At 38.2% G+C, this 69,738-nt stretch overlaps 3 protein-coding genes and 1 pseudogene across 4 annotated transcripts; 1 reads left to right on the plus strand and 3 right to left on the minus strand.

Moving 5' to 3' along the window:
- Window positions 1-737: 737 nt before the first annotated feature.
- LOC121774555 lies at window positions 738-2,208 on the minus strand. The gene is made up of 3 exons (XM_042171405.1): window positions 2,195-2,208; window positions 1,471-1,765; window positions 738-1,088 (listed from the first exon to the last, which is right to left on the minus strand). Exons 1-3 carry the CDS (start codon window positions 2,206-2,208, stop codon window positions 738-740), a joined length of 660 nt encoding a protein of 219 aa, XP_042027339.1.
- A 3,255-nt stretch (window positions 2,209-5,463) lies between these two features.
- Window positions 5,464-7,330, plus strand: LOC121773778. 2 transcript variants are annotated; one of them, XM_042170697.1, is made up of 4 exons: window positions 5,464-5,762; window positions 5,829-6,183; window positions 6,787-6,912; window positions 6,997-7,330. In XM_042170697.1, the coding sequence occupies exons 1-4, from the start codon at window positions 5,616-5,618 to the stop codon at window positions 7,134-7,136; spliced, it is 768 nt and encodes a 255-aa protein (XP_042026631.1). In that variant the 5' UTR covers window positions 5,464-5,615; the 3' UTR covers window positions 7,137-7,330. The 2 variants fall into 2 exon arrangements, with proteins under 2 accessions (XP_042026631.1, XP_042026632.1); XM_042170698.1 differs by lacking the exon at window positions 6,787-6,912.
- A 19,732-nt stretch (window positions 7,331-27,062) lies between these two features.
- Window positions 27,063-29,529, minus strand: LOC121775319 (annotated as a pseudogene).
- A 32,694-nt stretch (window positions 29,530-62,223) lies between these two features.
- On the minus strand, window positions 62,224-63,280 carry LOC121773737 (lectin CPL-like). The gene has a single exon (XM_042170652.1). The coding sequence runs from the start codon at window positions 63,247-63,249 to the stop codon at window positions 62,440-62,442; it is 810 nt and encodes a 269-aa protein (XP_042026586.1). The 5' UTR covers window positions 63,250-63,280; the 3' UTR covers window positions 62,224-62,439.
- Window positions 63,281-69,738: the final 6,458 nt, after the last annotated feature.

The following is a 69,738-nucleotide window of genomic DNA, read 5'->3' on the forward strand; positions in this document are numbered from 1 at the left end:
AGAGCACTGGGATGCAGCATTAAGAATCGTCCGATACTTAAAGGGGACGACAGATCATGGACTTCTGTTTGAAAAACACGGGAACTTGGAGATACATGGGTTTACTGATGCGGATTGGGCAGGAAATCCGAATGATAGGAAGTCAACCGCAGGATACTTCACCTTTATTGGAGGTAATCTTGTGACATGGAGAAGTAAGAAACAGAAGGTGGTAGCACTCTCTAGCGCGGAGGCAGAGTTTCGCGGAATCAAAAGTGGATTGAGCGAACTACTATGGCTAAGGAGGATTATGAAAGAATTGGGCCTAGACTCATCGAAGACCTGCAAATTGTTTTGCGATAACAAGGCAGCCATCAGCATTTCTGAGAACCCGGTTCAGCATGATCGAACCAAACATGTTGAAGTTGACAGACACTTCATAAAGGAGAACATTGAAGCAAAGATAGTGGAGATGCCATTTGTCAAGTCCGAAGATCAGTTGGCGGACATCCTTACAAAGGCAGTGAACTCGAAACTATTTCGGGAAGTATTGTGCAAGTTGAGCATCGGTAACCCCGTCGCTTAACTTGATGGGGAGTGTTGGAGAAGATTGCACCGAATCAGGGAAAAGATATACGAGAATCAATCTTTACCAAGTGTAGGAGATTTGGAATCAATGTAATTATGTTAATTAGGTTTACCATATAGATGAGTCCTTAGCCCTATATATTGACGCTATGTGTATAATGTAAATTCATTCAGAAATAATATATCGATTCTACCGATACTTTAACAAACACAAAACAGACATAGATCAGCAGCCCCGCCGGCACAAACGTCACGAGCGGCACCACAGCGGCGTAGGCGTGTCTGCCGCCGCATCCGAGCACCCCGAGCTTGATCTGCACGACGTTGACCAGCGTCAGCATCAAGAAGACCGATCCGGTGACCGACCCGGCCGCGGACACGACGTACCCGACCCGGAGTGCGGGCTTGTTGACCCGGGCGAGATAGAAGTCCCAGAAATGGCGATGCTCACCGTTGTGGCGGTGGGCCCCGGGTCGACGAGGCTGTTTGACATGTGCATATCTATACGAAGATCCCGGTATCTTTATTAATTAGTTCATTAGCGATTTGTCATATCTTTTCCATATATATATGGATATTGTTATTCATTTTTGATCAATCAAGAAATATCAATTATTCTTTTATTTTGATATTCTTTTATTTTATTTTATTTTCACGAAGATTCTCATATCTTTATTAATTAGTTAATTAGCGATTTATCACCTCTTTTCCATGTATATTTAAGATATTTTCTTGTTCGTATCCACTATTATAAATAGTGGATATTGTTACTCATTTTGATCAATTTCAATTCCATATTGTTTTGGAGCTGATCCCACGGAAAGCCCGTGACGTCAACCTTTATCCTTCCGTCGTCGACCGCTCGTCGTCGCCGGAATCTTGTTAATGGAGTGCACCCTTAACACTGTTGCTCGGGTCGGTCGGGTTCCAGGCCAGCCCGATGAAGACGGCGAGGGTGAAGAGGGAGTTGACGTTCACGATGCCGTCGAGGGCCGAGATGTGGATGCTGGTGGCCGACTTTTTGCCGTCGGAGATTGGGATTTTGGGTGTGTGTTTTTTTACTGTGTGTGGTGTCACTGTGTGAGTTTTTGTGGCGGAGATGGGGTGGGTTTTGGGGGTTAAGAAAAGGTAAAGATGAGTGATGGGTTGGATATTGCTTTTTTTGGTTTTCCGACAATGAGATGCGGGATGGTGGGGCCTACAGTGTGGGGAAAGGGAAATGGACTGAGTGGTATTTAAGTGGGCTTTGGGCTTTGGGCTTCTTCATTCAAATTTGTTAGCCCATACCATTGGTTTTATTTTGGATGAGAAGTTGGAAATGTTATTGATTAAAAATCCAATTGAATTAAATATAATAGGCGATGGTATGGTATGTGATTCGTCCATTCTAAATCAAATGGTTACGGGGTTGATTATTATCTTTGTGTATGAAGCAATTTAAAATTTTTGGACCAATTGTCCACTCTATAAGGTGCCTACAAATTAACATATAGAATAGTTACTGGATCCGTCGATTGATATTCTTGTTCTAACAACAAAAAATATTAAAAATGCAATTGAAGTTTATAATACGTTTCTTTTTGTGTAATTAGTTGGAGTTTGAGTTATCATACTTATAGAGTATTACGTGAACACCGACATGCACATAAAATTAAAGAGGGGCTTGGACCGGGTTTTCAATATTATGTGTGAGTTAATATGATCATAAGACTTCTACATATGAAAACAGAATTCATCATGTACTTGAGCACGAGAAAGAATAAAGAGAAAACGGCCACAGAAGCAAAAGGGCAATTGATTCTTGCGTAGCTTGTTAGTAGTATTTAATTTTGGATATTAGGAAATCTAACAGAGTAGCTTGTTATCTATTTTTGGATATTAGGAAATTTAATAGGGTAATTTTGTTAGTAGTATTTAATTTTGGATATTAGGAAATCTAACAGAGTAGCTTGTTATCTATTTTTTGATATTGGGAAATTTAATAGGGTAATTTGCCTGTAAATTCCTAAACTTGCATCAAATTATGGTTTTACATAACATATAAATTATCAAACTATTGATTTATTTTGATTTTCCAGTTAAGCTTTAGATTCGTTTTGATTTTGCCACCTATTTTGACAATACATTATTCGATGAATTACTTATATAAAACTATCGGACATCAATCGAAACGAAATCACATTTTAAGAAGGGAAACATCATCATATGATGCTAAATTAAATAATTCTATTAGTTGAATTGTGGTTTATATAAAGTCAAATTAGGGCCAAAATCTTTATTGGTCGCAAAATCAGAACAATTTAATAGTTTACAGGATAGATTTTTAAAATGGTATGCAAAATCATTCTCCGTCAAAAGTTTCTGAATTTACATGCAAATATCCCAAACTAATAATGTATGTTTACATAATTTGATACTACGTCTTGTGACGTTCATGACAAACCATAGACCTCTACAAGCACAATGAACTAAGTCCAATTTTTATTTGAAATCAAGTTAAATCTATAAAGTCCACTTATGATAAGATTTAAGGTAAATTCTACAACGGAAACCTCAATGATAATTTGGGTGTAAAAATTGCAATTTGAAATGAAGCAATTATCAATCAATATTATTAATCATAATGCTAACTCATGTATCATATCTAACCCCTCTCACCAACAAATAAAGTAAAAGGAGGGTCTATGCTAGTAAAAATAATGAAGCTAGTTAATGGCATGATTTTTCATTATGTGATTCAAATTAGGGACTTAGTTTTGAAGCTAGTTAATGGCATGATTTTTCATTATGTGATTCAAATTAGGGACTTAGTTTTGATACCTAATAGAACATTGCAACCCATTTCTCCAAAATAAAAATTGTGTTATAATTCACCTAACTAAATGTAATTATTGGAGCCGAAATTGAAGGAGGTGATATTTGATCATGTTCTCCCAATTCGAGATAACGATGGTTTAATATATGCTATGTTGTAGTCCAATGATTGTGAATAACTTTTTTTTTAATTATGGTTCACAAGAAAATGTTACATTAAGACATATTAATTGTTGTTAGCGTTAACAGTATTTGCAGTGCGGTAGTTTTTGTTGACGATGAATGTCAGATAATGAATGCAAGCGAACTCTAGCTTTTCGATAAGTAATGGACTCATAAATCTTACATTTATGTCCTTGAAAATATTAACCTTAATTTGCAATTAATCTAGAAAAAATCATATACATTTTTCTGATGTTATCATAATCAATAATCAATAGATATAATTACCCTAAACTCAATTTTATGTGAAAAAGGATCTATTATTACTCCATTGTCAGCACAAAAGCTATGACCGTCTCTTCAATCTTAAAAAATGGAAAGAACAGATAAAAACGACACTGTTTTAGTTTTTATAATCTTAATTTGTAAAATTTAGTTATGTGTCTAATTAATATTTACAATAAGCTTTATTTTCTTTCAATCTTTATTTCTATTGATTCAGCCCTCTCCCCATAATCAATTTTACATTTAATTGGTCATTTACTAGGAAAATACAAATCCACGTAAAGAAGAGATATTAAAAATTAAAATAACGTAACAAAAGGGGGGCTATACTTCTATGAATTACTTACATCATAATATTTCATGAATTAATCTATAACTAATACGCAAACGATAAATATATTTGTGAAAATAAATACAGCACAAAGAAGTCCGAGAATCGTCCCTAGCGTGCCACGTGGAGTAGCTAGCCGGACAAATGTCTTGAAGCCAATACTGACACCCACTGTTTAGTTGCATGCCCCTAGAAACACTAAAGTCAATGGAATATTATTGGATTCGTGTGTAGCTACAAATCTTAATACACCTACATATACTTTTCCTTTTCGTTTCTATCATAAGAGTATCTGTAACGCAAGGGGCCGGACCGCCCGTCCCGAGCGTTGCACGGAGGAGAGTCACGGCACAGGCCCGTCCCGAGGCCGCGTTCCCGGCCTGGAACGGCATTGCACGGTAACGGGTCGCAACTGTACAGTCCCGGCCCAGCATTACACGCTCCTCGGGCCTGGCCGCAACCAATTTTTTTTTTTAAAATTTGAAAATTTTTCTATAAATACTACTCCATTTTCATACACATTCAACTTCATATTCAACTTCAAATCTCTTCCTAGAACAACACACTCGCCTCCAAGCCGATCTAATCGAAGAAATTTGGACTCGCACCAATGTTTTCCAGAATTGACGTTATATTTTTATGTATTTTATTTTCAGTTTTAAAATATATATGTTGTAATTTTGCAGTATTCGATGAAATTAAATTTTCCGTTTTATAAATTTCCAGCGTTTTTTATTTTACGAGTTAAATAGGTTGGAGTTGTGAATAGTGTCATTTATTAGTTGCGGCCCGGGCCGCAACCTGCAGGGTTACAGCAGTTGGAGCCTGGGCCGTAACTGTAGAGGAATGATGACGTGGAGGGGACTTGCGACCGGAAATGGGGATGGGGTTAATGATGCCATAATCATATTTTATTTCATTGAAAAATATTCTCTCACATAATAATATATAAATAAAGTTGTATATATTTTCTATTTTCAATTAACATATAAAATAGTACTAATATTTTCTAAATTTCCTTATCATTATTATTCAAGTGTAACCTCTACTTCCCCTGTTTCATAATAATGGAGACATTTTTTTTTACACAGATATTAAGAAAATTGTGTTATTTGAATTAAATAAAGTGGAAAATGAAAAAAGATGAATCCATGAACCCCGCTCCTGTTCCTAATTTGATCATGCTCCTATTCCTAATTTGATTTAGTGATTGATATACCCACCAAATCCAAATTACACTTTTGATTTTTGAAATTTGTCTCAAATGCGACTGGAAACCTTAATAAAAGCAATATCCCCTCTTTTCTTTTCAAACATTCCTCTCCCACTCCACTTTTCTCTCTCCTCTGCCCCCTTTTCACTCACTCTGCCACGGCCACCATTATATCTCCCTTTCTCTCTCAGCAACCGCTCACACATCTCCCAATTCCCAAATACCTCTCTCTCTCTCTCTCTCATGAAAATGGCTGATGATGATGGTGTGGAAGGAGCAGGTTACTGGCTTCCCTCTGAGTTTCTCACAGACGACGATTTCGTTACCAACAAAGAGAATTCCGACTCCAAACGCTTCCCCACTGACTTCCCCTGCAATTTTCAAATTCAGGTACTTGCCTTTTTCTTCTTCATTTAATTTTTCTAATTTCTAATCTCTGTTATTTTTACCCTTCAGTCAAACAACGGCAGCCAATACGACGCCGTTGGAGATCTCGCTCTCGCCGCCGCTGAAGTCGCGAAGCAGAAGCTGAACCCCTCCCCGCCGCCGGAAGTCTGCCGGAATACATCGATTGCCAAAACGGGGAGCCTTTTTCCTCCCCAATTTGAAAACATTGGCCCAATGGCAGGGCGAGGAGGAGGAGGAATGGGGCATGACACGTGGGCCCCAAATCGGGGAAGGGTGGCTCATGGAGGCGGCGCTGCCGCTGCGGCTAAAAAGGCGTGCGCTGGAACAGGAGTGTTTTTGCCTCGCCGGTACGACACCACCGCTGTCAACTCTCATTCGGCTGCAGCCCCTCGCCGGAGTCTAGGTTTTTCCCCCCATTTCAATTTTCCCTCCATTTTTTTGTTCTTTACTGCTTTAGTTTTCAATTTTCATTATTTATGTGGTATTTATCGAATTATTATAAAATACTTAAATATCTAGAATTGGTATGACTTGTGGACCCATGTTTTGCTTGAAAAAAAAACCCAATTTCAATTGCCCATATTATGGAGTAGTAAAAATTCAGTGATAAGTGATTTGGATATATTGTGCAAATTTAGTTACACTGGTGCATATAGCAAATGACTATTGTAATTTGTAAAGATATTTTTTTCTGTGGTTAACTAATTTATCATGTAACAATGAATCTGAACCAATAATATTTTACCTTATGATGATGCACAAGTTTTGCTTCACTTAGTGCTCTGGTTAAATGTAATTGCACTCGATGCGTTTGCGTTTAGGAAAGTCAATGTAGCCCGATAGAAAATTTATTAAATTCTAGCCTAATTATTCCCACCCAATTTGCCTCTAATCTGAGTAGAGTTGATCTGAAATGGATGGGCTCTACGTCGGTGGAGACTTGATTTAAAATTGCTAAGTGAAATGTAATTTTATTTTGTTTTCTATGTTGCCACTGTGTGTTCAGCTTATCCCTTTCAAGGTAGAGAAGCCGCTCAAATTCACACCAAGCCTTTACTGTCTCATTTCGTCGAAAACGAAACCCAGCCTCTGCCTCCGCCCAAGATCAGCCGAGGCTTTGCCTCGGATCATTGTATGTTTGGATGCTTTAAACAATTCCCAAAATTCCTTTTAAACTTATTGTTAACATTTGAAAGATTAATTGGTATATTTGCAGATTCTGCAGTGGCTCGAAGGCGTGACTTGGTGGTGCTGCTACTTCAGCAACGCAGCCAGAGGTTACAATCTCCGGTGGCGGAAGGGTCAAGGATTATTGGCTGCGACCGTGGGCGCCTACCGGTGGAGTGGACTTACTGATGGATGTTACTAGTTTTTGTTTTTGTAACAAGTACCATGTGATGATCAAGTGTGTGTAAGTAAGGTAATAAGCAGATTATAAAAATGTAGGGAAGATTTGAATTGGAGTAGAAATGTCAAATGGGAGGTCAGAGGTTTGGTTGGTGTGGTTGGTTTTTCTAAGACAGTTTAACATTTTTTTGTGGACAAGGCCATTTGTTTGTTTGATAGTAATAACTTTTTTGAATGCAAATTTGATGATATTGCCAATGAATAATGACATAAATTCACGTTAATGTGATGCCTGGACAACCAAACGATGCCACTTTGAGTTTAAGAAATTGAAAATTATAGCACAAATTTGATCGAATGGAAAAATCTAGAATTTTTTAAATTTCATGATTTGTCATTCAATTTTTAAAGGACGAGAGAAATCATAATTCGATTAAATTTAATGATTTTATAGACAATTAATCCATTTTCAAATTCTTGTGCATATGATTTAACAAAATGATGATTTAAGAAAATGATGTTCAGGTATGTGGCTGACTAGTTTTTAGTCAAATTGATTATGTACATTCAGAATTAAAATATGTATATAGCAAAGATGAGCTACGTTAAATACTAGTATCTCCTTCCACCAAAATTAGACCGATTAGAAATATGGAAATACACATAATTTTATAATATGAATCTTATAATCCACAAACACTATTTTCACCATATATCTCATTCTCTGTTATTTTATCAATTGTGCATTAAAACCCGTGCTACTTATCTATTTTCAGTGAACGGAGGTAGTATTATTCTTCACTTATCTAATACTTTCTCCGTCCTAACTAAGTTGAGTAAAAACTTGAGTACGAAGATTTTTTAGAAATTGTGTTGAAAAGTAGTTGGAGATATTAATAAAGTAGGAAAGATAAATACAAAGTAAAGTATATGATGAAATAAAGTAAGAGTAATTGAATGTTTTATGTTTTTTTATCAAAAAAGAAAATGACTCAACTTAATTAAGATATCCTAATATTGAATACGTCTCAACATAGTTGGGATGGATGGAGTACTACATCCATCAAATAGAATTTTTTGGAACAACAATAATTTTGATATATAATTAATAAAGTAAGAGAGATAAAAAAAATGAGTAAAGCAAGAGAGAAATAGAATTGTAGCATATTGTAAGGTAAGCATTCTTAAATAAAAAACTTAAAAATTTTCAAATTTATTGTAATGTCCGTTTTTTTTAATTAAAGGGTGTTTGCTTTTTGTGAATATCTTGTTTAAGATATGGTGTGGTATGTTTTATTTGTTTTACATTATTTATGGGTGTGAATTTTTTTAGTTTATGGTTTGTAAAAAGCAAATTAATATCCTAATTAATAAATTAAATATCTCTCTCTCTCTCTCTCCCTCTCTCTCTCGGTTCTCTCCCTCACCCCACGATCTTCTCAACCCTCCCCCACTCCCACAAAACCGATATCTTTCCCTTCTCAATCACAATCAATCATCGGTTCTCTCTTCTCCCTCACAATCTCAACACCGGTAAGCTTCCTCCCTTCTCCCTCTCGGTTTTTACCTTCTTCCATTCACTCCCTCTCATCATCTTCTTGGATTCCTCAAGGTGATACCCTCCTTCGTCGTGAATCGGAGTCGTAAGAGGAAGTAAAGCTTTTACACTACGTTGAACTATCCGGGAAAGGTAATACAAGGCCTCAACTCTCGTTTAATTCGAAAAACATGCATGTAGGACGTTTTGGGAAGGTTTAGATGCTGAATAGGTTTTGTGATTATGTGTTGTTGTCGAGCATGTTTTGTTAGTAACTGACAGTGGGTTCCGACCCCGTTTTGACTGAGCAAACGATCTCCTTTTGGTACGAAATTTTAACCGTATAAACTTGGATGTGTCTTCGGTGTGGTGTGTAAATTTCAGCTTCTTTGGATGTCGTATGATTTTACTATGATTTTTGCAAGTAAACTGCGCAGTTCTGCGTGTGGTGTGTTCTAGGTGATGTTTTCATGTGCAATGGTTGGGTTTCTGAGTGTTGTGCTTTTGTGATGTATGTGGGTGTGTTTGGCCAAGAGATGGCTCGGAGGAATCAGTGTTTGGTTCGAGAGTTTTCGTGTGTGTTGGCCGAGAGTTGTTGGGTTCAGCCTAGGGCAGATTTGTGGAGAGTCTGGAAGGGATGATCCCAGGTGTTTGGGTGTGTTTTGGGATGTAGAATGCGTGGTGTGTTTGTCGTATAGGGTTTGAGAATCGGGGGTCAGAGGAAAAGGGGTGTAAACTAGGTGCCGAGCAGACGGCCGAGGTGGTCGGCCGAGGTGCCGAGCATGCGGCCGAGATGGTCGGCCGAGGTGCCGAGCAGGCGGCCGAGACGGTCGGTCGAGGTGCCGAGCCGGACGGCCGAGATGGTCGGCCGAGGTGCCGAACAGGCGGCCGAGACGGTCGGCCGAGGTGCCGAGCCGGACGGCCGAGATGGTCGGCCGAGGTGCCGAGCTGTGCCGAGACAGGTGCCGAGCTGTGCCGAGACATGTGCCGAGCTGTGCCGAGACAAGTGCCGAGCTGTGCCGAGACAGGTGCCGAGCTGTGCCGAGACAGGTGCCGAGCTGTGCCGAGACAGGCGGCCGAGGTGCCGAGCCAGGCGGCCGAGACGGTCGGCCGAGGTGCCGAGCCAGGCGGCCGAGACGGTCGGCCGAGGTGCCGAGCCAGGCGGCCGAGACGGTCGGCCGAGGTGCCGAGCCAGGCGGCCGAGACACCGAGCCAGGCCGAGACGCCGATCCTTTTTCCGAGCTTTTTCCGAACCTTTTCCGAGCCAAGTGAGCCGTTGCACAGTAAGGGTATGCCAGGAGTTTGAGTGTTGTGTGTGTGTCGTGTGCGCGTTTTGAGTACGTCGTATGCGTGTCGGGTGCGTGCGGGGTGTGTTTTCGGGCGTGTCTTTGTGTGTTTGGCTTATGAGATGTTGTTAAGTGTGTGTTCGTGTAACGTGCTAGATGTTGAAGTCGTCCACGTAGGAATCATGCATTGTCGTTTAAACATCGTCTACCCTGACTCTAATCATGATTTATTTATCTTTCAAAAGGGTGATCTTTTTCGAGGAAAGTGTGGTTGAAGGGAACTGTTTTAAAAGCTAAGCAATCGAGGTGGGCTTTTCTACCCTACTTTTATGTGGGTTATCTTTAAATACGGACTTTGTTCCGGAAATGTTTATGGAGGTGAACTGTTTGTCTTGCCAATTGTTTTGTTTTGAAACCTATCTGAAGTGGTTTACCACATATGTTTAATCGAATTCGGGTCTGTTGGGCTGCGAACCCTCAGGCTAGTGTACACGAGACCGGGAGCCATCTGAGAGCAAGTTGGCCGGTCTAGTTGACCTGGGGTGTGGCCACGCCCCTTGTCATGGTTGGATCAGATAGTGTATGATAGTGGGAATAAGGGTGGCAATATCTGAAAATGACTGCGCAGTCGAATTTATGAAATATATTTTGTGTACTTGGGTTACTTTCTTACACTTAAAACCCCAAGGTTACACTGATGTGGCATGACAAACTATGATTTTGGCGTGTGTCCACTGAGTGCAATAAGTACTCAGCCCTGCATGTTGTTTTCTTAATGTGCAGGTTGAGCGGCGATGGGGATGACGGATGTTGAGCAGTGAAAGCCAAATGAGTGTTTTTACTTGGTCTTTTGGATGGTGTCGTGTCGTCATACCCGGCATCATCTGTCTTTTGGTCTTTTCCGCTGCTTTGTAATCCGATACATTGTTTTTATTTAACTCTGTTTACATTAACTTTAGAAATGTCTTCTTAGTACAATGTTTGAAGTGAACTTCTTTTTAATAAATGCTTTTGGGTCAAATATTCCTGTTCTCCCCTTTCTTCCCCGCTTCTTTATTCCTCCCCTAGTCACGGTCCACCGTACTTCCTATCCTTAGGAAATGCGGGCGTGACAGAGTGGTATCAGAGCCTAGGTTTTCTCTTTCTGCTCTGGACCCAAAAAAAAAAAAAATTCTTTTTCTGACTGGAGTAAGTTTTCAAAAGTGTCATTGGCTCAACATCCGACTCATCGCACTCAACCTGAAATGAGGTAATGAAAATTTCGAAATTTTGGAAAGTATATGGAAGTGGAGGAAATTGTGATTTTGGTGTTGAAAATGATTTTTATGTAAAGTTTAAGTAAATGTTGAGACATGTGGAAGGGTACAACGTGATGTGGAAAAGTTGGAAATTATTTGAGTTATGAACTGTTATGGTGTTATGAACTGTTGATGTATGATGAACTTATATGAAAGCATGTGGCTGATGTGTGATGATATGATGACGTGAATGTTGATGTGAGCTTTTATGTGAGTATGTGTTGGCCTTTTGAATGTTTGAACTTAGACGTGATAGAATTTCACTAGTGCTTCTTGGACCTATGGTAGATAAGAGCTTTTGGCCTTTGAACACCAGCGGGTTTGGGTTAGAACAGCGATACGTGCATACACTCTCTCTCTCTCTCTTCTTCGGTTATGTACTCTGTTTTTTATACGCGAGGCGGTTGTTTCTGTTTTTCTATAGATGGCGCGTATGTTCCGAACCCCGCGACGGAGTGATCGCGATAGACTTAGGGCACAGAGGGTGCTCAGGGATTATAGAGTGTACCGGAAGAAGGATCACGTACCGTTGATCGAGTTCGTGGCACACTTCGACACCCTCTGGAGGGCAGCTCAGGAGTTCGGAGTGACAGAGCATGACGGCATTGAGAAGCTAATAGATTTGCTTCCCGATAGCTGGAAGGAGTGGGCCGAAAGAACGGCGAGGAGGTACACGTGGCATGAGCCCGCTACCGACGACATGGTGGGTGACATGGCTGGCTTTCGGAAAGCCGTGTATTGTGCACTGGTGGACTCTCGAGAGGAGCAGCCCCCACAGGAGGTGGAAGAGAGGGTCGTGTATCAGGACAAGTATGTGAGCATGTACGAGGGTGAACAAGGGTATGAAGATGTTTATGAGGAGGCTCTGCCAGGGAACTCCGAGGAGGACGACGACGAAGACCCGGAGGAAGGGCCTATGGATGAGGATGATAGAGTCGTAGTCTAGAATTAGAATAGTTCGTTGTCTTTTCAGTTTTTGCTTTCAGTACGATCTACTCTTGGGAACAATGTTGGCCTTCTTTCTTTTAATGAGAATTTGGATTTTGATATATATATCCTATGTGTTGCATCTTATACTACATGAAGATTTTATAAGAAAATTTTGAGAAAGTGGTAATTTTGGATGAGAATTGTAGTAACACTTTTTGGATATTGAATCAGAATGCCGCCAAGACGTGCACGCCAACCACGACAAGGACCCAACGTGGAGGCACCACCTCCACCACCACCGCCACCACCACCTCCACCCCCGCCTCAACAAGAAAGATTCATAGTTACGTTCTCAAGGCAGAATCCCCCAAAATTTGACGGACAAGGAGACCCATCCAAAGCGGAAGAGTGGATACGCGGCCTCGAGCGTATCTTCAGGGCCATGGAGTGCACAGATAGGGAGCGCATTGCTGGTGCTACCTTTCAACTGTCAGGTGCTGCCGATTACTGGTGGGAGACTCGGCAAAGAACTATGAATCCTGCCCGCCTGGAGGCGCTAACATGGGAGGAGTTTAAAGTAGAGATCGATAACAAGTATGTTCCAAAGACGTACAGACGGGCCAAGGTGGTTGAGTTCCACACACTAAGCCAAGGCCGAATGACTGTAACCGAGTATGACCGAGCCCTCGCGCAGATGGCACGATATGCGCCCGAGTTGATGGACACCGATGAGAAATGGGCGGTGAAGTTCCGGGCCGGGCTCAGAGATGAGATAAAGGCCGCATTGGCCTGTCGAGGAGAACTCTCCTACTCGGAGATCTTGACTTGTGCACTGGACGTGGAAGATGCACTCCCTAAGCCAAGAGTTGTGGCAACAACAAACGCGACACCTCTACAAGCTCAGCCGGGCCACCAAGAGAAGAGGAGGTGGGATGGTGACCAGGCTCAGTATGGTGGTAAGAGGCCACAACACATGAGGAACCCACCCTACAATGGCGGGAGACAGAATACTTTCCAACCGAGGGCAAACTTTCCGCCGAGGAACCCTCAATGTGGAAGGTGCTTCAAGTACCACGCCGGGGAGTGTCGAGACCCTAGGTGCTTCAACTGTGGTGGGAGTGGCCACTACATCCGAAATTGCCCAAACAAGCACATGGGAACGGGAACGAGACAGAACCAGCTAGGTTTCCGTCCACAATCCCAGGCACTACCTGCACCTCCACCGCAACAACGCCGCCAAGGATTACCATCGCAAGCAAGGGCCTACGCCTTGAAGGGGAAACAGCCGGCAAACGGGAAAGAAACCTTTGAGCAAGGAAACTTGGCAGGTATGGGCACACTTCTCAATATGCCTATAGTTGTCTTGTTTGATACGGGTGCGTCGCATTCCTTTATATCAACGTCTTGTGTGGATACTTTGGAATTACCTACTGTTAAGACCGAACCCACTATGAGTGTGACCTCACCGGTAGGCGGGGCTATAGATATATCCCGATCTTGTGCATGTGTGAACTTTGGAATAGGTGAACTCAGTTTAGTGGCTTATAATTTGCAAGTAATGACGATGGGTAGCGTAGACATAATCTTGGGTATGGATTGGTTAGCGGAGAACCACGTTACCCTTCATTGTAGAGAAAGGGAAATTTCGTTTGAAACCCCCGGAAAAGAGCCGATGAAGTTTCACGGAGTCCCAATGAGCCGACGCAAGTCCATTATCTCTGCGCTGCAAGCCACTACAATGATGAGGAAGGGATGTCCAGCGTACCTTGTTTATTTGAATGGGGAGGAGAAGAAAGACAGGAAGATAGAAGATGTGGCGATAGTGAGTGAATATCCCGATGTCTTCCCCGATGCATTGCCGGGACCCCCACCCGACAGGCAAGTAGAATTCACGATCGATCTGGAGCCCGGATCGGCACCAATATCCAAAGCATCTTATAGAATGGCGCCAAAAGAGTTGGAGGAGCTTAAGGTGCAACTGCAAGAGCTACTGGAATTGGGATTCATTAGACCTAGCGTGTCACCATGGGGAGCACCAGTGTTGTTCGTAAAGAAGAAGGATGGAACGATGAGGATGTGCAACGACTATCGGGAGCTAAACAAACTAACGCTGAAGAACAAGTATCCACTACCAAGGATAGACGACTTGTTTGACCAACTTCGAGGGGCAGGAGTCTTCTCTAAGATGGATTTGAGGTCTGGGTACCATCAGCTGAGGGTTCGGCGAGAAGATGTACCCAAGACAGCTTTTCGAACAAGATATGGTCATTATGAGTTCGTTGTAATGCCTTTTGGACTGACGAACGCCCCGGCAGTGTTCATGGACCTTATGAACCGCGTGTTCCATCCATTTCTGGATCGGTTTGTCCTGGTTTTCATCGATGACGTGCTTGTTTACTCAAAGAACGAGGAGGAGCACAAAGAGCACTTGAGAACCGTCCTAGCAACTCTAAGGGACGAGAAACTATATGCCAAGTTCAGTAAATGCGAGTTTTGGCTCAAGGAAGTAAATTTTCTTGGACATGTAGTAACTTCAGATGGAATTCGTGTAGATCCGGCCAAGGTAGAAGCGGTGCAGGAGTGGAAGTCACCTTCTACACAAAACGAAATCCGAAGCTTTTTAGGACTGGCGGGCTATTATCGAAGATTCATCGAGGGATTCTCGAAGATAGCAAGGCCAATGACGCAACAACTGAAAAAGGGAGTCAAGATGATTTGGACGCCAGAATGTGAGGCGAGCTTTCAGTTGTTGAAGGAGAAATTGACCACCGCACCAATCCTAGCTGTGCCGGAGCCAGAGACTGACTATGCAGTATATACGGATGCGTCGAAGGTGGGACTGGGATGTGTGCTTATGCAGAAGGGGAAAGTGATTGCATATGCATCGAGACAATTGAAGCCCCATGAACTGAATTATCCGACGCATGACTTGGAACTGGCAGCTGTGGTACATGCTTTGAAGATCTGGAGACATCATCTTTATGGAGTCCGTTGTGAGATATACACGGACCATAAGAGTCTAAAGTACTTCTTTGAGCAAAAGGAGTTGAACATGCGCCAACGTAGGTGGCTCGAGTTGGTAAAGGACTACGATTGTGGTATAAATTACCATCCGGGAAAAGCAAACGTAGTGGCCGATGCTCTTAGTAGGAAGTCTCAATCTCAGCTGGCCACCTTTCTTACTATCGAGGAGAGTATAATCCAAGAGTTCAGTAAGATGCGCTTGGAAGTGGTGAGAATGCCCGAGACTGTGGAAGGGATAGTAGCCACGTTGGTGATGGAACCCGACTTAAGAGCCAGAATTGTAGAAGCTCAACGGCGAGATACGTTACTAGAAAAGATTCGCTCAGAAGTGAGGACGGGTGAACTCGGAAATTTTCGTGAGGCAGCGGATAATGGTCTCACATACAAGGGAAGGTTGTGTGTGCCTAAGGATGAAGGCCTGAGGATGGAAATCATGAGAGAAGCACATGAAACCCCATACGCTGCTCATCCAGGGAGCACCAAAATGTATCAAGACTTGAAAAGACAGTTTTGGTGGAACGGTATGAAAAAGCATGTTGCGGCATTTGTGGAGAGATGCCTAGCATGTCAACAAGTAAAGGCGCTACACCAACGGTCCTATGGGAAATTGCAACCCCTCGAGATTCCGGAATGGAAGTGGGAACATATTGCAATGGACTTTGTGGTAGGACTGCCAAAATCCCAGCGAGGGAACACGGTGATTTGGGTGATTATAGATCGCCTCACCAAATCTGCCCATTTTGTGCCGGTTCGTGCCACTTATGGATCCGATCAGTTGGCTAAGGTATATGTACGGGAAATTATACGCTTGCATGGAGTTCCAGCGACAATCACATCTGATCGTGATGCTAAATTCACTTCTAGATTTTGGACAAGCCTGCAGCGCGAGTTGGGGACTAAGTTGAATTTCAGTACAGCGTTCCACCCGCAAACCGACGGGCAGTCGGAGAGAACGATACAAGCATTGGAGGACATGCTACGAGCCGTGGTGCTAGATCGAGGCGTAGGTTGGGAAGAAGTGTTGCCCTTGGTAGAGTTCGCTTACAATAATAGTTACCAGGCGACTATCAAGATGGCCCCATATGAGGCCTTGTATGGAAAGAAGTGTAGATCGCCACTTTATTGGGATGAAGTGGGTGAGAGAAGAATTCTCGGACCAGACTCTGTAGAAGAGATGATAGAGATTGTCCGACAAATCCGTGGGAGGATCAAGGAGGCACAAGATCGACAGAAATCTTATGCGGATGTTCGAAGGACCGAGTTACAGTTCGAGGTCGGGGAAAAGGTCTTTCTGAAAGTTTCCCCTTCTAAGGGAATAACTCGTTTTGGAGTGAAGGGAAAGCTGAGACCCCGATTTATTGGTCCATACGAGATTTTGGATAGAGTCGGCGTGGTAGCATACAGGTTGGCTCTACCACCAAGCTTTGGAAATGTGCACAACGTCTTCCATGTGTCACAATTGAGGAAGTACGTGTTTGACCCCACACACATCGTTCACCAAGAAGAGATGATGGTCCTAAATCCCGATCTAAGCTATGAGGAGAAGCCCGAGGCCATTTTGGACCGAAGAGTGCAAGAATTGAGGAATAAGTCAATTGCTTCGGTGAAAGTACGGTGGAGGAATCATGGAGTCGAAGAAGCAACATGGGAATTAGAAGATAAGATGAGAGAGAAGTTTCCGGAGCTGTTTGAGTAATCTAGGGAAATTTCGGGACGAAATTTTTTTTAAGGTGGGAGGAATGTAATGTCCGTTTTTTTTAATTAAAGGGTGTTTGCTTTTTGTGAATATCTTGTTTAAGATATGGTGTGGTATGTTTTATTTGTTTTACATTATTTATGGGTGTGAATTTTTTTAGTTTATGGTTTGTGAAAAGCAAATTAATATCCTAATTAATAAATTAAATATCTCTCTCTCTCTCTCTCCCTCTCTCTCTCGGTTCTCTCCCTCACCCCACGATCTTCTCAACCCTCCCCCACTCCCACAAAACCGATATCTTTCCCTTCCCAATCACAATCAATCATCGGTTCTCTCTTCTCCCTCACAATCTCAACACCGGTAAGCTTCCTCCCTTCTCCCTCTCGGTTTTTACCTTCTTCCATTCACTCCCTCTCATCATCTTCTTGGATTCCTCAAGGTGATACCCTCCTTCGTCGTGAATCGGAGTCGTAAGAGGAAGTAAAGCTTTTACACTACGTTGAACTATCCGGGAAAGGTAATACAAGGCCTCAACTCTCGTTTAATTCGAAAAACATGCATGTAGGACGTTTTGGGAAGGTTTAGATGCTGAATAGGTTTTGTGATTATGTGTTGTTGTCGAGCATGTTTTGTTAGTAACTGACAGTGGGTTCCGACCCCGTTTTGACTGAGCAAACGATCTCCTTTTGGTACGAAATTTTAACCGTATAAACTTGGATGTGTCTTCGGTGTGGTGTGTAAATTTCAGCTTCTTTGGATGTCGTATGATTTTACTATGATTTTTGCAAGTAAACTGCGCAGTTCTGCGTGTGGTGTGTTCTGGGTGATGTTTTCATGTGCAATGGTTGGGTTTCTGAGTGTTGTGCTTTTGTGATGTATGTGGGTGTGTTTGGCCAAGAGATGGCTCGGAGGAATCAGTGTTTGGTTCGAGAGTTTTCGTGTGTGTTGGCCGAGAGTTGTTGGGTTCAGCCTAGGGCAGATTTGTGGAGAGTCTGGAAGGGATGATCCCAGGTGTTTGGGTGTGTTTTGGGATGTAGAATGCGTGGTGTGTTTGTCGTATAGGGTTTGAGAATCGGGGGTCAGAGGAAAAGGGGTGTAAACTAGGTGCCGAGCAGACGGCCGAGGTGGTCGGCCGAGGTGCCGAGCATGCGGCCGAGATGGTCGGCCGAGGTGCCGAGCAGGCGGCCGAGACGGTCGGTCGAGGTGCCGAGCCGGACGGCCGAGATGGTCGGCCGAGGTGCCGAACAGGCGGCCGAGACGGTCGGCCGAGGTGCCGAGCCGGACGGCCGAGATGGTCGGCCGAGGTGCCGAGCTGTGCCGAGACAGGTGCCGAGCTGTGCCGAGACAGGTGTCGAGCTGTGCCGAGACAGGTGCCGAGCTGTGCTGAGACAGGCGGCCGAGGTGCCGAGCCAGGCGGCCGAGACGGTCGGCCGAGGTGCCGAGCCAGGCGGCCGAGACGGTCGGCCGAGGTGCCGAGCCAGGCGGCCGAGACACCGAGCCAGGCCGAGACGCCGATCCTTTTTCCGAGCTTTTTCCGAACCTTTTCCGAGCCAAGTGAGCCGTTGCACAGTAAGGGTATGCCAGGAGTTTGAGTGTTGTGTGTGTGTCGTGTGCGCGTTTTGAGTACGTCGTATGCGTGTCGGGTGCGTACGGGGTGTGTTTTCGGGCGTGTCTTTGTGTGTTTGGCTTATGAGATGTTGTTAAGTGTGTGTTCGTGTAACGTGCTAGATGTTGAAGTCGTCCACGTAGGAATCATGCATTGTCGTTTAAACATCGTCTACCCTGACTCTAATCATGATTTATTTATCTTTCAAAAGGGTGATCTTTTTCGAGGAAAGTGTGGTTGAAGGGAACTGTTTTAAAAGCTAAGCAATCGAGGTGGGCTTTTCTACCCTACTTTTATGTGGGTTATCTTTAAATACGGACTTTGTTCCGGAAATGTTTATGGAGGTGAACTGTTTGTCTTGCCAATTGTTTTGTTTTGAAACCTATCTGAAGTGGTTTACCACATATGTTTAATCGAATTCGGGTCTGTTGGGCTGCGAACCCTCAGGCTAGTGTACACGAGACCGGGAGCCATCTGAGAGCAAGTTGGCCGGTCTAGTTGACCTGGGGTGTGGCCACGCCCCTTGTCATGGTTGGATCAGATAGTGTATGATAGTGGGAATAAGGGTGGCAATATCTGAAAATGACTGCGCAGTCGAATTTATGAAATATATTTTGTGTACTTGGGTTACTTTCTTACACTTAAAACCCCAAGGTTACACTGATGTGGCATGACAAACTATGATTTTGGCGTGTGTCCACTGAGTGCAATAAGTACTCAGCCCTGCATGTTGTTTTCTTAATGTGCAGGTTGAGCGGCGATGGGGATGACGGATGTTGAGCAGTGAAAGCCAAATGAGTGTTTTTACTTGGTCTTTTGGATGGTGTCGTGTCGTCATACCCGGCATCATCTGTCTTTTGGTCTTTTCCGCTGCTTTGTAATCCGATACATTGTTTTTATTTAACTCTGTTTACATTAACTTTAGAAATGTCTTCTTAGTACAATGTTTGAAGTGAACTTCTTTTTAATAAATGCTTTTGGGTCAAATATTCCTGTTCTCCCCTTTCTTCCCCGCTTCTTTATTCCTCCCCTAGTCGCGGTCCACCGTACTTCCTATCCTTAGGAAATGCGGGCGTGACATTTATAAGGTACGATTCAAACTGGCAATAATTTCTATTTTTAAGAGACTAAATTAACATGCACAGAAAATTGCTAAATATTATTTTAATCATTCAAAATTAAATAATTTTATATGAAATTTTTAAAAAAAGCCAATTATCTCGAATAAAAACCCTAGCTACGTAATAGTATAGCGTTTGCGTAAAGAAGAGAGCGATGTAGACAGAATTGATTGACACATACAGCGAAACACTGTACACTTACTCACAGTGACGTCGTTTTGACGGCTTCTTTTTCAGATTTCAAAGTTCAGAGAGTGGGAAACATTTTCGTTATTTGTAGACGCTTTATCTTTCTTCACTATATTCTTTCCACACATCTAAACTAAATTAATGGCTAATCAAATCCACGTCTATTATTTTAAATTTCACTTATAATACCAATAAATTACTCCAAATTTCGTTCACAATTAGAGTAGTACTCCCTCACTCCCATTAGAAATAAAACGTTTTCTTTTTTAATTTGTTCCATTGAAAATGAAATATTTCTAAAAATGGAAACAATACTTTTTATTTTTTCTTTTTTCTTACTTTACTCTTTCTTCATTAACTTATAAAACAATACTACATAAAATCCCGTGCTGAAAAACAAATGTTGCATATTTAATGGGACGTAGAGAGTATTAAAATATCTAAAATATTTTCTCATTCTTTATCTTTTTCAGACCATCCACAATGCCGCCCAGCCGACCGCCCAGGCGCCGGCGCTCGGCGGTTCGCTGGGCGGTCTATTGCAGTCGCCCAGCGGGCGAATGGAGAGAGAAACCGCGCAGCGCTGGGCGGTCCGCTCGGCGCTATTGCAGCGTCCGGATCGCCCAGCGCACCGCCTAGCGCGAATTTTTTTTTTCCGAAACACTATATATACGCGCTTTGCTCGTCATTTTCATTCGCACCACTTGTTTTAACGTATTTTTTTTAATTAATGTATTTTTTAAAATAAATGTACTTTTTAAAATTATTGTACTTTTTTAAATTTTAATATTATTATTAAACTTTTCCTGTATATGTCTCGTAAATTAAATTTCGTATATTGTGTGATTGTTAATTATTTTATTTTGTATATATTTGTTAATAGTGATGTGGATATTATGTGGCTAGGCTATGACTGAGCTATTGCTGGACTATTTGCTTGTTTTGATGATGTGACATGAGGATTTTTAGTGCTGATAATGTGGCAGTGGCTAGGCTATGACTGGACTATTACTGGGCTATTCCTATTGTGGATGGTCTCAATGAAATCATACCACGTAATGACAAACGACGTTATAGTTATTAAAAAAGTAAATTAAACAGTTTTATGTAAGAACGTTATGCGAGTCAATTATTTGCCGTACAAGGTTTGCGTCTTTTGGACTATCTTTCATTTGATTAGCATAGCAATAAAATAAATAAACGAATTACATTGCCATTAAAGAAATAGATTACCAACTCCAACCTACAATTAGAGTCAAAATTATGGTCCACCATAAACTAACAAATCAATTACACCAATTTTTTTCATGAAATTTTGTTACTCCTATTTAATACTCCTTCCGTCCCGCAATAGGAGTCACATTTAGTGTGAGCACGTGTTTTAAGAAATATAAAGAATAGTGGGTCGAAAATGTTAATTGAATACATGATCCACTTTTTTTTATATTGCTTTTATAATAGAATGTGAGTGCAATGAGTTAGTGAAATATGAGACCTATTTATAAAAGTGAAATGTGACTCTTATTGTGGGACGGAGGGAGTATTTTGTAGTGGGTTGAAAATGTTAATGGAATATATGATCTACTTTTTTATATTGCTTTTATAATGGAATGTGACTGCAATGAGTTAGTGAAATATGAGACCTATTTTCTAGTTACGGTAAAAGTGAAATGTGACTCTTATTGTGGGACGGAGAGAGTATTTTTTCTCGACTGTGGCGTATTAAGAGGGGGTGACATCAAACTAGGAAAAGGATCTATTTTTCTTGTTAAGGTCGGCCGTAAATGCTATAGTCATCTCCTTGATTTGCATTAAAAAAAGACATAAAACGACACCATGTTATAATTTTCTTAGTTTACATTCTGAAATTACAAGTTAGTAGTACCATTTTTTAAATAAAAAATCTCCCATCCTCGCTATAAATCATTTCCATTCTGACATGCCTCCATAAAAAAAAGTTATATTTGAATCAGCCACTATTGTTGTTATTGGAGCTCAAAGCTGAAATTTTAGACATTTCATTTGTGTGTTTTTGCTATAATTAGGTCATGATGGTCGTATCACACATTTCATGTAATTGAGCTACGTTTGCAAAGTGGAGTAAGATTTGGTAGAATTCTAATGATTCAAATTATAGGATTTGTTAGCCTAATAGTTATAGTTAATGATCGATTTGTGATGTAAGAAATCGGGAAAGTTGGAAGGGGTGTTTTCTTTTTCATCATATTTTGGTTTAATAGATAAAATGTTTATATAAATATGGTGGTTACCTTTGTTGACATATTCTTATTGAGTTATTAGTAGTATATTTTTGTTGACACAACTTTGCCTAAAAATGATTAGTATCTCAAAATGCCTCAAAAATTCACACATGACTTGCGAAACACTATAAGAAATCAAACTATTTCGATTTCTCATTGTTTCGTAACTCGTGTCCGAATTTTGAAATATTGCCAAATACTACTTTTTTAAGTGTCTAGTGGCGGGCCCGGCCCGGCCCTATTTTACCATGTTTGATTTTTATAAACTTGTTTTTTTAGAACTTTGGCAATGAGTGTAAGTTTACAATCTGGGCCCAATTTTTATCTTTGGGCCTAATGGTTGTACATTACAAGAATATAGTAAGCTAGTTATAAAGAATTGGAAAGCATAGGCCTATTTAACTAGTTATTACAATTATAATGATTTGGTTGGTACGTAATTACGTAAATCAATCTATTTACTTAGTTTTATGGTACGAGGAACGTAATCAAATGCAAACTCTAAATATTGTATAAATTATAAACTATGATCTAGACAGTTAAAAAATGTCAACAGAATATTAAATGATAGCAACAGAAAATATCAACATAGTGTCAATGGTTGACACCGTGTTGACATTGTGTTGATATTGTGTTGACATCAAAATCTTGAAATTTACATTTTGTTGACATTGTGTTGACACCGTGTTAAAAAGTTTGGAGTTTGTAAAATATATAGAGTTTGCATTTTATTATTGTCCTATAGTTTGATATATGGATACACGAATTTATTGAGTTAATTACAATGAACTATAGTATATAGATGCATGAAAATATTTCATTTTGATATATTGAAAAACTATTTATAGTACATATTAGCTTTACCGAACATTTTCAAATAAATTTAAAAACATATTTATTACTAATTTATAAAGAGGTAAACTATAAGGGTTTTATTTATTAATTTTTTTTTATGTATGTGACCACTAAGAGTGTCCACAATGGTGGTCTTCAACGGCCACCATTTGTGGCCCGGCCACCAATTGTGGCTCCCATGTGGCCTTTGTAATGGCAAATGTAAAAAAGTCAATGCAAATTCAAAGGGCCACCAAATGTGGCCCTCTAAAATGTTAAATTTTTTTTTGCTTTTTTTTAATGTTATTTTTTAATTTAATTTAATGTTATTAAATTTTAGTAGATTAATAATTTGGATAATAAAAATAATTTAATAAAGAGAGAAGTAGAGACAAATTTTCGTCGTACTATTAATAGGGGAAAATTCTACAACGAAAATATTTTAAAAACACAACATAATAATAAAAAGATAAAAAACGCCACCGCTTCCTACTCGGTGGCGTCATCGGAATCCGGCACATCTTCTTCACCTCCTCCACCGCCGCCGACACCGGCCCCACTGCCACTTGCTTCGCCCGTCGCCGACCCATCGGAGAAGCCCAACTTCGACCTCAACCTAAGAATGAGGTCGTAGTACATCATCTTGGTGATAGGGTCCGTCAACTTCTCGTACAAGGACAAGTTATCCTGGAGTTGCTTCATCATCTGCACCTCCAGTGTTTGAGTCAACGCCGCGGTCGGTGTTGAATGGTGCGGTGTCGCCGCGCTCGCCCGAGAGACTTGGGAAGCGGATCTAGCTTCCCGGATGGCGGATTGTTGGCCCTGCGGGCGCTGGCGCCTCGACATTGTCGAGGGGGGCTCATCCCTCACATCGTCATTCAGGTCGAATGCACGTGAGTCGGTACCACTGCTGTACGTGCCGTCGGCCCCGATTTTTGTCCGCTTCCCAGTAGGACCGGTCTCATCGTCGCAGATCGCCTTGAATTGAGGGGAGTCTCGGAGAAGCATGTATTCATTCCAGTAGGTGAACTTGGGCCAGTGTTCAGTATTAAACAACTGATACGATAACGCCCGTACGTCGCCTTCGCTGCGGCCGCTTTCGGCATTCTGGAGCTGTCTCTCGTAAATGTTCCTGAACCTCTTCACAGCTCTACTGATCCGGCCGAACTTCTTCCGGATCTGGCCTTCATCACGTCCGGCACTGCCTTCTGGTTTGAAGCCGTTGTACACCGTCAGGACGCGCCTCCAGAAGCAAATGTCGGTCTGATCCGTGCCGATGACTGGATTCGTCGTGACCGCCTCCAATGCCCGCGCAACAGCGAGGGATTCGTCGTCGTTATACTTCTCGCCTCGCCGATCACCACCGCCTCGGCTACCGCCGGTGGCCGGCTCTCTGTCTCCACCTCGCCCGCCGCCGGTAGGCCCATGCTCGCCGCCGCCTCGCCCGCCACCGCCTCGCCTTCCACCGCCGCTGCCTCGCCTCCCACCGCCGCCGCCTCGCCTCCCACTCCCACCGCCGCCACCTCGCCCCCCACCACCGCCGGTTCGGCGACCCCCGGTGGGGGCCTCCATCTCCACACTACCGGATGTCGGGGGCTCCGGTGTACCCATCAACTGTTCCCATGTGAATCTATCAGATTCAGACAGAGGAGACGGGGAGTATTGGAATTGGGAGGATTGGAATTGCTGGGACGGGTTGTTGATCGCGTCCATATTCGGTCGGTAGTCCCCGAACCCCGATGGTTGGCGAACCAAGTTCCTCTGCTGGGATGGCTGGACCCGGAATTGGGGCGAGTGCGGACTCCACGTCTGATTGGGGAAGTTGCCGTATCCCGGGTCTCCATACCCCGGGGAATTACCATCTCCACCTTGCATTTTTTGTAGTGTTTGAGAGTGTAAAATGAAGGGATTGGAAGTGTAGAATGAAGTGAAAAAATGGAAATGAGAGTGTATATTTATAAAAAAATTTCGAAATAAAAAAAAATTAAATTCCGCGGCTCAGCCGCGAAACGCGGCTCGATGCAATGGAGGGCCGCGGCTCACACGGCTCAGCCGCGTGAAGGCCGCGGCCGCGGCTCAGCCACGTCTCTCACCCCAGGGCCGCGGCTCTCGGCCTCTGCAATGGGGGGCCGCGCACCGAGCCGCGGGCCGCAGACCCCGAAGTACGCGTGCCAGATCCAAAGTCGGTAGTCGGCAACGGCCTCGAGTACAACGGTTGGGTGGGTGCCTTTGTGGCCGCTCGTGTAGGAACCCCTCCAAGCCACCGGGCAATTCTTCCATTGCCAGTGCATGCAATCGACACTGCCAAGCATCCCGGGGAATCCGTGCACTTGTTCGTGCAGGTTGAGGAGGAACTGACAATCCTCCGTGGTTGGCCTCCGGAGAAATTCGTCACTAAAGGCTGCCCGGACGCCTCTGCAGAAGTTGAGCAAGCACAAGCGCCCAGTGCTGTCTCCGATGTGCAGGTATTCGTCGAATATGTCGGCCGTTTGTCAAGTCGCAAGCTGCCAGATGGCTGCAGTACATTTCTGCAGCGTCGTGTGGCTGGGACGACCGACCGCGTCGAACCCTTCTCGGAAGAACTCCTCCCTGGCCGCCAAAGTATACGCTATGTGGAGAAATAGCGGTTTCCGCATGCGGAAACGGCGACGGAAATAGGTATCTCCCCAAATCGGGTTATCGCAGAAGTAGTCGCGTACTAACCGTGCGGCGGCTTCCTCCCGGTTCCGATTGATGTACTTCCGGGAGCGTCGTGGGGGTGGTGCAGCTTCCTCCGCCTCTCGTCGTCGATCTTCTTCGAGTGATTGTTCCATTAATTGACGCATTTGCTCAAAAGGATCCATTTGTTTGAGTTGATTGAAGATGGAAATTGGAGTGATAGAGAGGATTTGAGAGGAATAGATGTGTGTTTGTGTTTGAAATGAGTATGAAATAGAATTATTTATAGAGTAAAAAAATTAAAAAATTTAAAAAATGAAAATAAAAATTTAACGGTAATATAAAAAAAAAAATTTAATTAAAAATCAATATTTAAAAAAAAAAACGAATTATTGCGTCATCAGTGACGACGCCCACTCGCGGGCCAGCGAGTGGGCGTCACGCACGCATGGGGACGTGCCACGTGTCCCTGGCGCGTGACGAGCCATCTCGTCTCGTGTCTCGCCGAGATGAGCTACTCGACGAGACGGGCGCGAGATAGAGACGAGATGGGCGCTGCAATGCGTCTCGCGGGGTCTCGTCTCTCCGAGACGAGACGCGAGCCCGGCGCGAAACGCGTCGTGGATGGTCTCATACACATTCTTCCAATGCAACACTCAATTTCCCATTATAGTGAATTAAAGTGTTACAGGAAAAACAAAAGCCGAAATCGTGTCTACATTTAATATCCCAAATTCCCAATCCACATATTTAGAAAGTTTATTATTAACACGCTTTCCTAATATAATCTTCTCTCCACTTTACTACACAACTTTCAAACATTTGCCAAATATAAAACTTCTCTTCACTTTACTATACAATTTTCTAACATATCCATTTATGAATATAAAGTTTTTTCAAACATACCCATTTATTCAACTATGCATAACCTTTTATAATTTCATAACTTTTTCATAGCTTGCAAGACACGTCGAAGACAACCCATGGTCAAAAGATAATTTTCTTCGTCAAATCAATTTACTAAAATAATAGTTCTACCATAGTTTACTTAGACAGTTAAGACTTTCACTTCACCACGACACTATCAGTCTATCACAAATGTCTCATGAAATTTCATTTAATATTCTATTCTTATGAAATTACCAAAATATCATTTTATTTGAATTTTTATACAGAAGCTTTTATTATCATATGAAATCATGGTAAGATTGTTTTCTAAAAATTTATAACTCTGAAAAATTTGAAACAACTCCTATCAAGAATTTTTACTGCATACGCTACAAAAATCGGGTTATAGCAAGCAAATATTAGCAATATCCGCATATGATCGCTAAATACCAAGCCAATGCTCTATATGTGCTCGGTGAATTGGCGATGAGCGCCATACCGAGCACTACAAGCATTTGGCGAAAGCTGCTCAAGAGAGCGTGGTTGAAGGAGGAACGTCTTACTCTGACCTGAATCGTTTGATTCAGGATATTCGAGATTTATGCAATGCAAGCATAAATCTAGAAGAAATATTATTGATTATAACTTTATTAATAAAGTTCTTACCATAGTTTGATACACATCAGTCACACAACACTCTTATCTTTTATGTCTTGAATAAGCCGTTCCAAGTGAGAGAAGGACGATCCGCCGTCACCGAGAGACGTTTTAGCCGAACTTGCCATCTGAGCAGCGCTTCGTTGAAACTCGTCTTTCCTAACCTCCATAAGATTCCTCACAGTCTTCTCGATCACACTCCGATCACAAGTATCTTTCATGTCGAAGCCAAGCTTCCACTCCTCCTCGACCAGCCGGCTATTAACCTGCTGGTCGAGGAAATAAGGCCAGCATATCATCGGAACTCCTTCGTACGCACTCTCGAGCGTGGAGTTCCACCCACTATGCGTCAAGAACCCTCCAACGGCCGGATGAGCCAACACCTCCTCCTGAGGCGCCCAGTAGACAACGAACCCCCGCTCTTCACTCCCTTGTAACAGTTCCATTGGAACCTGACTCTCTCCGGCCACGGAATCCTGCCTTATAACCCACAGAAATCTCTGACCACTATTCACCAAACCATGCCAAAACTCCATCAGTTGATCCCTGGTCACTGTAGCTAGGCTCCCGAAGCTCACGTAGAGCACGGACTTGGGAGGTTGATCGTCGAGCCACACCAAGCAGAACCGGTCTTCCTCCCATAGGCTGTTGGAGAAGTCGGGTAGTGATGCGCCAGTGGCGGCTAGTTTGGCCTTGAGATGTGCGTGGAGTGGCGGCTAGTTTGGCCTTGAGATGTTTAGTATGAGACCGGTGGCTCGGGGATTGTTAGTGGACTCACACTTGTATAGTTCGATGTTTGGATCAGCAACGTTTCCTGAGCGACAGAAGCTTGGAAGGTCGCGGCGCCTGAGATACCGTTCCATGCCCGGCACACTCTTTACCATTACATCCAAATCATCATCTCCTACAATGGCAAAATACATATGAAGAATGTATCTTCATATGAACTAATTGAGTCTGAACTAAAGCATGTATCTTCAACCTTGCATTCTCTACTTAATACATGGTTAGATTAAACTGAACTTGCTTGATCATCTTCAACTATTCAATCACATATTTATCAAATGTTTGTCTTCTATTTTGTCAACACAAAGTAAACGCCTCAGAATTATCCTAAACTAGGATGAGTTCCAATAAATTGGCCTACATTTGGCCTACAAGTATATGAAGTGACATTACAATAAATTGACAAAAATAACAAACTTCTTCACAAAACAAGAGAGAGAGTTTGTTTGGTCTTATGTCATCTCATTTGTTTCATTAAAGCGATTACAATAAATTGACAAAAAAACTCAACCTTTTCACAAAATCTCAATTCACTTGTTTCATTAACATCATCACTATATGTTTGAACCATTCTCATTAATTTCCCAATCAAATTGAACACACCAAAAGTCCCAATGTAAAGCGCCAAGACCTTGACCACAAATCCACAAAACACAAACCAAATTAAATAAAAATGAAATCTTTTCCATATTCATTACCACAAACCAAACTAAATCACAATCAAGACCACATTTTTGAAGTGAGATCAGTAATTGACAAAAATTAAACTTTTTCACAAACAAAGTAAGAGAGAGACAGAGTTTGCTTGATATGACAAGTACATTTCTTGATTTCATTGGCAAACCATTAATTTATAACTAATTTCCCAATCAAATTGAACACAACAAAAGTCTCAATCCAAACCTCAATTCACAAAAACCACAAACCAAATCTCATAAAAATGAAATCTTTTCCAAATTCAACACCACAAACCAAAACAAAACATAAAAAAAATGCAAAATCGCACCTGTAAAAGGAAGCTCTCCAGATTGAATAAGCTGAGGAAGACAAAAGAAAACCCAAAGGCAAGCAGCACTGATAGTCCTAACAATAAACAAAGGAATCCCAACCTCCTCCGCCACATCCAGAGGAAACTCTAATCCCCCATCCGCAATCACACACGAAATCCGGTCTCCTCCTTCGCCGCCGCCGCCGCTCTGCAGCAATTCCTTGAACAGAGGCTTGGTGTGGACCTTCATAGACTCGAAAACCTCCAAGAATTTGTCGCCGCGGGGGTGATTCTCCGGCAATCCGTCGGAGATCGCCTGGAGGCGGAAGCCGGGGTAGGAGTGGAAGCGGGATTGGACGTTGGAGTAGCGGCGGAGGCGGGCGTCGATGTGGTCGGTGACGAGGAAGGTGACGTGGAGGCCGCCCAGGCAGAGGAGCTCCGAGAGTTTGAGCATCGAGTTCACGGGGCCCTGCAGGGGGAGGGGGAAGATCAGTACGCGCGGCCGCGGCGGTGATTGGGCCATCGGGAAATGGAGTAGATGGAATTAGGTGAGCGAGAGTTGAGTTGTGTGGGGATTTTTTTGTCGGAATTTGGTGGTGGCGATGTTTTCGGTGGGATGTGTTATTATTAGCCAATTTGGATAAGCTCTATTAGTGGATTTTTATTCTACTAGGAATTTTTAAATTAATGTGATGAATTAATATATTCTTTGCACGTAGAAGGTAAATTATTGCAAAAATTAATAATTTTGGTCAATTGTTAATAAGTTTATTATAATACTTTATTTGTTTATTAAAAGACTAAAGAGAGTAAAATAATTAAAGTTGTGTTAGTTGATGGTTAAATTCACAGTAACATTGGCAGTGTAATGAAAATATTTTTAAAAAATAAAAATTGACTAATTTTATAAGACAAACAAAAATGATAAGAAGAAAACTAATTTAGGTGAAAGTACAATTTTGAATGATCCATAATATCATATTTGATGTGGCAATTGAAAAATACTAAGTGGACGATATGTTCGGATGCTAAATGAAATAGTGAAAATAAAAATGACCCATAATATCATTTTTGATGTGACAATTGAAAAATACTAAGTGGACGATATGTTGGGATGCTAAATGAAATAGTGAAAATAAAATAGAGTTGTTCGGATTGTACTGTAACACATATTTGATATCATCCGCTTTGGGTCAAGTCCGCACGGATTTGTTTTTGGATCACTCTCAAAAGGCGTCAAACTAAATTGAATATGAATTATATACACCTACTTCCCTCATACTCACAATGTGGGATTGGTTTAGTAAAATAATACTCCTAATATTATTTATTTCTGTTGGCAATTGAAACATAAAATGAACATAAAAAATATCCCACATTGGTGTACACAAAGAGCTTAATCCACTATATAAGTCCCATGGGCCTCTCCTCCTATCACCAATTGGTTTTAGGATGGAACCCATGGATTTCTATCATGGTATCAGAGCGGGTCACCGATTGTGGGCTAAAATTGACTGACCCAGCAGTATAACTGGGCTGAAACTATATAAGTCTCATGGGCCTCTCCTCCTATCACCAATTGGTTTTAGAATGGAACCCATGAATTTCTATCAATTTCCTTCTTTGACTTCTATCAAAGATTACACTCGTATTTGTAGGGCAAGAAAGAGATCTCCTATTTCCAAGTACAACTTGACGGAATTTGTTCATCTCCAATAAACTTAACATTAGCTGAAGAGCAAACTGCAGTAGTTGGTTTCCCTTGGAAGGTCAAGCTAACTCCTTTCAACTCTATGTCTTTACAAGGATGCCATTTGCTGCAATCAATCTTCACCCCGACTTCTTGCCTCGAGCTACCATGAACGTCGATGAATTTCACACCTTCTATAGCTACACTCGATTCACCACCATCACATTTCTTGTCTGGGCAATAATGTTGATCGATGATGATCGGATTTTCCACGTTATCAATCACATTGCCCTCAAAATGGATATCGGAAACAAGGCACGGTGGAGAGGGCTCCGAATGTCTTGATCCTCACCCCGTTTAGGGTGTTTTTGAAGTTGCATTTGGCTACCCGAATCGATCGGACTTCCTTCTCGTCCTCATACTTCCCGGGGCTCCCGATGCTGACGCCGTGCCCTGGCCCGCAATTCACGCCTGTGATGTTCATGTGGGTTATCCCGTCTCCTATGGAGACGCAGTGGTCTCCAGTGGCGATGTTTGCACCGTTGATTATGATGTTTTCGGATTTTCCGAGGTGGATGCCGTCGGTGTTGGGGCTGTCGCCCGGAGCGGTGGCGTGGATGTTGGTGAAGGTCACGCCTTTGCAATTGTTGACGTTAAAGTGTAACTTTTTGCTGTTGAGAGAATGGATGTCTCTAATGTGAACATTGTTGACATGCTCTAGCTTCAATGACTGTAAATTAGGGTTAGAGTCATGAAAATAGAAACTTTTGAGACGACAAGTGTTTTAATACACAGTTGGCAAGTAAGAGAACGATAGTATGAAAAAAATATTAGAGTATTGTTAATGGAGAATGCTAAAAATAAAAGGGGACTATTTTTATGTGATGTATCAAAATGGATAGCGTGTCTGTTTTTATGGGATGAAGGGAGTATGTAAAAGTGAGACTCTTATTCTTCTAACTTTTTTTCCAATCACTTTCAATAACATTTCCTAAAACCCATGCCACAATAAAACGAGACTCATAGTGTTGCAGTGGAAATTAACAGTGTTACATATGGGTGCAAATTTAGTTCTCGGGTTTCGGGAATACCCAATCCCGACCCAATACTCGACGGGTTTTGGATACCCAAAACCAGAATATAAGGGTTTGTGTACGGGTTTGGGTAGTTAATGTTACGATTTATCGAGTTTAGGGTACCCGAAACCCGTATTAGGGTACCCAACTAATACCCGATTAATTTTGTATTTGTGATAAATATTTTTATTTAGTATAGGGTTTACGGCCTGTAGGGTAAATTAATTTAATCACATTTAGATTTATGAATGTTTTTAGTAGTATAATGCAACTTGATTTAGGGTTGCTTTGACATTTTATTATTCTATTATCTTGACTTCAATACTTCTTCACATTTGTGTTCTGTTTTATTTAAACATCATATTGCATTATTTATAGTCTTACTTGTTATCTTTTCAATATATAGTTATGCTTTCTCTATTTTATTTACGTGTTTATTTAGAATCTTAAAAAATTTATTTTAATCTCTTTTAAGTTTCAATAAATAGTAATAGTCAATAAATAGTATTTTTAATAACTTTTTGTGTTATTTTTAATAATTTCTATTCTCATCAAAATATAATTTATATAAATAGAATATATTTAAAATATAATAATTTCGGGTTTATGGGTACGCGATTAGTTGGGTTCGGGTACCCGCATCGAGTATTAGGTACCCGAATTCAAATACGGGTCGGGTATTGGGTATGATATTTTTGAGATTTCGGGTTCGGGTACCTGAATTTTTGGGTTTGTGTACCTGCGGGTATCCAAATTTGCAGGCCTAGACTGTTACATAAGAATATATGGTTCAAAGAGAAGTGACATCAGAAATTCCCTACCGGTGCCGGATACCGAGAGGTCATCGACCCGGCGAAACTTGATCCAATAATCCATTTCGGGAGTAGGAACTTCAGGAGCAATTAGGGTTCGATCTAATACAAAATTGGTTTTGCCAATGCATGGCCCTAAAAATTCAACATCACTTAATAGATAATCTCCTTTTGGAACACTTAGTGTGCCTCCATCAGTTGCACAAGCTTTGTTCCTTGAATCTAAAAAATCCTGCAACAAAATCATAACCCTAAATTAAGATAAAAATAATTAAGTATGCAACAAACTATATCATGTCACGAAATCCTTTGTTAGTTTATGTGACAATGCTTCTTTATATGATACTCCTACCTCTTTGCTATTTGTGTGGGCATTGTATTGAGAAACTGTGAATATGTTGCTTTGGCAATGGACATGAAGAGTGCTCCAAATGGATAGAAGAAAGAAAATAACAATGCTTTGAGACAAAAAATTTGAATCCATTGATGAGGTATTAAGATTGTTTGTGAATTGTGATGATATGAACTCAAAATAGCGACACTTCTATTTATATCTCTAAGTTGAAGTTATGCATTAAAGTTAGTAACTCAATGTTGTTTATGATGGGGTTGGCAGCAGAAGCATGAATAAATTAGAGAATTAGATCTATTTAGCAGATTATTTAGACAAAATCTATTCGTGCAATTATCACATGTATCATGCTCATAACTTGAATTAAAACATGATTTTCTATGGAGCAGAAGTTGTACCTTCTTGATTCTCCAAAGAATCGCGGATGGCTTGCTACTTCTCCACGTGTCGATCTTCAATACTCGACCTCGGATCTTCTGACTGGTTCCCGAACCGTATTCCGATATCAGTGTGCGTTGATCTCACCAGAACACTACGACTCGAATAAAGAAGACATAAATTCTCACGGAGGAGAGCTGGAAAATTCGATCCCTACACTGTGATGAGATGGACGAAAATTTCAAAAATAATATTGTGTGTCTGCCTCTCCTTTATTCTCCTATTTATATTTAGTTCATATTGAGTCCAGACAAAAATCTATGGAAGGTTTTGGATAAGGCCTCCCCCAATTAGCTTAGGACTAATTAAATTGAACCCACAATTTAATACAAGCTTATATTGGAATATTATTTGCAGCCATTACAGAAATAATATTGCACTGCCCATCCAAATCCGAAATTACGAGTAATCCGGGTTTTCATTTTAAATTAAATATTTATTTCCCGCACTTAAGATAGAAATGTCCATTAATTAATTATTGTCTGCTATGGACAGAATTAATTAACTTCTTATTAATTCCAAGAGTGGACTTAGCACGAAACCCTTATTTATTATTCATAGAGTAATCAAACTCCAACGACCTAGGTTCCGCATAATAAAACCTTGTTTCACGCTCCTCTTGGGGACATTATCAAACGAGACTCCCCCGCGTGCGTTTCTACATAATAGCAATCCTAGCACCGCTAGATATTAATCACCACCACCCAATATATCAGGCCTATTGGGTTACGAAAAACCCGCACCATTTGATAAGTCAAAGTAGTGCATAATAAATATCGTCTTTCAGTAGATAGCATAAAGACACGTCTTGCTGTTAGATCCGTTCAGTGCTATACCACACCAATGTCATCTTATTTCACTAAGGCTTAGAAACAATCGGACTGACATTGCAACCTTTCTCGATAGGTAGTCAAAGCCTATCTAGGTTGTGAAATTCTTCTTTTTCTTTGTTCAGAACTGACCGTGTTACCTTAAAGTGGACGACGCCCACAACCGGTCTACTAAAACAAAGACTCAGACTTTGTTAAGTTTCTTATACATTTAAATATGTAATAAAACAACCATTAAGTGTTAAACATAACAATATTATGACAAAAATAATCCGTTTTATTCCTTAGAAAATAAAATAAGAGTTATTATAGTATCCAATCACTCGAAAGGTGATTTCTAGTATACAAAACTCTAATCGTTTAACGCACTATTCCAAAGTTTATCTATGGAATGTTGAAAACTTAAATCACCGACCTCCATATAATTCAAATTGTTTTTATTATTTAGCACACAGTGACGTTAATAAAGTTTTGCATCTTATGCATATGCCCTTTTTTATTATACATTCAATACTATTCATATTTGTTTTTTTTTGTTCTTATTTATCTCGTTATATATTTAAATAAACATTATGAATAAAATAAAATATAATATAATTTTATTAAAAAAAACACATACTACTTTAAATTATTTCACCATAGGGAGCATCATCGTTACAGAACACTAGATCAACAAATGCTTGCATTTTTCACATGTTTGTGTGAGATATTTGTGCTTTTGCTTATATTAACATCTCATAATTCTCTCTCCCAGAGTAAAGAAAATATTCCTCATAATTTCACTCATGGATACCAATTAATTAAAGTGGAAAGAGGAAACTTAATAATCGATAAATATGTAAATACTAACGAATAAGCGTGGAGAGAGAAAGCCACATACGTAAAAAATGTGAGTAAGTTAATCGTCCGACAACCTAATTATTACTACTACCATATTTGGATTTGTTTAGTTGTTTATTTTGTCAATTTGTGATAATACTATGATTTTATTAAACCTTATTAAAGTGTAAAATATAGAAAATTTGTTAATTATTGTCATTACGAGTGTTGATATAATTTAATTTTAAGTTTTACTTATAATTATTTTTAGTTAAAATGTAAATAATAGTAATAATAATTATATTTAGAATAAATAATAAAATTATCCGATATACTAAAATGTTAACAAAAAAATAGTATATAAGAACAACAACGATAATAATAATAATAATAATAATAATAATAATACTATTTTGGAATATTAAAAATTTAAACACATCAAACAAATAATTCATATGAAGTTGTGTGCTACTCCCCCGTCTCTCAAATATTGTCCCACTTTGACCCTACACGGGTTTTAAGAAATGTAATGAAAAGTGAGTTGAAAAAGTTAGTGGAACGTGAGTCCTACTTTTATATATTAATTTTATAATAAAATGCGAGTAGGAATGAGTTAGTGGAATATGTGTCCACTACCAAAAATTATAAAAAGTGAAATGTGACAAATTTTGTAGGACATACGGAAATAGAAAAATTGAACAACTTTCAGGGATGGAGGGAGTATATTTTAAACTACTGTGAATAACATATGTCAAAAGATAATACTATATATAAAGAATATTTATACTTTTTTCAATTTCTTCGTCCCCACGAATTCTATTATAATCTTAAATATTCTCATTATTCTTGTTAGCTTTTCCAAAGATAATTATCGATTCCTTATCGTTGATCTAATTAATACGATAGCGTCATTTGGTGAAAGCTATATTCATGTGTTTAGGCTATTTAAATACATACTATCATTTTAGGCTATTTAAAGCTATATTATCGTTGACCTGAAATTCGGATGTGAGAAATAATGAAAATGTTGGAAAATTGTGAATTAGTTATAATCGGAAAATTTAGAGAGAAATATGAAACTAATTGGGTGTGGAGAATTTTAGCGATTAAATATTTAGTGTGTCATTTTGGATTTTATAATATGAATTTCAATTATAATTAAATTATTTAATTAGAATAAGAGATTGGCCGTGTGATTAAATTTAGTTAAAATAACTAACTTATGTGAAAATTTGGCTTGCACGGAATCGAATATGTATATTTATTACTGGGCTTACTGGAAAATAATTAGTATAAGGAAAGACACAAAAATTGAAAGCCAAGTCGATTAGTTAAGGAGTGCATTCCATCTCATCACTGTCCCATTATCGAGAGAATTGAGAATTGGAAGTCCCTTATTTAATAAAATAAAACACTGAAATTGTTGCGCTTGACACATTTCTCCTTATAAAATAAAGTGAAAATAGTAATAAAGGAAAATGGTAAGCTAGGAAAAATGGGATGACTTCCTTTTCCACCATTTTCGGTTAATATATAACAAATTTCAATTTTTGAATAATTTATACTAACCCCGTCCTATAAAAATATTCCATTTAGGAACGACACAAATTTTAATACATAAATAGTAAAATAAGAGAAACAAAATTTTTTCCCAAATCAGTGGCAAAGCCAGGATTTGATAATTAGTGGGCCCAAATTATGGTGACAGTTGCGGATATTTTCAGTGTCGTCATTGTTATAAGTAGCTATGTCATAAAATGGAAGATATAATTAGAGGGTTATCAATAGAAACTAAATATAGTAGTATAAGTTTATAACATCAGCGTTGAAAGAACCGACAATTTTGGTAAAGCGGCAATGATACATTGACATGAAAACTATTAAAAACATTCATCCTTAATGACTAAACATTATATATAATTATTTTATTTCTTACTAAATCTTATAATATTATTTCACATACGTACTACAAATACATTAAAGGTTTAAATTTACATTAATAATTAATACATTAATATTCACCAAACTCTTCTCTCGCTATTACTTATTTATAATATTATTCTTGCCCCTCAGCAAACAAATTATAAGTTTTAATTTACTTATTTATAATATTCACAAAAGTCTTCTCTTTTACACACACTATTACTTATTTATAACTGTAGTTATTTTTCTTGCTAGTCACTTTTTAATTTTCAATTTTAAAAAATAAATAGTTACATAATTGAAGACGCCTAAATAATTACAAATAAAATTTCCTTCTAAACTCAATTTCATGGCGATTTTTTTGAATAAAGATGTATAAAAATTAACGAAAGAATATTATAAGATTGCAAATCATTAATATTAGTTATTAATATGTGAGAGTAATAGTTATTCATCTTCTAATTATTGTTCTCTCAATACTATATATGTCACTTGATGTCCCTACAGCTCATACTGGAGCTATGTCTGGCTACAGTGATGTTGACCCGAAAAATATCTCATAATTATAAAGCGTCCCCAGTGTAAAATTCATGGCTTCGTCATTGCATGGAGAAGTCTCTAGCACGTCCATTCTTTGGAGAATCAACACACAAGTTTCGAATCCTCATATTCGTGTATTAAGATTTAATTATTCGTGTAGAGAATAGAGAGTGATAGAGAGTTTAGTAAAATAGTAGTACTAATATTATTTATTTCATTAGAAGATTACACTCGTATTTGTAGGGCTAGAAAGAGATATCCTATTTCCAAGTACAAATTGAAGGAATTTGTTTATCTCCAATAAACTTAACATTAGCTTTATAGCAAAGTGCAGTAGTTGGTTTCCCTTTAAACGTCAAGCTAACTCCTTTCAACTCTATGCCGCTGCAAGGATGCCATTTGGAGCAATCAATCTTCACCCCGACTTCCTTACTCGAGCTACCACGAATGTCGATGAATTTCACACCTCTTATTTTAACACTCGAATCACCACCCTCACATTTCGAGTCTGGGCAATAATGTTGATCGATGATGATCGGATTGTACACGTTATTTAAAGTATTGTTCTTGAAAGTGATATCGGAAACAAGGCCAGGTGGAGAAGGTCCAAATGTCTTGATTCTCAGCGCGTTATCGGTGTCTTTGAAATTGCAATTGGTTACCCTAATTGACCGGACATCCTCCTCGTCCTTATACTTCCCGAGGCTCCCGATGCTGATGCCGTGGCCTGGCCCACAATTCACGTCTGTGACGTTCATGTTGGTTACTCCGTCTCCTATGGAGATGCAGTCGTCTCCAGTGGCGAGGTTTCCACCGGAGATTCTGATGTTATCGGATTTTCCCAGGTGGATGCCGTCAGTGTTGGGGCTGTCGGCCGGAGCTGTGGCGTGGACGTTGTTGAAGGTTACATCTTTGCAGTTGTTGACGGTAAAGTGGTACTTTTTGCTGTTGATGGAATGGATGTCTTCAATGTTCACTTTGTTGACACGCTCCAACTTTAATGACTGCAAATTAGGGTTAGGGTTAGGTCATTAATGTGTATTATGCATGTAAATTCATTTTTACTATAAATAGTAAACGTCTTATATTATATGACACTAACTTATTGACACAGAAACTCATATTCTACCAATTGTTTTCCACACACCCTCCTTTACATTTCTTAAAACGCATGCCCTGTAAAACTGGGACTATTAAAATTGAACGCGAAGACTAATTATCATGTAAAGAACTTTGAGCGGATTAAACTTTGACCAGATCGAAACGGGAGTAGCATTGGAAGTTAGTAGTGTTACATCAGAATATATGATAGAGATAGAAGTAACATTGGAAATTCATTGAGTTGGTTTGGCTTACAGTTATAATGGGGGCTTGCTTGGTCTCCCAATAGGAGGCTCCATTTCCATTTAAGGTACCGGTGCCGGATACCGAGAGGTCATCGACCCGGCGAAACTTGATCCAATAATCCATTTCGGGAGTAGGAACTTCGGGAGCAATTAGGGTTCCATCTAGTACAAAATTGGTTTTGCCAATGCATGGCCCTAAAAATTCAACATCACTTAATTGATAATCTCCTTTTGGAACATTTAGTGTGCCTCCATGAGTTGCACAAGCTTCCTTCCATGAATCTAAAAAATCCTGCAACAAAATCACAACCCTAAATTAAAAGAAAATAATTAAGCATGCAACAAATTATATATCATGTCATGAAATCCCCATACGGACACACCTAAACCAATACAGACTCACCTAAATCTGTAATAATTAATTAGATGCTATTACACAATCAATTAGAATGATCTATACTTCTCATTTAATACACCTGAATCTGAAGCAACATATAACAATCTCCCAAAGCCAATAGATAGCATGTGTCTAATAGGATAAATATGTCTCGTAGATCTGTCGGGTTTGAACAATGACCGTCATGAAAAATTATATACCAATCGGCAAGTGATTTGGTTTTCTATTTAATCACAATGAATTGTTTAGTCAAACTATATAACAAACGTATAAGTATTCATTGTCTATTAAATAGTTGTCTATCTAGTAATAACACTAATAAAAAATTGCAAACAAAATTAATTTTTTGAAATAAGATGATAAATATTTGAATAATCTCATATATTTCCATGACATGAGCTCGTTGTTAATTTATGTGGCAAAATGGTTTTTATCTATATATGAATATGATACCTCTTTGCTATTTGTTTTGGCATTAGATTGAGAAACTGTGAATATGTTGCTTTGGCAATGGACATGAAGAGTGCTCCAAATGAATAGAAGATAGAAAATAACAATGCTTTGACACATGCAGTATGAATCCATTGCTGAAATATTATTGCTGATGATATGAACTGAAAATTGAGACTCTTCTATTTATATCTACAAGATGAAATAATGCATTAAAGTTATAACTTATTTTTTTAACACACTATTCCAAATTTTATTTGTGGAATGCTGATTAATAAATTAGTGACTCTCCTAGCCAATTTTACAATCAAGGGAAAAAATAAATCAACGTCGTCCATAATTTTCAAATTGTTTTAACTATTTAGCACACAGTTTCGATTATATACTTTCCTCTTTCCTCTTTTTAATTAATTGGTAGCCATGAGTGAAATTATGAGGAGTTTTATCTTTACTTTGGAAGAGAGAATTATGAGATATTATATATAAACATGTGAAAAATGCAAGCATTTGTTGACCTATTGATGCTTATATTTAGTTAAAATAAATAATTTATTTCAAAAATTGGCTTGCAAGGAATTAAATATTTATATTTATTGTTGGTCTGACTGGAAAATAAATAGTGAAGGAAAGAAACAAAAATTGAAAGCCAAGCTATCGATATAGCAAATGTCAAACGAAATCATATATGTAATCCATTCCCTCACCGACCCATCAAAAGAATTGAGTTTGCACTTTTCTCCCTATAAATAAAACAAAATGAAAATAGTAATGAAGGAAAATGGTACGCCAGGAAAAATGGGATGACATCTTTTCCACCATTTACTTTAATTTATTTTAAAATATTATACTCTCTACGTCCAAAAAAAAATAGTCTCATTTGTGGACGGCATGTATTTTAATGAGAAATTTAATAAAGTAAGATATAAGGAGAAAAATAGGTAAAATAAGAGAAATATGGAGAAAAAGTAGGTACAATATGTGAGAGAGGCGAAAAATGGGGTAAGTTTGAGAGAGACTTTCCATTTATAGAAATGATATTATTTTTTGTGGATATTCCGAAATGGCAAAATGAGACTATTTTTTGTGGGTGGACGGAGTTTATTTGAGACAACAATTCACCACACGAATCGGGTTAAGGATATATTTCACTTGGGCTGAAATTAAACAGAGCCCAGGTCTTAAATAATTTGCTTGGGCCAATGAGAAATTAGAATGGCAGGGCCCAATTCCGGATTTAATTTGTTTTGGCTCTTTGATTAATTAATTAGAGTTTTAGTTTAATTCACTAATAGCCCAACAATAGTTCCTTGAGCTAATTTTTATATTAAATCACTGAGCCCAGATAAATTAATTATCCACGTAGTTAAATCTTCAGATTTAATTAGATAATTAATTACAGATGAATTTTTATTTTAAATTGTTGGATTTAAGTAAGAAATTAATTTTCGGATTAATTTAAAGAAGGACCGAATGTTAAATGTTTTGATTTATTTGAGGAATTATTCTTCGATTAATTTACAAAAGAATAAAATGTGATTTTCGAGATGATAAACCCCGAGAAGAATAAAATAAAGTACTTTATAGATAACTTCTCCAAATAATTAAATCCTTCAATTTAATTAGCCAAGATCGAACCACTAAGTCCAGGAAAAATTCGAGAATGAGAAAATCCCTTGTTTCGACATTGGGTTTTGGAAAATTAATCTTTGGATTAATTTTTAAATTTAATCTTCAATTTAAGTAAAACGTAGAGCTAACAGAAGACAATACAGAAAATAGAATGGATAAAGTTAGTATCTTTCTCAAATCTAAATTTAACTTGTTATTTTTCTTTCTTAAAAAGGGGCAACCACGAGGAGAGTAATGTTGAGAAATGGGGAATGATTTTCGAAAACCTTGGTAAGCAAAAAAAGGTGGGGTTTCCTATTCAAGATATTATTGTAGATAAATTTATGAAATAACTTTAGATTTGTTTTTTACTCAAATGATATTGTTTGACAGAAATGCGATGATGTCGACCTATTTGACTAGTAAGGGGAGAGTCCTACTTGATCAATATTGTTATGAATTGAATTTGAGTCCTCAACGAGGGGACCGTCTCTACCAAGACTAGTATACACGCGAACTCTCGAGTGTTACTGGGATGACATGGCAATATTTGCAATGTAAGCATGATTATTTTGGCAAATGTTCATTGATTACTTTTGTACTCAGCCGTGCACGTATTTTTAAACGTACAAGTTGAGCGTGATGGTGGAGAATGCTGAGCAAAGTTTGATGATTTGCATTCTAAGTAAAGGCTCTTGGAGGTGCATGACTTCATACATGTGACCTTGTTCATTTTTGCTACGTACCAATGACTTGGACAACCTTGACTGTTCTTCTATAATCTAATAAATCTCTAATGACAAGTAAGATTTTCAATCATGTCCTTGTGACCAAAAGTTATTTTTAAATTTGGTTCTCATTGAATTCTAAGTTAATATTCGGTCATTGTCTATTCCCCATCCCTACTCACAGTTCCCCAGCATTGTTACTTTTAGCAAAGTGTTGTCGTGACATAATCTCGGACTGAGTGAGTATGTTTTATAAATTTGGGTAGAAAATATGATACAAATAAAACAGTACTTCAATAAAAGAAAAACCATGAAATAATTTTATTTCTTTAATTCATTGATACCTATATAAGATTACACTCGTAATGAAAGAGATAAGATGATCTCATGAACAACTAGAAGGAGTTTGGTCATCTCCAAGAAACTCAACATCAGCTGAAGAGCAAAGTGCATTAGTTGGCTTCCCTTTAAAGGTTAAGCTAACTCCCTTCAATTGTATGTCTTTGCAAGGATGCGATTTGCTGCAATCAACCTTCACCCCGGTTTCTGTAATCGAGCTACCACGAACGTCGATGAATTTCACACCTTCTATCGAAACACTCGAATCACCACCCTCACATTTCTTGGGTGGGCAATAATGTTGATCGATGATGATCGGATTGTCCACATTATTTACTATATTGCCCTAAAAAATGATATCGGAAACAAGGCCCGGTGGAGAAGGCGCGAACGTCTTGATCCTTAGCCCGTTTTTGGTGTTTTTAAAATTGCAATTGGTTACCCGAATCGACCGGACTTCCTTCTCCCCTTCGTCCTGGCCGAGGCTCCCAATGCTGATGCCGTGGCCCGGGCCGCAATTCACGCCTGTGATGTTCACGTTTGTGACTCCGTCTCCTATGGAGTCTCCAGTGGCGATGTTTGCACTGTTGATTCTGACGTTGTCGGATTTTCCGAGGTGGATACCGTCGGTGTAGGGGCTGTGTTCCGGAGCTGTGGCGTGGATGTTTGTTATGGTTACGTCGTTGCAGTTGTGGAAGTTAAAGTGGAACTTTGTGCTGTTGATGGAATGGATGTCTAATGTTCACTTTGTTGACTTTGTCAAACTTCAATGACTGTAAATTAGGGTGAGGGTTAGGTCATAAATGTACTATATATATAGGGGGATAACTTTGATGACTTGTCAATCCAATATGTAAAAAATGTGATCACAATGACATGTCCATTACTATGTTTTTGTGTTGACTTTGTATATTTATATATATTTATGTACTATTACTGCATGGAATATTTTATAAAACCAGTGTCTAATTTTCATGTATTTAAGATCTTCTTGTGGTTTCAAACTTTAGTTTGACTGAAATTAGAGTTGCATCAAAAATTGACAGTGCGACATTTTAACACTCATACTGTCCCATTAATAATAAAATGTTCTCTTAGATGGAAACAAAATCATCAGATGTTTCAAATTTAATGGGACAGATGGAGTATAATATAGAGAGAAGTGAAATTCTTTGTGCCACATCATAAGTTTCGGCTTGTGTTACCGTTATAGTGGTATCATGCGTGGTCTCCCAATAGGAGGCTTCATTTCCATCTAAGGTGCCGGTGCCTAATATCGAGAGGCTATCGACCCGGTGAAACATGATCCAATGATCGATGTCGGGAGTAGGATCTTCGGGAGCAATTATAGTTCCTTCTAGTACAAAATTGGTTTCGCCATTGCATGGCCCTGAAAATTCAATATCACTTAATTCATAATTTCCTTTAGGGACACTAAGTGTGCCTCCATCACTTGCCCAAGCTTTCTTCCATGCATCTAGAAAATATTGCAACAAAATAAATAAAAATAATTAAGTATGCAACAAATTACATATCCTATCACGAAATCCATTGTTAATTTATGTAGCAAAATGCTTCTTTATCTATGATACTCTTTTACTTTGCTATCTGTTTTGGCATTAGATTGAGAAACTGTAAATATGTTGCTTTGGCAATGGACATGAAGAGTGCTCCAAATGGAGAGAAGAAAGAAAATAACAATGCTTTGAGACAAACAATTTGAATCCATTGATGAGGTATTAATATTGTTGGTGATGATATGAACTGAAAATAGAGACTCTTCTATTTATATCTCTAAGTTGAAGTCATGCATTAAAGTTTGCAACTCAATGTTGTTTAACACACTATTCCCTATTTTAATCTATGGAATGTTGATTAATAAGTTAGTAGCTTTCCTAGTCAATTTTACAATCAACAGAAAAAATAAATAACTGACCTACGTATATTTCAAATTGTTTCAAATATTTAGCACACAGTTTAGATATTTATGAAGTTTTGTATCTTGGAGATCACTCAAACTTACATCCCGTTTTTGTTAAACATTTTGTACTATTCTCATTTGCTATTTTTGTTTAATTTTTATCACATTATATGTTATACTCCATCCGTCCCACAAGAATATGCACTCTTTCATTTTTAGTTCGTTTCACAAGAATATACAATTTCTAAATTTGAAAACTCTTTTCTCCCTGTTGAGGTGAGACCTATTCTCCACTAACAATACTTTAATTACTTTTTCTTTCTAGTTCTCTCGTACTTTATCAATTGTGCATTAAAACTTGTGTCTAACCCAAATTGCATATTCTTATAGGACAGAGGTTGTAATTAAGATTCGTGAATAAATAAAATAAATAATTTTATTAAATAGAAATGCATAACTTCTATTATTCCATTTGTTTGTCTGGGATATTTCTGCATTTGTTTATCATAACATCTCATAATTGTATCTCCGTCCCATAAAAATAGTCAACATCCATTTTTAGAAAAAATTTCATTTTATTAAAGTGTCTCATTTTCTATTAATAATATCTCAATCACTTTTTTCATTTTATATCTTTCATACATTACCAATTAAGCATTAAAAGTCGATTGGTCCCAAAATATCTATTTTTATGGAATGAATGAAAATATTATCTTTATGATTTATTTCATTAGTTGTTAGGTAAAAATTTGATGCCGTTTTAATTAATAAATTTGCACTCTTATTTGATAATCGACATCATCGTACATAATTAATAAAAATAAAATGTGCATATTTTATAAACGACGACGCCTTTTGTACAATAAAATTGCCAACTATTCCATATAGCCAACTCGACATCCACCTCATTTTAATATAGTTGGAATCCGTCGTCGGTGGGAAATTAGCACTTCCATTTAAGTTCGTATTTTATTTTTCGTCTACCCAACTCGACATCCAACTCATTTTAATGTAGTCGGAGTCAGTCTGTTTTATGGTTCCATCATTGTTGCCTTACAATTCTAGTTATGTTATCCTCATTATAACTGATTTTAGGTAATCTTAGAGATTCTCATTAACCTTATTATAGCTATTCCAAAGATAATTTTGGATTCCTTAACGGTGACCTAATACGATAGCGAAATCATTTAATGAAAGCTATATTCATGTCTTTAGGCTATTTAAAACCTTACTTTTTGAAGTTTAATGAAAGCCAAATTCTCATCTTTATTGTGTTTAAATATTTTGAGCTTCAAAGTGTAAGAAGTCAATCGTATAAGCAATATCCGATATGTTAGAAATGAATGCCGTATAAAATGAACTAAAATAACTAAAAATGAACTTTGTATTATTTATTACTGTTCTAGAATGAACTAAATATGAAGGGTTTGACGCTAAAAATTAGTTCGACATTGATTATCGTTGGACTTATTGGAAAATAATTAGTGAAGGAAAGAAATAAAAATTGAAAGCCAAGATCGATTAGCATAAGTCAAAGGAAGACATATGGTATCCATATTTAACAAAATAAAATGAAAATAGTAATAAATGAAAATGGTAAGATAAATGGGATGGCTTCCTTTTCTACCATTTTTGGATTAATTTATAAAAGTATTCTATTGTGTCGAAATATTTGGGCTTCATATCGTAAGAGGTCAGTTGTATAAGCATTATCCAATTTTGGTTTTGAAAGTTAAATTGAATACTCCCTCCGTTGCATAATAGTGGATGCATTTCATTTTGCTACGCAATTTAAGAAAAAATATGTTAAGTGAGTTAAGTAAAAGAAAGAATAAAGAAGGAAATGAAAAAGGTAGAGAGATGAAGAGAGAGTAAAGTAAGTGAGAAAAAAGTATTGACTTCTACTAAAAGAGGGAAATGACTCTACTACTTAGAACGTACCAAGAATGACAAAATGACTCCATTACTGTGGAATAGTGAGAGGGTCCGTCCACGTTGAATGTCTTTTGACTTTGACTTTGACTTTCCTTTCCTTCACGGACTTCCTAAGGACTCCATTTTCACCTCTCTCTGGTCTCTCCCTAGGAAGGGAAAAAAGCACATTTCTAAGTTTTAAAACATGCAAAACATGTTCCAACACTGAATAATTTATACGTACTTGCTACGTCATCCAGTTCAACGCTGGAGTCATCCAATGATATTCAGATTGGGATGGTTGCGCAATTCCGAATCAATGTGTAGTTCCGGGCAAACAGTAATTTCTAAACAGATTAATTTAGTGAGGCGCGCAATTCAACCCCCTTCAGGTTTAAGAAAGTAAGGCCCTACTAGGTATGATGGAATGGAATGACATTCTTACCTCAATTCCATTCCTTTTTGGTAAATCTTTTTCGTAGGAATCACCATACCATTTGGAATGACCATTCCATTACACATGGGAACACTCATTCAATCCATTTAGCTAAAGAATGGCCATCCATTCCATTTCATTTTCCTTTCTTCTTATTTTAAATTTTAACAAAATTATATAAATATTATTTTATCTTATATTTATCTTATATTTAAATTTAATATCATCACAATTTTATAATAAAATTAAAATTTTAAATGAAAAATCCACACACAAGCGCACGCACGCAAGCGACACACACACACACAAACACATATGCGCGCGCGCACACCCACACGCACAATACACACACATACCACCACATATGCACACACACAACACCACATACACACACACACCGCCACACGTACATACACCACCACATTTACACACAAGAAAAATGAAGTATTTGGCAAAAATATTTTTGAATAAATATTTTTTTTGGTAGAATCAACATATTAATTATTTATATTTCATTCCATTTCATTTCTATATTATTTGTAGTTATTAAACATAGGAATGAAATCAATCAAGGAATAACAATTCCATTCCCTTTGCATTCCTTGTGCTTACCAAGCACAAGGAATGGAATGGAATTGTCATTTCATTCCCACCTTCATTCCATTCCATTCCATTCCCTCCTCATTGCATTCCATTATACCAAGAAGCCCCTAAATGGAATGGAGATGATTTAGCGAGTCAGTCGGTTAGCATAGGTAGATTCTTTATCTCGATTGTGGGTGCAGACGACACCAGAATTTGACGTGGAATTTCCATCAGCTCTTCGCACCCTACAATTTCCAGCTTATGGAGGATTCCTTGATATTTTCTTACTCCGATTCCTAATTGAGTTTAGATTTTCACAGTTTAGTACAGTCAACACCTTCAGATTTGGACAAGGTTGGTGGCCTTCCAATACACTCTCATCTCAATTATGCATCATTCGTGCCCAACCAAGAGTGAAGATATACAAAAATACCAATTGAAAAAATAAGTTCAATTGAAAATTTTTGATTCATCTATCATTACAGACAGCAGGAACAAAGAGAAAGTGACAGGCATATAAAATGAAACCGCTTCCTCATTTCTAAGATCTAGCCATCTCGCGATTCCTATCAACCAAGCCTTCGAGAATAAACGAACTGGATCGTGTAACTTCATTAAAAAACGAAACTCTTTTTGAATTATTATTTTGAATTCCATTTTTATGGAATACTATGTTTTCCATTTTTTCGTTCGATATTTAAAAATAAAGCTTCTTCCTTGTAGCTAGATCCAAATTTGGATTGAGATCCAATCCAAGAATTCATTACAACTATTGATTCCATTTATTTTATTTTTTCTTCACTTTCTTTCATCGAATCATATTTGTTACCGGACAATTAAAAAATTCATTAAAATAAAAGGAGGGATTCGAACAAAAACTGCCTCTACAACCATGAAAAATAAATTGCTAGATCTCGCATCCACTTAAAATAGAATTGTGGAAATATGAGAATCTCTTTCATTGTAAGAATTTTATATTAAATACAACATCATTTTACATCAACAGGTAAAGGAAAAGAAAAAAAATATTTTAGCATTTCCTTTCGATACTGATTCAAATTGCATTGCTGTGTCAGAAGAAGCATAGCTATACTGATTCGGTATACTCTAAAGATGCCCTTGGTACAATATTGACGATCCTACAAAGATCCCATTTCAGTGATTGCCTTTTACTGATCTCATCTTTTACGGAATCGATCCCCTTTGACTGTACAAGAATATGTGGAGCTGAGCATGTCTGGAAGCACAGGAGAACGTTCTTTTGCGGATATTATTACCAGTATTAGATATTGGGTCATTCATAGAATTACTATACCTTCCCTATTCATTGCGGGTTGGTTATTTGTCAGTACCGGTTTAGCTTACGATGTATTTGGAAGCCCTCGGCCAAACGAGTATTTCAAAGAGAGCCGACAAGGAATTCCATTAATAACTGGCCGTTTTGATTCTTTGGAACAACTCGATGAATTTAGTAGATCGTTTTAGGAGGCCCTAATCAAATGACTATAGACCGAACCTATCCTATTTTTACAGTACGATGGTTGGCTGTTCATGGCCTGGCTGTACCTACCGTCTTTTTTTTGGGGTTTACTCTTGTGGGACGGAGGGAGTATGAAATAGTGAAAACAAAACAGAAATGAAGAAGAGAGATAAAGAGAAACATCATAAAATAATATTATTTCTTTAATTCGTTGATACATATATAAGATTACACTCATATTTATAGGTCTGGAAATAGATATCATGAACAACTTGAAGGAGTTTGGTCATCTCCAAGGAACTCAACATCAGCTGAAGAGCAAACTGCATTAGTTGGCTTCCCTTCAAAGGTCAAGCTAACTCCCTTCAATTTTATATCTTTGCAAGGATGCGATTTGCTGCAATCAACCTTCACCCCGACTTCTTCACTCGAGCTACCACGAACGTCGATGAATTTTACACCATTTATCAAAACACTCGATTCACCACCCTCACATTTCTTGTGTGGGCAATAATGTTGATCGATGATGATCGGATTCTCTGCATTATTTACTATATTGCCCTCAAATGTGATATCGGAAACAAGGCCCGGTGGAGAAGGCGCGAACGTCTTGATCCTTAGCCCGTTTTTCGTGTTTTTTAAATTGCAATTGGTCACCCGAATCGATCGGACTTCCTTCTCCCCTTGATTCTTCCCGAGGCTCCCAATGCTGATGCCGTGGCCCGGGCCACAGTTCACGGCTGTGATGTTCGTGTTGGTGACTCCATCTCCTATGGAGATGCAGTCGTCTCCGGTGGCGATATTTGCACCGTTGATTCTGATGTTGTCGGAATTACTGAGGTGGATGCCATCGGTGTTGGGGCTGTCTTCCGGAGCTGTGGCGTGGATGTTTGTTAGGGTTACGTCGTTGCAGTTGTGGACGTGAAAGTGGAACTTTTTGCTGTTGAGGGAATGGATGTCTCTAATGTTCAATTTGTTGACATTCTCAAGCTTCAATGTCTGTAAATTAGGGGTTAGGTCATAAATGTATTTTATACATGGGGATAATAACTTTGATAACTCGTCAACTCATTATATAAAAAATGTCAATTATGTCTTTGGGTTGACATTTATATATATTTATGTACTATTATCACCAGATGAAATATTTTATAAAACCAGTGTCTAACTTTCATGTAATTTAAGAACTTCTCGTTTCAAATTTTAGTTTGACTGAAATTAGAGTTGCATCAAAACTTACAGTTTTCCTTTTTGGGTTAGCCCATTAATAATGATTTTTTTTAATGGAATCAAAATCATCTCTACAGTTTCATCTTCTTTTACTTTGCTCTCGGTTCATTAACTCATAAAAACCTATGCGGAAAAATAAATGTTTCATATTTAATAAGACGGACAAAGTATAAGATAGAGAGAAGTGAAATTCTATGTGCCACATCATAAGTGTCGGTTTGTGTTACCGCTATAGTGGTGTCATGCTCGGTCCTCCAATAGGAGGCTCCGTTTCCATCTAAGGTGCCGGTGCCTGAGATCGAGAGGCTATCGACCTGGTGAAACATGATCCAATGATCGATGTCGGGTGTAGGATCTTCGGGAGCAATTATAGTTCCATCTAGTACAAAATTGGTTTCGCCATTGCATGGCCCTGAAAATTCAATATCACTTAATTCATAATTTCCTTTTGGAACACTAAGTGTGCCTCCATCACTTGCACAAGCTTTCTTCCATTCATCTAAAAAATACTGTAACAAAATAAATAAAAATAAAAGTAATTAAGTATGCAAAAAAAATATAGTACTATATCCTATCATGAAATCCATGGTTAATTTAAGTGGCAAAATGCTTCTTTATCTACGATACCTCTTTGCTATTTGTTTTGTCGTCACCATTTTGAGAAACTGTGAATATGTTGCTTTGGCAATGGACATGAAGAGTGCTCCAAATGGAGAGAAGAAAGAAAATAACAATGCTTTGAGACAAACAATTTGAATCCATTGATGAGGTATTAATATTGTTGGTGATGATATGAACTGAAAATAGCGACACTTCTATTTATATCTCTAAGTTTAAGGCATGCATTAAAGTTTGTAACTCAATGTTGTTTAACAAACTATTCCAAATTTTATCTATGGAATGTTGATTAATAGGTTTGTGGCTCTCATAGTCAATTTTACAATCAATAGAAAGAATAAATTACTGACCTCCATATTTTTCAAATTGCTTTATATTTAGCACACAGTTTAGATATTTATAAAGTTTTGCATCTTGGAGATCACTCAAACTTAAGGGCATCCATATCCCATATTTGTTAAGCATTAGCACTTTTCTCATTTGCTTTTTTTTAAAATGTTTTTTTTATCTCATTAAATATTATAATTAAGATTCGTGAATAAATAAAATGAATAATTTTATTAAATTAAAATGCATAATTTATATTATTTCATTTATTTGTCTTAGATATTTGTGCATTTGTTTATCTTAACATCTCATAATTTTATCTCCATATCATAAAAATAGACAACATCCATTTTCAGAAAGATTTTAACTTTATTAAAGTGTGTCTCATCTATACTAATAATATCTCAATCACTTTTTATTTTATTTTGATATCTTTTATACTTTATCAATTAAGCATTAAAAGTCGTTTCGTCCCCAAAATGTCTATTTTTATGGGATTGATGAAATATTATTTGTATGTTTATTTCCTAAGTTGTTAGGAATAGATTTGATTTCATTTATTTATCTTAGGATTATGCTATATTTTTTAGGGTTGTTAGCACATAATATCACTAAACTTTCAAAAAATTTAATTTATTTCCACGAATTTTAAACCTGACGAATAATATCACGAACTTAAATAGAGTTGCTAATTTTCCACCCCTTAGCTAAGGTTGCAAAATATTGCGTAGGTGGCTTCCCGGGGCTAGTCGGGAAGTTGATGTGGAGTTCACTGGCATATAAACAAAACAACGCCGTTTTAATTAATAAATGTGCACTCTTATTTGATAAATGACGACGCCATTTATACAATAATATTGCCAACTATTCCATCTAGCCAACTCGACATCCACCTCATTTTAATGTAGTTGGAATCCGCCGTCGGTTGGAAATTAGCACTTCCATTTAAAGACGTGATTTTATTTGCCAAGTTTGAAGTTTCTGGAAAAAAAATTTAATTTTTTGAAAGTTGGATAATATTAAGCGTTAATAACCCTATTTTTTATACTTTCAAGATATGGGTTCTTATAGGATATAATATTACGAAATACAAAAAATAATACTAGTAGTATACTTCTTAAATTATAATATATTTTTTAAATTATATATATATATATATATATATATATATATATATATATATATGGGAGCGTTATTCTCCTATTCATCCGATCCTTTATTCTTCTTAATATGAGCCGTTAGATCTCATTCATCAACGGTCCAGATGATCTGCATTATTACACTATAATGGTGCATTATTAGTCGGTGTGCATTATTCAACTGAAAATCTGTATTATTACACTATAATGGTGCATTATTAGTCGGTGTGCATTATTCAATGGAAAATCTGCATTATTAAATGACACGTGACACTAATCTAACCATCGGATGACAAAATTGTGGGGCTGAGATCAAGAAGGAAAAAGGAGAAAATATACAAAAAGGAAATGAATACATCCCTATATATATATATATAAAGATTATTCATGGAGTATTAATTTTTAATATCTTTATCCCCACCCATTCTATTTTCTGGATCCATCATTGGTGCCTTACAATTCTAGTTATGTTATCCTCATTATAACTCATTTTAGGAAATCTTAGATTATTCTTATTAGCTATTCCAAAGATAATAGGGATTCCTTATCGTTGACCTAATATGATAGCGAAATCATTTAATGAAAGCTATATTCATGTCTTTGAGCTTCAAATTGTAAGAAGTCAACTGTATAAACAATATCCAATATCCTGACATTATAGTATTTCAAAGTTAAATTGTTAAATATAGTAGAATTTGGTGTTATCACTACAAAGATGCGACAACCAAAGTGAGAAATTAGGAAATGTGGGAAAAATGTTTGTTAGTTACAATCGGACGTTTTAGAGAGAAAAAGGAAACTAAATCGGTGTGGGTAATTTTAGCAATTAAACTGTACTATATTTAGTGTGTCATTTTGGATTTTAAAATATGAATTTCAATTATTATTAAGTGATTTTATTAGAGTCAGAGATTGGTGTGGTCAAATTTAGTCAAAATAACTAATTTATCTTTTCTCTACTTATATTTATTGGAAAATAATTAGTGAAGGAAAGAAATAAAAACTGAAAGCCAATATCTTTTAGCAAAAGTCAAAGGAAGACATGTAAACTTATTGGAAAATAATTAGTGAAGGAAAGAAATAAAAATTGAAAGCCATTATCTTTTAGCAAAAGTCAGGAAGACATATGTTATCCATATTTAATAAAATAAAATGAAATTAGTAATAAATGAAAATGGTAAGACAAATGGGATGGCTTCCTTTCCTACCATTTTTGGATTACTTTATAATACAAAGCCAATATCTTTTAGCAAAAGTCAGGAAGACATGTGTTATCCATATTTAATAAAATAAAATGACAATAGTAATAAATGAAAATGGTAAGACAAATGGGATGGCTTCCTTTTCTACCATATTTGGATTAATTTATAAAAGAAATCTATTGTGTTGAAATATTTGGGCTTCATATTATTATTATTGTGTGAGTAACAGCACACGAGGAAGAGTGTTATAACATTCTGAATTCGAAAGTGACAGAGTTTCTATGAGGCTTGACGTATTGAATCTCTACTCACTACACTACCATTCTTGCGAAGAATTATAGGAGTAAAAGTTAGGCTAATTTCTCGAAATCAACAAATAAGAATAATTTAACTTTAAAGAATCTTTCACACCTTTAAGTCCACTTATGAATTTCTCTTTAAACAAGAAGTTCCTCATTTATGCATTCTACAATTTCCAGCTCACGGAGGATTCCTTGATATTTTCTTGGATTCCCAATTGACTTTAGATTTTCACAATTTTTTATAGACAACTCCTCCACAGAATTGAGGGTGTCCAAGCCATCTGGTAATTCTCTCAATACAGAGCACTTCTCAACCCTTAATGTAGAGAGATTCTGATGGTTATAAAATATTTTGTACAACCAAAAATTGGTTTATTGAAGAAAAAATCGGTTTATTTATACATTTAATTAAAACATATGGACGCATATATAATACATTGAACGTGCATAATATTGTGGTCATATATAGTACATTGAGCGTGCATAATATTGTGGTCATATATTAATGATTTGTGTATAAATTTTTTACTTTTTTGGAACCATTAACAATTGTAGCAACCTTTTGGCTCCTAGTAGTGATGATAATGCCATTTCCTTTAGTAGAAGAAACTCCCTTCATGTTATTTATAAATTCTTCCCATCTCGGAACATCTTCCTTCCAAATATCGTCAAGAACAAGAAGATACCGTTTTAACCCTGAGAGCCTCTTCAAGCTTTTTCAGGACAACTTCTTGTTGTAGAGACTGATTGGATCAAAAGTTTGAGAAACATGAGCCCAAACATGTGATCCGAATGTCTTTAGTTTTTCGTGATTGAAAACAATCCGAGTCAACGTGGTCTTCCCCATACCTCCCATTCCGACAAGAGAAACAACGGAGATGGTCCGATCTTGGGGGATATGGGTCAGCATGTCAACTACTTTAGACACTTCATCATCTCTTCCGACAAAGATTGGATCACTCCTCTTCAAATTAGTCTCGAAGGATGTTTGAACATTAACAAGACTTGTTGCCATTTTATTCATAGACTCAAAATCAGAATTGATTTTTTGTATTGTATGAGCCATATTGCGTCGATATAAACTGCGATTAAATAAAGAGAAGTATGATGCAATCCTATCCTTGGGTTTCATCATTTTCTTCACTTTTTTGTGGAGAAGATGATAGTTGAGTTCGTCCAAGACATTATCAGCATCGAAAGCCACAACTTCAAGCTTCCTCAACCAGATCTTGACAGCATCTTGGGTGATGAATTTCTTCTCAGCGTCACTCAAGTAGGCTTGAATCATGCCCAAAGTCGTCTGCAACTTTGTTGCATTTTCATGGAGACCTTGAACTAGAAAGTACTCTTCCTTCAGAACGTTGATCAGGTTTAGAACAACAACTTCGATGGCTGCAAAACCTCCTTCCATAGTATTGCAGAGAGACACCTATTGTGAAAGAGGAAATGCTTTTAAATTTGTCTCATGCAAACTTGTGGATGACACCATTACACATCATATTACTGCACTTATAGCACAAACACCATTACACATATCGTAGTTCCAACTTCCAAATCTAAAAGTCTAAAAGATTCAAGTTTTATGTACTTGTCTTATGATCTTATCCACAAAAATAACAAGCTCCTTGTTTGAATTTTGTATAGTTTTGTCATGACTTCTAAAATATAAAGAAACTATTAGATTGGCATTCACTATAGATGGGACAAGATCATTACCAAGCCGATGAAAATGAAAGACAAGAATTAATACACTTTATCTGAAACAACCAACTACTCCCTTAATTTGAAAGGAGAGAGATGATCACAAATCTGTAATGTCTAAATAAGGATTTTTTTTATGGGCTGAAATACGTTTAGGCCATCTCCAATCATTTATGCCAAACTCAAACCCATTTTTGAGTATATGACCCATCAAAAAGTAGACCATTTACCACATCTAAAATTTACATCATTTTTGGGTATTTGTCTCACAAAAAATTTGCAGTAACAACAAATATGGTGGGTTTGGATTTGGTGTATGATTGGAGAAATTGTCTACACAAAAAATGAGTTTTGGTGTATGATTGGAGATGGTATTAGACATCAATAGAAGTCCACATTGATTCCTAAACCCAATTAACCACATCTTAACAAGCTATGAACATGCATATGGGTTTTCAATCACAATAACGATTACCCAAATTTAATGAAACTTTGTAAAAAAAAAACTACTGTCATTACTAAACACAGAACATGCATATGTAATCAATAATTCAATACACAACATATAAGATAGGAAAATCCACAGATGATAAATTACAAGTTTTATAAGAAAATATTTCTTGAACAAAAAGTATGAAAATGGAAAATGAAATACATGCTGTAGAAAACAGTGCGATTATATATAACTTCGGTAGGAAATTACTAGTTTTATAAGAAAATATTTCTCTCAAGAGACAATTGCAAATATCCAGAATTTGAATTTGGGGCATATAGCTATGAAAAAGAGAAAACAAGACTACATGGGAGCTTCAGTTATTAATTTAAAATTATTGACCTTAAATTAGTCATTAATTATATTGTTGATTACGTTTGTGCGAGCCAGCCTGTAATGACATAATCTCAAATTGTTTATTCAATAGTAGGTCGTTACACACATGGAACGTGACATGACTAATTAGAAGGTTGCTTAATAGCTTCATGTTAAGGGATAATTTCCCAAGAATCCTGCGTCACGTTTGCGATCGGCGGAGTGATAAAACGTAGCCGCATGAGCTTGCCCGTTGATCAAACCAAGAATAGTACAAAATTGAAATAAACGCGTGCAAATAAAATAAGGATAATTGTATTCTTGATTGGTTGGTTGAAAACAATAACAGTGTCTCCTATTTACTCTCATCGTCTCATAATAGATGTCACACTTTTTCGTTTTAGTTTGTCCCACAAAAAATGTCACATTTCCTTTTTTTAGAAAAAGTTCTCTCACATTAATATAAATATACTATTTTTTTTTCACTCAACACACAAAACAACATCTCCTAAAATCTCGTGTCATTCTCCAAGTATATCATCTATTATGAGACAGAGGAAGTATAATACTAGGATTCTAACTCAACGAGCTAAAAATAAATATCCTAATTATAAGGAAAAGATATGGAAAATCACTAATTAACTACTACCTTTGTATTTTAAAAAAATAGAAACTATTTCCATTTTGGGCCATCTCTTAAAAATAGAAACTTTAGAATCTTTCTATTTTTGGACATGGACTCGACAATCCACTAACACTACTTTCACTATTTTTTTTCTTTCTCTATCTTACTTTATTTTTTTTCATTCTTTTTCTTACTTTACCAATTTTTCTCGGTGCATTAAAACTCGTGCCGTTTTAAATATTTCTATTTTTCAAATATGGAGGTAGTAATTAAAAAAGGCATGGGGATCTTCCAAAGGGATACTCGTATCACTTCCCTTCGATCATAATCTCGAGAGTCGAGTTCAACTAGGTGCGTCAGTATCTCCTCTTGTGGGGCCCACCTCACTACAACCTCTTTCCTCTGTTCCCCGAGTCAAGCCAACGGATTTGGAGGGCTGTCGATGGAGCCAAGAAATGCAGCGCTTGTCTTCTTGCCAGATGCTGTTGGAAGAGGCAGAGCGAGCCGGACGGTCTTAAAGGTGGGCGTGGAAGTGGCCGAGGGCGTAGATGTTGGGGCAAATGGTGTGGATTTGAGCGAGAATGGGAGCGTCGATGTTGTGGAATGTGTTCAACATGAGGCCTTGAAAGAGAGGGATGTGCTTGCCCTCACGCAGATCTCGGCGACGGACGATGCTTTTAATGCCAGGTGCATTTTGTATCATTTCATCTGAGTTGTCATCTACGGTGGCGTTTGGTTGGAAAGATAAAATAATAATCAGATATCAATATAAGATAAGATAAGATGAGCCTTATCTTGGACTAAATTAGTATTACTAAATTTTATATTGATGTTTGGTTAGTTAGATTATGTCTAGGATAATTTTAGTATTGTTTGGTTAATGAGATTGAACAATTAGTACAAATTTAAACTTATATCCTATATTAAATTATAAATCATTTTTAATTAATTAAAACTTATTACTTTGAATTAGTGATTAGTAATTAAAGATTAAATTAATTAATAATTGCTTTGAATTAGTGATTAGTAACGGACGAAAAATAAATAAATTCTTTGTTAATTATTGCAATCCCATTAATTTTATTAATCAAGAAGCAATAAGATAATTCCAATGAATTTGTAAATTAATGCCTAAATCATTGAAATTTACAGCCATTGAATTCATCTGAAAATCGTTGAAGATGGAACCAAAAAAAGCCAACAAAAATGGCCAGACTTCCTCTAAAATGGTTATGGAACAGAGAATTCAAGGAAAATTGCTCAGATTTACAACAAAATGGAATTGGAGAGGGAAATCTGGCAGCAAAGACGTTCCCTGCTGAGTTTGCCCAGCCAAGCACAGAGAGATGACCGCGCAGGGAGCTGGCGGTGACACATGCGGTTATTGTCACAGAGAGATGACCGCGCAGGGAAATCTCCGAACACCAATTTCGATTTTGAAAAAATCATCACAGCAAAGCCAAGAGAGATGAGAGATAAGACAAATTTAGTCGCAGAGGTACGGGAGAGATGGATTGTCGCGAGATTGAGGGGAAACCGAATGGACTGTGACAAAATAGGAACGGGCCGACGGGCCGCTGAGTTTGGTTGTCATGGCAACCGAACGGTGGATTATCCAAGAAGAGAGATAGAAGTCTTGGCGTATCGTGGCAACCGAACGGGCACTACGGAAACTGAGTATATAGTTGACTGATATGAACCAACATACTACTACTAGATAAGATAAAACGTCCATGTTCAATTTCCATATTAAAGTGATTAAATTTAAAACAAATAGGAATATGAAAGAAATATATAAATAAATTAGCTCTATATATATAAGGTGAACCTCCAACACCAGACGAAATCTGAACTCTCAAATTTAGCTAATTAATTACTAGTATAAGCGAACAAGTGAATGGCAACACTATTCTCCCTTGACCACTCCACACTCACATCTATTTCCAATTCCCTCAACCTTCCTAAACTCCAACTCCCAATAGTAGCACTAGGCATGAAATTAAGAACACCTGTGATCATCAATACTTCAAGCCGCGGAGATGATTTAGCAAGGCACTCCATTAGCATTGGTAGATTCTTTAGGCTCCATAATCCTTGCAATTTAGGAAACCTGATTAATGTGGCTGCGGACGACTCCATAATTTGATGTGGAAATTCCACCACCTCTCTGCACCTTACAATTTCCACGTCACCAAGGATTCCTTCATATTTTCCTACTCTGCCACTTGGATTCCCAATTAACTTTAGATTATAACAGTCTATTATAGACAACTTCTCCAGGGGATTGAGGGTGTCCAGGCATTCTGGTAGTTCTCTCAATACATAGCACTCCTCAATCCTTAATTTTGAGAGATGTTGCGAATAAAGTTTGCAAGGACTCTGCTTACTTGTGCACATAACTCTCGAGGTGGCTTCAACCAAACTGCAGCCACCAGACATTGGAGAGAGAGAGGCCGCCAAAGTTCAACTTCGATTAGTGGGTCGACAACTATGGGGTGGAGTGATCAAGATGGATACTGAATGGATACGTTGTTTTAATGCATTTGAACTCTCTTTTTTTATAACTTATGTTGAAAGGGAAAATAGCCGACTTGGTGCTTGGTTTGTTTTGAACAATATCTAGTGTTATGAACTTGTGGAAATCCAAATTATATTTTCGTATTAGTTTATGATACCATTAACTCAAAACATATAATGGATGTAAATTACCGAATAATGTACAGTTAATGCATAATAATGTAATATATGCATATAATAATGTATAAAAATTTAAGTGCATTTTAATAATAATGTACAACAAGCTGATTACATATTGTATATAAATTTATGCGATCGTGAACTCTCAAATATAATGGATGTAAATAACCGAATAATGTACGGAATGTGAATAATAATGAACTATACTGGAATAATTGTGTACAGTAAGTTAAGTGCTTGTAAACAATAATGTACAACTTTATGAATAATAATGTAGTATATGTGAAGATTAATGTAACTGATGTCAAAATCAAGCAAAGATGTGTTATTAGAAACAAAGCTGAAACCAAATAACGTACTATACATGATTAACAATGTACAATAAATTAAGTTCTTGTTGATAATCATGTACAAATAACAGAATAATAATGTAATTTTATTATGTATATACTGTCGCCAAATGTAAGACTAATAAGACTAGGTAATGGATTGAAGGACAAGACTAATCCGAAAAACAAAACCAATAATGTCGTGAGCTACAAAAGACATCAACATTTCCTCTTGTCATTGCATACAACATAATACCAAGTAGTAACACAGTCCGTCTTCCTTATTCCTTGTTTGCGCGTATCAAATCCAACAGCGCGGGCATACACATAGTAAAACGCGAAAGCAAAATCTAGTGGTTGGAACTTTTGACCGACGACGAGCTTCAATTCTGGAGAACATTCAGGTACAACCAACAATGTATAAAATCACAACAAAAACGGCTCAGAAAAAATAATATACAATACAGTACAGACATCGTACATTACTAATTAAATAGAAAACATTATACTCCAGTATTTGTACATTATATGTATCAGTTAGTACTACCCCCTAGCCGAGATGATAACTAAACGCTACAGGAATGATTGAAACTCGTGTACTTTGACGGCAGTTGTGTTACTTACTACATACTACATCATAGCCCCAAAGATTGCTAAACCCTTGGGGAATAAATTAAACTTGCGTCATACAATCAAACACTGCCAATCGTACCATATAAAATCACAACAGAAACGGCTCAGAAACATATACATTACAGTACACACATCGTCCATTACAGATTAAATAAAATACATTACACTGATGTATTTGTACATTATGTTTATTAGTTAAACCTACTCCTTAGCCGAGATGATATCTAAACCCTAGAGGAATGACTGAAACTCGTAGACTTTGGCGACGGTTGTGTTACTTACTCCAATCGAAACCCTAGCCCCAAGGATTGCTGAACCCTTGGGGAATAAATTAAACTTGCGCCACACAATCAAACACTGCCAATCTTAAACTACTCATGAAATTGTATAACTCAAACAAATTAAAGATGCAGTCAGATGAACGATTAGTCCTCAAATCGGTTTTTAAGATTACAATACACTTTAATACTCAATACAGGAACAAATTAAATTACCTTCTTTCATTGTTGAAGAACACGAAAAAATGCACGACGGCTCCAACTTTTTGATTTTTTATGAGGAAAAAAATTGAAAAACATTAGACAGAATGTCTTCAACAGAGTTTGTCTTCAATGGAGAATGTTTTCAACAGAGAAGAAATGATTAAAGTTTGGAGAGAGAAGAAAGATTCGTGTAATTCCATAACAAAAACCGTTGTAATCTTTTGATGGAGAAAATCAAGCAACTTACCATACCGACTCAATTGTGTATACCAAAAATGACCTTTTCAAATTTTTAAACATTTTAATTAATTACATGTGGCACTATTTTCGGCCATCAGATCTTGAAATTGAAGGGCCGAGATTTAGTTGGAAGATTGAACAAAATATAGAAAAAGGATATGAATACATCCCCATATATATATATATATATATATATATATATATATATATATATATAACACTGTTCATTTATAAAAAGGAAGGAGAGCACGTATAATTTATTTAGCAATAGCATTAGTCACACGTAATATTTGCATAAGTCTAAGAAGAACTCGACTTCGGAACAACTAGAATCATCAACTTTGGATAGTTTACTGAAATTTCCCAAGTTCAAATTTAAAGTAGGGGTCGGATAGAAAAAGGGAGGAATCTAGTACGTTGCAAATTGGAAAGCAAAGTATGTGCTCCACTAGAATATCAACCCTACCTAAGGTGTGTATAAATTACACAATTAATTTTACTAGTATTACGTGATTGATTGCTATTGCTATATGTCAAAATGAAGTGAATATTTGGATTATCTGATAGAATATGGATATATGACTGATGCAATTAATATAGTTATATAATATTCAAATTATTCGGTGGAATATGCTTTATATATGTTATTGGCATTTTTTTGAATCATTGGATTGAAGATGATTTGTGACAGTCTTGCCCTGGGTCTGATATCAATGGCAATGGACATACGGGTCATATATACAATGACAAAGGACCTTCGAATCATATATATGTATATAGGGATGTCAATGTAGCCCGCAACCCGTGAGCTGACCCGAATAGCCTGTCAAATTTATAGGGTTAGGGCTGGAAATTCCTAGCCCGATAAAATTAAAACCCGATTAGCCCGCACCCGATTAACCCGTGACCCGTTAGGGCTAGACCCGAAAACCCCAATGGGCTGGCCCGAAAACCCAATTTTATTAATATAATAATTGATAAATAAATTAAAAAGTTCAAATTCACTTTAAAAAATATTTAAATTTCTAAAACATACATTAAAATTTCACGAAATATTTCAAAATTTAGTATTTGATCATGTTTATGATTGAGTTTGACCGTATATCTCAAATTTATCATAATTAAATATTTTACATTTTATGAATATAACTAATTTTCATCATTATTTATTGGATTGATCGCATGTTAATCTTATCGGTAGCAATCCGATTAACCCGCTGGGCTAGCCCGAAACCCGAGCTTTTAGGGTTAGGGTTGAACTTCGACGTCAGATCGTTAGTTGATAAAGACAAAAGAGGAACAGGGTTAAGACATTATGAATACCAACAAAACCTACATTATTCATAGCTTAAGGGTAGCTAGCTTATTCGCGACACACATACATAACATAGTAATAACATACACACATATTAATGGGACTCAACGAGAACACACTCAATCTATGTAGCTTAAAGGTAGCTAGCTTATTCGCGACACACATACATAGTAATAACATACACACATATTAATGGGACTCAACGAGAACACACTCACTCGCTAGTCCTTGGACACATACTGGCGAATGTTGGCACCGGTATGCACAAGAGTCGAAGTGAAGTACCACGATATGAGGTCGTGAACGGCGACTTCGGCTCCGGTGGAGGCGGATATACCGACCTGAACCTGCTGAGGGAGAATGGTGCTCAAGTCGTACACATGGCTCACCTCATAAGTCTTTGAGCCCGCCGTGACGTGAACGCTGATGAGCTTGGTAGCTTCCTCGTAGTCGATGCGGGCGGTCACCACCTGCCCCAGAATCGCGTTTTCCACATCGGTAGTGTTTTTGGAAACTTGCGATCCAATGTCAATCCCGACATGGCGATAGCTGGGATCCAATCCGGAGTTGGGGTAGATGTCGAATTCCACGGCGAAGACGGACTGATTTAGGCCGGATTTGTCGAAGACTCCGAAGGCGGTGCCGACGTCTCCGATTGGGGAGCCGAAGGGCTGGATGAAGAAGGTGAGGCCATCGGCGGGGTTTGAGTCGCCGCTCTTGGGATGGATGATGAATTCTACGATTGTTTCGAGGTCGACCTGCGCTCCGGCTTCCCACAATGTGATCGGCTTCGAATACACGGCTCGGCCGACGCTGGACGCTAATGCGTTGCCATTGTTGTCGGTTTTGGTCAGGCGGAGGTAGGTGGAGTCGGATGGGAAGTGGGCGTCGCCTTGGTAGACTAGGTCACTTGGCTGAGGGCCGCCGTTGAAATCATATTGGAAGGAGGTCGTCTGCGACCGCGCCGTGGTAGCAAGGAGCAAGGCTATGGAGGAAAGGACTGGAATTAGGGTTTGGGAGAGCTTGTCCATGTTTGGGTTTTGCTTGATTCTCTCCTTTTACTTTTTTCGTATTTTCGCTAACTTGATCTCTATATATAGGCATGCACACGGTTAAAAAACCGTCGGTTCCGATTGGGAACCAGTGGTTCACGGTTCAAAATTTCATTGAACCTGAACCGGCCCGCCAATGTTCTAGGCGGTTCCAGTTCCGGTTCATAAAACCGGCAGTTCATGGGGCGGTTCAAAACCGCCGGTTTTAAGCCAAAACCGTCGGTTCCGGCCGGTTTGGCGGTTCAAATTTTTTTTTCTTAATTTTAGTCTTTATCTGACCGAGACTACAAGTTACAACTTATAATGTTGAACTTGAGCCATTGAGTTGAAAGATAGTGTATTGGATGATTCTCTTTTATAGCCACATGTTCGATGTGTTGCTCTTTCTTTCAATGTGGGATAAAAGTCATTATTTGTAACTACATGGTAGATTTTCATCATCTCTATTTATATCTTGACTATTTTCTATTATTATAATTATAATATAACAACAAATATTATTACATAAAGTATTATTCTTTAATCCTTTATCATTATCGATTCGTTTGTGTATAAGTTTATGTAGTATATGTTAACTAATAAATACCATTATACACATTAAGAGAATAATTATTACAAATTGTATTAAAATAGCGATAACTATTATATGGATGATTATTTATCTATATACAAATCATATTACTCAATAATTGTTTAATCTTATCAATCAAGAATATATTCACAAATAATAATTTTATTTATATAAATTATACTACATCTATTAGAATAATAGCTATTATACAAAATCATACTATTAGTCTGCTACTAATATATAAATATATAAACTATATTATATCGCTATACAAATCATTCTTTAGTTATCTACTTTTATCATTATGATACAAATTATATTAATTGTTGTTCTTTTCACATTTTAATCAATATATTGAGAAAAATTAGCAACATGCTTACATTTAAATCTAATTATTTGAACACGTCCACATTCTATAAATATACAAATTATGAGCAACATGCAACATTCAAATTAATTAAACTATTCAAACTAAACTATTCTAGTTGATACTATTATTATCTATAAATTTGTCTTAAAAAAATCATACAAAAATAAAGATAATGTTAGTGAATAATAAAATGTAGTATAAAATAAATAAAAATAGAAAACAAAAGAAAGTTTTGTATCCCACATTGGAAAGAGATGAATGAATGATCTAAACATATAGTTATAAAAGAAAATACTTCAACATATTTTGTCCCACATTGAAAGTGAAACACAAAATATTCAAGGATGTCTCTATAAAAGTGAAACAACCAAGAATGATTTCTTAAAACTATTAAAAGTGAGCACATTTAAATCCAAATATTATTTGAACACATACACATTATATAAATATACAAATTATGAGCAACATGCAACATTCAAATTTAATTAAACTATTCTATTTGATGCGATTATTATCTATAAATTTGTCTTAGAAAAAGAATCATGACAAAAATAAAGATAAAATTAGTGAATAATAAAATATAGTAAAAAAATAAAGAAAAGTAGAAGACAAAAGAAAGTTTTGTATCCCACATTGGAAAAAGCTGAATGAATGAGCTAAACATGTAGTTATAAGAGAAAATACTTCAACATATTTGTCCCACATTAAAAGTGAAACACAAAATATTCAAGGATGTTACTATAAAATAGAAATAACCAAGAATGGTTTTTAGAATTCAGAGGCCCAACAAATAAATATGGGCTATTATGAAATTCTTGTATTTATTTATTTATGAAAATTGATTGATTTTTAAATATAAAAATTAATTTTTATAAATAATAAATAATAAATATTATTTAAAAAAATTCATTTGAACTGCCGGTTCGAACCGGCGGTTTTGAACCACCGGTTCCGGTTCCTAAAATTCTTGAACCTGAACCGGCCCGCATGAACAGCCGAACCGTCTGCCGGTTCGAAACCGCCGCGCCGGTTCTAGTTTGTGAACCGGCGGTTCGGTTCGGTTTGTGCAGGCCTATCTACATATTTGGTGATGGATTGCAATTCCCTAACCTCTCAATTTTAAAATCTCTCAATAAATATTAAATTACTTATTGATTAAATCTGATATTGCAATTAATCAAATACCTGACTAAATTATTGTCTATAATATGGCTTGATTAGGGCTGCTAAACCAACACACTATCTCCCTCTCCGTTTGGTCGCTCTTCCATTCTCACTGTTGTGAAATGAGATACAAGTCTTGTCGGGCGAAAATTATAAGGAAAAGAAAACAATGAAAATTACACGTTAAACAACTGAACAATTACACGGAAATATGTTGTGGAAAGCGGTAAGCCGAGTCGAGGAGTCCTCTTTCCGCAAGACGAGATACGCCCCGGTAGTGCTCTCGGTTTGGCGTGTCGTCCCCAAAGATAAAACGGCTTCGTCTCTGGAGTAGCAGCACCGCTAGCAACAGAGCTCCGACGAACGGGAGTGAGGCGGGGGCAGAGCTTCGACGGGAAGTTATGCAGAGAGGGAGTATGCAAAAATGCTTGTGTAGTGTTGTCTATAGAATGCAGAGGATGCATGCCTATTTATAGGCCAAGTCCACCTGCAAGGCATTGATGGAGTCAACATCCATTATGTGTGCCATGATGGCTTGACTGTAACCGCCGGGGGTTATTGACTGGTGCACTAGCCAGTGGGAGCTGAAGAGACACGACGCACCTGGACACGCTACACGACGGGATACACCATGGACCCGTCGGGGTCCATCGGGGACCTTTTGTCTCCCGTTATGGGTCGGGGTCCAACGGGGACCTTTTGACTCCCGTTGTGAGTCGGGGTCCAACGGGGACCTTTGGTCTCCCGTTCTGTGTCGGGGTCCAGCGGGGACCTTTTGTCTCCCGTTGTGCGTCGGGGTCCAGCGGGACCATGACGTGAACCAGGACCCGTCGGGGATAGCGTGGAGTTTGGGGTGGTCTAAAAAGAACAAGCGGGGCTCGAACCACGCTCAACGACCAGCTCCAAAGAACAGCCCAAAGACCACACAAGGCAAAAGGCACACGGTGCGCGGTGAGCAGGCGGGCGGCGGCGGCGGCGCGCGCGCACGCGTGTGTGGGCTCTGTCACCCGTCTTATTCCACGATAATTATAACACATAAGAATTCATCTGATTAAATACTTCATCAAAGAAGTCTATCATCCCCGATGTGGGATAATTAACACTTAGTTAATTAATCCCTTATTCTTTTCACATAGCTCATTTATAGCTTTATTGTGACCAACTTTAATATATTATTTCTCACTCACCGGGAATCGGATTTGAGAAAATGAATATACTATGGTCATCTACTAGGAACGTAGATCGATGTTATTGCATTTAATTTCACAAAATTAAATGTCTTGTAACATTTATTATTAGTCAAAAATCATTTGACCAAGCACGATTCCAACACTCACACCTGCAGGTTAGTGAATTGTCCCACTCCTCTCAATTCTAATTAAGGTTTGGTCACTTGTGTGATACTGATTCTTATAGCAAAGTGATAGTTAAAGCAAAGCAAGAATACATAGTTGAGAAGGTAGACAAAATTTGGGCAACTGCCATATTTAAGATAAGGTGTTTGTGGTGTTGGGTTCTGTTAAGGAGCTACTTCCTCAACGTCGATTTCCACACAAAATCAAGAAACGAGATGTCGTCGTTGTCGAGCGCCCAACATTGGGTCGTGACTTGGACGGAAAAAAGGGGCAGCTGAGCGCGAGATTTACTCGTCGGCAGCCTTAGGAGATGTTTTTTGTTTGCTACTCAATTGAGCCAAAATAACGATAGTTTCATATATTGATTGACTGAATATTATGGAAGACTCCACACATATTATAAATATGTGTGGATACAAAAAGATATGATAAATCCCTATAATATCTAAACTAGATAAGGCTCGTATCAACTCCCCCACGGTTAAAATCCACCTTGTCCACAAGGTGGGAACCACGTAGCAAAAATGAGAGTTTAAATCAGAAGCTTCGGCGAGGCAACTCCTCCTGGATCAAACGCACGAGACTGCCCTCTCTTTTTCAATATTTTCTTTGTGTTGCTGATTGCGGTCTTCTTCGTAACCAATTTTACAGTCTTGACTATAATCTCATCCTCAAATAACCTTCTCTTCCATTTCCTCTCCAAGGTTGTACTTTTGTACCTCAAAAGCAGCCTTGTCCATCCTCGCGATTTTGCTCTGCTTTTCATGATGCATACGTAAATCCTTTTCTTTCGACTCTAAACGAGAATCAAGAGCTTCAGGTTTCATCTCTTTCTCGATCAGCCTCAGAAAGGTGTTGTTGACCTCATCTTCTCTTTTGGTAATAGAGTCATTCTCCTTCCTTATCTCTTTCTGATTCCACACATTACTAAGTACTATCAACATCTCGTCCCTCTTCTCTTCACCATCGTGCGAATCAATTTTCCACTCCTTTTTCCTTGAGCTTGAGACACCCGCTTGCGGTTGACGAGGAGAGGCGCATAATGGAGCTTTCACAGACATCGATAGCAAGGGCTGGCAAGGGCTCGGAGCGGCGTAGGGCGGAAGCTCAATAGTCGATATTGTACTTGGCTGCTGTAGCTGACGATCTGACCATAGCGGTGGCTTCTGGTCGAGCTCGAGCTGCGGGCGTGTGGGGGTACGAGAGCTTGGGAACGTGGGGCGCTGGTTCCGGTTTTGGGGCTGCTGGCACAACAGGTTTGGAGGAGTCAGCTGTGGCGGATGTTCTGGCAACGGGGGAGCGCGAATCTTTCCAACACGGCGACCGGACGTTTGGGAGGGCAGATCCCAGTAAGTCTGGTTTTTCGCATGCAGAAATGGCTGCTGGTGCGATTCTGGCGAAGACCAACCCGAGTTCGGGCCTTGGAGAGCGCAATGTGGCTGTCGGAGTGGTCGTTCCTGCTCCGCGAACTGATCCTCAGAGGTGAAGGCGTTGCGCGGAGGCCGGTAGACATTCTGTCGGGCGGAATACCAGCTGGAATTAGAGCGTGCGTGCGGCGGCTCATGGTAGTCGCTGAGCTCTCCAGGTGGCCGGTAGGCATTCCGTCGGACGGAATACCGGCTAGAATTAGAGCGCTCGTGCGGCGGGTCGTAGTAGTCGATGAGGTCGATGAGCACTCCAGGTTGTTCCCAGTCTGAACAAGAATACGGCTGCGGGCCGTACATATATGGGCTGAAATACGATGACGGCCCAGAGGTGTAAGGAGGTGTTCTAGGCCGCGACTGACTGTGGGGCGGATAGCGGCGGGTTCGCTGTGAGTACATCGGGTCTGGCGGCTGATGAGGCGGTGGCTCCGGCTGCGGAGGCGCACGAATCTCTCTGCGGGAATCGTAGCACGCCTGTTGTGCATACGTTGCTTTAGACGCAAGCAAGTTTGTCCTACGCCGTTCGATTTTGTCACAACGTGTTTCCAACCTGGACATAGCGGCATCCAATTGATCGAATAGTTGTTCATAACGCCCCACTTCGGTGTAGTTGCGTAACATGATGACGTTGAACGGCGGCGGTGAAGCTCGACAGTGGGAGGTGATCGGGCAGGTGATGTGACTGAAATTTTTTTTTTGATATTGGTGATTTATTTAGGGAATATGGATGACGAAGACGGAGGATGAGCACGGGATGAAAGCACCAGTTGTTAAGGAGCTACTTCCTCAACGTCGATTTCCACACAAAATCAAGAAACGAGATGTCGTCGTTGTCGAGCGCCCAACGTTGGGTCGTGACTTGGACGGCAAAAAGGGGCAGCTGAGCGCGAGATTTACTCGTCGGCAGCCTTAGGAGATGTTTCTTGTTTGCTACTCAATTGAGCCAAAATAACGATAGTTTCATATATTGATTGACTGAATATTATGGAAGACTCCACACATATTTATAATATGTGTGGATACAAAAAGATATGCTAGATCCCTATAATATCTAAACAAAATAATAAAAGAAGATATGTTAAATCCTTATAATATCTAAACTAGATAAGGCTCGTATCATGTTCCAAATGGTAAAGCAGTATAGTGGGCATATATGGGTGTCTTCTCAAACAAATCTGGGCCAGAGAGAAAATATCCTTGCCTGCTTCTTTCAAATTATTCACTACTGATTTTCCCACTTCAAATATACAAGCACAAGCCTAATAACTTCCATAAATGTCAAAGATCATAGTTATTTCTTCTGAACGACAGTGAGATAGATACCTAGTCATTGGCAAGAAAAAGGGTAGTATTACCAAAAAAGAAATCATCAGAGATCCATCTTTATTATTATCGCTATACATTATTACACTATTACTGGGCCAACCCACACAAATTTTTTTTATTTAAAGCTTACACACTTTTAACAATCTGAGTTCATGATTCTCTAGGTAAATTAGTAGTAAATAATTTTACTAACTGCATTTAAATCATTATAGTGAAAGGAAGGTGGAACATCACTATCCATGCAATAAAGAGTCTCTG

The sequence above is a fragment of the Salvia splendens genome, chromosome 17, assembly GCF_004379255.2.
Source record: "Salvia splendens isolate huo1 chromosome 17, SspV2, whole genome shotgun sequence".
In the NCBI taxonomy this organism is placed as follows: Eukaryota; Viridiplantae; Streptophyta; class Magnoliopsida; order Lamiales; family Lamiaceae; genus Salvia; species Salvia splendens.

Excerpts from the sequence above, each read along its gene's own strand:
- LOC121773778 (XM_042170697.1), top strand. The coding sequence starts at position 5,616 with ATGAAAATGGCTGATGATGATGGTGTGGAAGGAGCAGGTTACTGGCTT. Across the intron at positions 6,184-6,786 it reads AGCCCCTCGCCGGAGTCTAG|CTTATCCCTTTCAAGGTAGA; the intron begins GTTTTTCCCCCC and ends CTGTGTGTTCAG. Across the intron at positions 6,913-6,996 it reads AGGCTTTGCCTCGGATCATT|ATTCTGCAGTGGCTCGAAGG; the intron begins GTATGTTTGGAT and ends GTATATTTGCAG.
- LOC121774555 (XM_042171405.1), bottom strand. Across the intron at positions 1,089-1,470 it reads CGACCGACCCGAGCAACAGT|ATACCGGGATCTTCGTATAG; the intron begins GTTAAGGGTGCA and ends TAATTAATAAAG.
- LOC121773737 (XM_042170652.1), bottom strand. The coding sequence starts at position 63,249 with ATGGACAAGCTCTCCCAAACCCTAATTCCAGTCCTTTCCTCCATAGCC.